The 72,089-nt window shown below is 37.5% G+C and overlaps 2 protein-coding genes across 3 annotated transcripts; one reads left to right on the top strand and one right to left on the bottom strand.

Annotated features, from left to right (window-relative positions):
- The first annotated feature begins 30,030 nt into the window (after positions 1–30,030).
- LOC104215024 (mitochondrial arginine transporter BAC1-like) lies at positions 30,031–30,726 on the top strand. Its single transcript, XM_009764761.1, has 3 exons — positions 30,031–30,276; positions 30,402–30,589; positions 30,672–30,726. The coding sequence occupies exons 1-3, from the start codon at positions 30,031–30,033 to the stop codon at positions 30,724–30,726; spliced, it is 489 nt and encodes a 162-aa protein (XP_009763063.1).
- A 1,247-nt stretch (positions 30,727–31,973) lies between these two features.
- LOC104215023 (squamosa promoter-binding protein 1-like) lies at positions 31,974–33,848 on the bottom strand. 2 transcript variants are annotated; one of them, XM_070167828.1, is made up of 2 exons: positions 33,417–33,848; positions 31,974–32,369 (listed from the first exon to the last, which is right to left on the bottom strand). In XM_070167828.1, exons 1-2 carry the CDS (start codon positions 33,698–33,700, stop codon positions 32,252–32,254), a joined length of 402 nt encoding a protein of 133 aa, XP_070023929.1. In that variant the 5' UTR covers positions 33,701–33,848; the 3' UTR covers positions 31,974–32,251. The 2 variants fall into 2 exon arrangements, with proteins under 2 accessions (XP_070023929.1, XP_070023928.1); XM_070167827.1 differs by having other exon boundaries at positions 31,974–32,375; positions 33,417–33,786.
- Between the last annotated feature and the right edge of the window lie 38,241 nt (positions 33,849–72,089).

Genomic DNA, 72,089 nt, shown 5'->3' with positions numbered 1-72,089 from the left:
ACACACATATATATATATATATATAGGCTATTTTTTAATTTTTTTTATCTAAGGCACTTTCTTGTAAACTATATATGTATATACTAGTATAAATTGCTTATGTATAGCTATATACATATATATAGTATATATAGTATATATAGTATGTATTAGATATATATATAGTTTATATGTATTAGAGATATATATATAGTGCCTTATATATATATATATATATATATATATATATATATATATATATATATATATATATATATATATAGTTTATATGTATGAGATATATAATATATATACTATATCAAATTTAAACACAAAATAAATTGCAAAGAAATATTCAAGGGAATGTCTTATATATTTTACTATTACGACATTAACAAAGAATGACAATATCTTTCTTAGTCTTCCTCCCCCCAATGGAATGAGCACAACAAGGTACTAATACCACCATTAAAAGGAAAAAAAACTAAGGAAGATGTGCCAAAATACAAGTTACATGTTAGTCTATGTATTATCTCTAACAAATCTCATAAATCCTTGAAGGTCCGGAGGAATTTCCATTGGTGGTGGTGGAAAAGAAGCTTGTTCATCACCTCTTCCGGGCGAAGCAGCATCCTGCGCAAGTTCCGCTATCATTTCTTCATAAGCTTCAACTATCTCCGGTTGTGATTCTGCAAGTCCAAAATTTCTTCTTTTCGAACGGATACAATCTCTGAAGAGTACTGATTTTTCCAAGCTCTCCCTCATAGACGCTCTATGATCATCAATTTGAAGTCTTGCTTGACTGAATGCGCTCTCCGATGCCACTGTTGAAGCTTGAACACCTAAAATATCTCGAGCCATCCTTGAAAGAACCGGATAGTGTTTTTGTTTGTCCTTCCACCATTCCAAAACATCGAAGGAGCCGTCGGGATTCTCTGATTCAAGTCCCTGCGACAAATAAATTTAAAGCTCATTTAGTTGTGAACTATCACCAAAATTATCACCTTAAGAACCCCTGAACTCCATCCAAGAACTAAGGGCTTTTAGGCCCGTAGTTCTTTTAGATGCTTGTGAACTAGACGAAGTAGGAGTTGGAACATTTGATCTAGCTTGATCTAAGGCAAGTTGATGAGCATTATAAATAGTTTGAGAATTTATTTTAATTGAGGTTTTTGCATCTCCAAGTGTAGCAAATTCATCAGCTGAAAGTGATAAAGCGTTATAAATTTTTGAATACCAAAAGTGAGGACCTCCTAATTTTATTGTAGGATTTAACAATGCAGCAACACCAAAAATAGGGGGGATAGGGAAAAAATATTTTTTAAACTTAGCTTTCATAGAATTAATAGCTTCTTCATAAATTACTCCACCCTCTGAAAATTGAGTAAATAAATCTACAAGTGCTGCAATATAAACTAAACAGTTAGAAATAGTAGGATAATATTGGCCAAATAATTCATTTGTAGCAATATGAAATTGTTCTAAAAAGTCTACAAGCATTTTAACATTACTCTAATCTTGATTTGTAAGGTGCTCATCATCATCATCATCATCATCACCATCACCTACACGAGCATTATACGTTGCACTTATTGGGTTCCTATATTCATATGCAACAACTAAACTTTCATATATGTAATTTCATCTAGTCGGACAAGGTTTAGGAACCTTTCTTTCTCTAAGGCCAAATTCATCACATTTTTTAAAATAGTCTCTAAGTCTGCTTCTACGGTTTGAATAAAAAGCCAATTAAGAGCCATTTTAACCTTTTCAATTTCTATATTTAAAACTTTCATACCAGCACCGACGATTAAATGGTAAATATGACAAATACATCTAACATGAAAAATATTACTAAATGCTGGATTTAGTGTAGTTGTAAGCAAGCCTATAGCATTAGTGTTACTAGAAGCATTATCCATTGAAACCGGCATAATTTTATCTCTAATGGAAAAATATCTACAAATATCTGCAACTGTGTTAGCAATAAACTTACCTGTGTGGCGTGAATTAATTATTCTATAAGCAATAATGCGCTTTTGCATTATCCACTCCTCATCTATCCAATGACTTGTAATAGTTAGATAATCACAGTCATTACCACTTCTACCAATATCAGTAGTAATAGCAATGCGACAATCTATATGAGTAAATAAATAGCACAAATATTGTTCATATTCATGTTTATATTTATAAATATTGCTCTTTACGGTTGCGCGAGGCCATACTTTATAAGTAGGATTAAAAACTCTTCTAATATAATGCACAAAATGAGGGTTAGAAGGAAAACTATAGGGTAAGCACATAACAGTAACCATTTTTGCCAATTCTTCATGATCTTTATTTGGATCATAATATAAAATGCCACCGGTAACAGTGTTAATTCCCGGTTGAACTAGATTTGAACCTCTACAAGGGTTAACCGTACTATCTACACTTGTCCCCTCTTGCGCAGCTTTCATTTGTAAAAATCTAGCTTTGCCTCTAGGGTGTTTCAATATGTGTCTAGTCAAACTGCCCGTACCGCTACGGTCTCCAGTAAATTTATGAACTAGTTGAGGCCCACAAGTGTTACACTTAGCCTTATTTTTTTCTCTTAGTTGAGTAAAAAAATGCCAAACAAGAGATGTTTCGGGCCGTTTAGAAGGTTGTTTATTAAAAGTAGGGGTTACTACAGGAGGGTCAGACAGGGCATCAGTTGGGTTATTAACATGACTAGTAGGTGTATCATCTAAATCCGATTGCGTTTCATCTAAATCATCATTTTCCTCATCATTTTCAAAGATAGTTTCATTAGGATAAAGAACATTCATAACTTCTTCATTTAATTGTTGACCCGGTGCAATATCATGGCAAAATTGACTATCGGAAAATTGAAAACAAGGGTTATCACTATCAAGAATAATAGGTGGAGGAGAACGGGTAACAGGTCTGGGTCGGGGAGCCGGGGGAAGAGTAGTAGCTTGGCTACTAGATTCACCAATTTTAGATTTTCCCTTACCCTTACCACCAAAATTTTTTTTCAAAGAAAATGCCATATTAATTATAATTGTACTAAATAAAACTAACAAAACTATAATATTAAAACTTAAGAGTTGGAACGAGTTTACCGAATTGACGAACAACTTCTTGAAAATTGAATATCGTTGAAGACTTGAATACTTCAATTCACCAACTTCACAATTTTTCATGAAATTGCAATAATAAAGTAAGCAATTATAGAAGAAAATTAGAGAGATATTGATGAATTTGTGAGTAAAAATGAAAGAACAGGGGGGGGGGGTATTTATAGTTGAGAATTGAGAAAAAGTGTAATTATAAAAAGCTTGGGGTTAAACCAAAGTTTGGGGGCCAAATGGCTATTTTTAAAGTGCCCAACGGATAAATTTTGAAGGCCAACGGCTAGATTTTACAGTTGGGCCCGGATAAAGTTGGGCTCCGTTGAACCGGCCCAGGCTTGCCTGCCAATCCCGGGCTTAACGGTCCCGGTCTCACGGGCTAATTGTCTTGAACCGGCCCACCACGGGCTTTTGCACCACTAGAGCCCAGGCCCAGTTGAACCGGCCCGTTAGGACCGCGGTCCCGGGCCAGGCCCGGGCCACAATACAGCCTTATTGCAAGATGATGAAGTCCCTTTGGTAGGTGAAGATGTGGTTGATGAAAATGTGAACAATGAAGTGAGGATTGATATTCAAAAAGTCGAGGTGGAAACCCAAATTGATGTGAACCCGTCTAGGGAACACATAATTAACATGCCAAAGCCGGTTGTGCCAAAAGCCAAGGCTCCTTTGCCAAGCCACCTCCACCTTATCCTCAAAGGCTCGTGAAGTAGAAGAATGATAATCAGTTTAAAAATTTCATTGACATGATGAAGAGCTTATCTATTAATGTACCTTTGGTGGAGGCACTTGAACAAATGCCGGGTTATGCAAAATTCATGAAAGACTTGGTTACAAAGAAGCGTTCTATGGATTGTGAAACTATAAATATGACTCACCAAGTTTGTGCTATAGTGCATTCAATGTTCCCGAAGCTTGAAGATCCCGGTGCTTTCACCATTCCTTGCACCAGTGGGCGTGCATATTTTGCCAAGGATCTATGTGACTTGGGAGCTAATATCAATTTAATACCCTACTCGGTTTTCAAAGCTTTGGGTATCGGGCAACCTAGGCCAACCTCAATGAGACTTCAAATGGCGGACCGATCGATGAAGCGACCTTTGGGCATTATTGATGATGTGCTTGTCCGGGTGGACAAATTCATTTTGCATGCCAACTTTGTCATTTTGGATTGTGAAGTGGACTATGAGGTTCCTATTATCTTGGGAAGACCTTTCCTTGCAACGGGGAAGGCATCGGTTGATGTTGAAGCAGGTGAGCTCACTTTCCGAGTGGGAGATGAAAAGGTCGTTTTCCATGTTTGCAAGTCTATGAAGCAACCTAATAGCACCGAGGTGTGCTCATTTGTAGACCTTGTCACAGTTGTGATTGTGGATGATACCAGTCTTATGATCAACGTGGAGGATTGTCTTGAGGTTGTGCTATTAAATCTTGATGTCAATGAGGATGCAAGTAGAGTGGAGTGCGTGAATGCCTTACATGGTATGGGCTCTTATTCTTATGAGCCTAGAAAATTGTCTTTGGATATTAAAAACCGGAAAACTCCACCAACAAAACTATCAATTGAGGAGCCACCGGTGTTGGAGTTGAAACCACTTCCTCCACACCTCAGGTATGAATTCTTGGGCTCAAACTCTACTTTACCAGTTATTCTTTCTTCTTGCCTTATTAACATGCAGGTTGAGGCCACTTTGGCGGTGCTTCAAAAGCGGAAAAGGGCAATTGGATGGACTCTAGCTGACATTCGGGGAATAAGCCCCGCATTTTGTATGCACAAAATTATCTTGGAGGATGATGCAAAGCCTTCCTTGGAGTATCAAAGAAGATTGAACGAGGCTATGCAAGAAGTGGTAAAGAAAGAAGTGATCAAATGGTTGGATGACGGGGTTGTGTACCCCATTTCTGATAGCTTATGTACTTCTCCGGTGCAATGTGTACCAAAGAAGGGTGGTATGACTGTGGTGACCAATGACAATAATGAACTTATTCCTACTCGGACAATCACAGGTTGGAGGGTTTGCATGGACTACCGGAAGCTAAACAAGGTGACCCGAAAGGACCATTTCCCATTGCCATTCCTTGACCAAATGCTTGATTGTCTCGCGGGGCTTGCTTTTTATTGCTTTTTGGATGGATACTCGGGGTATAATCAAATCTTGATTGCTCCGGAAGATCAGGAAAAGACCACATTCACTTGTCCGTATGGAACCTTCGCTTTCTCTCGGATATCGTTCGGATTGTGTAATACTCCGGCGACATTCCAAAGATGCATGATGGCTATTTTCACCAACATGGTGGAAGATATATTGGAGGTCTTCATGGATGATTTCAGTGTGGTTGGTGATTCCTTTGAAGAATGTTTGAGAAATTTGGATAGAGTATTGGCCCGATGTGAAGACACAAACCTTGTACTCAATTGGGAAAAATGCTATTTCATGGTTGAAGAGGGTATAGTGTTGGGTCACAAAATCTCAAAGCATGGAATTGAAGTTGACAAAGCCAAGATAGAGGTGATTTTAAGGCTTCCTCCCCCATTTCTGTCAAAGGGGTGAGGAGTTTTCTTGGGCACGCGGGTTTTTACTGGAGGTTTATAAAAGATTTTTCAAAAGTGGTACACCCCTTGTGCAAGTTTCTAGAAAATGATGCAAAGTTTGTGTTTGATGAGGGATGTATGCAAGCATTCGAGCTTCTCAAGCTTAAGTTGACCACTACCCCTATCATTACCGCACCAAATTGGAGCTTGTCTTTCGAGCTCATGTGTAATGCAAATGACGTTGCAGTTGGGGCTGTTTGGGGTCAAAGGGTTAACAAGATGTTTCATCCGGTGTACTATGCAAGCAAGACCATGAATGAGGCTTAAAGGGACTATACAGTCACCGAAAAAGAGTTGTTGGCTATAGTATTTGCAATGGAAAAGTTTCGGTCGTATCTTATGGGGGCCAAGGTCATAGTGCAAACCGATCATGCCGCTCTTAGGTACTTGATGACAAAGAAAGACTCCAAGGCAAGATTGATGCGATGGATGTTACTACTTCAAGAGTTTGATCTAGAAATTATGGACCAGAAAGGTAGTGAGAACCAAGTGGCGGACCACTTGTTCCGTTTGGAGGAGGAGGGGAGGCCTTGTGATGGCCTTGAGATCAATGATTCATTTCCCGACGAACAACTCCTTGCGGTGTCAATGAATGATATTCCATGGTTTGCCAATGTTGCCAATTACCTTGTGACTGGAGTAATCCCGTATGAGTTCCTCTCTTCTAACCAAATGAAGAAGCTCAAGCGGGATAGTTTAGATTTCTATTGGGATGAGCCATACTTGTTCAAGATTTGCATGGATGGTGTAATTCGTAGATGTGTCCCGGAGGAAGAACAATTGAGTATCTTAGAGACTTGCCATTCTTCACCCTATGGTGGCCATCATGGTGGGGTGAGGACCGCCTCGAAAGTTCTTAGTTGTGGATTCTATTGGCCCACCTTGTTCAAAGATGCGGGTGATTTTGTGAAGAGGTGTGACGAATGCCAAAGAGCGGGTGGAATTTCAAAAAGGGATGAGATGCCTCTCAATACCATTCTTGAAGTGGATATCTTTGATGTTTTAGGCATCGATTTCATGGTCCCTTTTGTTAGCTCTTGTGGGAATACTTACATTCTCGTGGCGGTTGACTATGTCTCAAAATGGGTTGAAGTTGTGGCTTTACCTAACAATGAAGCCCGGAGTGTTGTTGCATTTCTTAAAAAGAGCATTTTCACAAGGTTTGGCACTCCTCGTGCGATTATTAGTGATGGGGGGTCTCACTTTTGCAATAAAGCTTTCGACACATTTCTTTCCAAGTACAGTGTCAATCATAAGGTTTCGACCCCTTATCATCCTCAAGATAGTGGTCAAGTGGAAGCCTCCAACAGAGAAATCAAAAGTATCTTGTCAAAGACGGTTAATGCAAATAGGACCGATTGGTCGAAGAAGTTGGATGACGCTCTATGGGCTTATCGGACGACTTACAAAACTCCGATTGGGATGTCTCCGTATCGGTTGGTTTTTGGGAAAGCATGCCATCTTCCAGTTGAGTTAGAGTACAAGGCCATGTGGGCTTTGAGGAAGTTGAATCTTGAATGGGATGTTGCAGCTAATCTTCGTGTTGAACAAATCAATGAACTCGATGAATTTAGATTCCATGCCTACTTCAGTTCGTCCTTGTATAAGGACAAGATGATGTACCTTCATGACAAATATGTTCGTGGAAAGGAGTTCAACGTAGGTGATTTGGTTCTCTTGTTCAACTCCCGGTTACGTCTGTTTCTGCGAAAGCTCAAATCCAAATGGAGTGGACCGTTTGAAGTTGTGTTTGTGACCCCTTTTGGTGCTCTTGATTTGAAAAACAAAAATGGTGAAGTCTTCAGAGTTAATGGGCACCGGGTCAAGCATTATCTTGGAATGTTTGATGACAGCTACGTGGTGGCGCTCCTTCATCTCAAGTGATGTGATTGTAATATGCGTTGTGCCGCGACGTTAAATCAGGCGCTTCTTGGAAGGCATCCCATGTGTTTTTCTTCTTGTTTTCTTTGATTTTCTTTGTAGTATAGGATTGATTTTTGGGCTGACTGGTTGTAAGATGTTGCAGGGATTGTGTTGATACAGTGCAAGACATAGTGAAGAAAATGTTCAGTCTCTGAAGTTGTCAGTGCAACCGCACTACACTCTATGCGGTCCGCACTAGTGAAGGCCAAAGTGATACCTCTCTGAAGTTGGCCACTACGGTCGCACTACACTTTGTGCGGTCCGCAGTGGACCACTACAGCCGCGGTCTATTTTGTGCGGACCACAGTGGGATACTGGGCCAAGCTTGATCATAATAGCCCAGTGCAGACCGCGGTCCATTTTGTGCGGTCCGCACTGGTAGGTGAGGCTGGGCCCCAGGGGCTTTTCTATAAATAGACCCTGGGGACCCCCTTTTTACTCTTTTCGTAAAAATTGAATCTCAGAGCATATTAGTACTGTTCACTCCCTGAAATTGATCGTGAAAACTTGCTTAGCATTGATTAACTTCACTCCACCTCATAATCTGGTAACATTACACTCATTTCTTCCATGTTTAATTTTGTAATTTTGTTCTATTTTCATTTTCTTTTCTTAGCTTATACTTCTTCTTCTTCCTCCCGTAATTAGTTTGACTCTAGGATTAGATTAGTTTAAAAGTTGATTTCTGTGGACTTAGTAGTTTTATGGACTGGGTAAATCGCTTAGGGATAATAATTTAGAAGAAAATTTGACTTTAAGGCAATTCTGATAAATTCTAACTCAATGCCACTTCTGGGCACGTTGTGCGGACCGCGGTCATTTTTATGTGGTCCACGGTGCCCTAGTACGGTTTGCAGTACCACTTTGTGCCGACCGCACTGATGATCTTGTGTCAAGGTAACCCTTGCCCAATGCGCCGCACTATATTTTGTGTGGTCCGCACTGGCCCAGTACGGCAACGGTACCATTTTGTGCGGGGTGCACTGGTCAGACTCAAAGGAAGGGATCCTTGTGCGGATCGCAGTAGTTCTTGTGCGGTCCGTGGTGGTCCCTGTTGTCACACCTCCTTTTTTCGCCCCCGCGAGGGTGCAAGGGAGTTTTCTCCAATTAAAGGACAGTCGAAACGGGATTTGTTTGTTTGTTTCAGAGTCGCCACCTGGGAATTTTAAGGCGTCCCAAGTCACCGGTTTTAATCCCTGAATCGAGGAGAATATGACTCTGTCTATTTAACAGTCTGCGCACCAGAAATCCGGATAAGGAATTCTGTTAACCCGGGAGAAGGTGTTAGGCATTCCCGAGTTCCGTGGTTCTAGCACGGTCGCTCAACTGTTATATTCGGCTTGATTATTTTGATTTGTAAAATACATTTTTATTGCATGATTTTATTGTTACCGCTTCTATTTATATTTAAAGACCCTTCTTTGAATCGAATCACGCGTACGTATATTCGTGTTATAAATTATATTTTTAAAAAAACATGCGGAGTTGTGTCACGCGCACGTGTACACGATAATATAGATAATATATTTATTAAAACAATTATTTTCGAAATTGTGCTTAAATAAAATAAAAAACATTCGCCCTTTTTGTATAATTAAGTAGTGAACCTCACATCTCGGGGTTTTATGAAATTAATAATGATATTCTCCGAGGAATCCCTTTTATTAAATATTCGATCGAAGTTGCGCGAACGCATAATCCGAATTGCTTTTAGAAATATAATCAGGTTACGCGAACGTATCCCTAATCACAAAAATATTCTTGATAAGGTTCTCTACAAATTGTTATTACGTGTTGACCGCGAGCCTTATTTTACACATATGAATCATATATCTCAAATTTTAAAGAATTAATGGCGTGAAGAAGAAAACAAACAATATGTATCTAAAACTAACATTTTTTGTGGATACAACATTTGGATGTCCATAAATCGAATGGTGTATAAAATTGGGAAAGAACTTAAAATGATAAACAAATTAATAGTTTCTGCAGAATCTTCATTGTTTCATTTAAGGCGAACTCTTCTTCTATATATCTTTTACATAAAATGCCACGATTTGTTTATAAATCCCATGTCCTTCTCATGTATTTGTTTTAGTCCAAAGTTATAATTATTTAGTTGATTTTTGATTACGAAGATTGAGTTTGAGATAAATAAACCAATTCTTATTCTCTGCCTATGCGAATATTTGCAAACACTAACTCTATATTTTGTAAAAAAAAATCATCGACATTATTTCATACATTAAAAGAAATGAGTTGATTTAACTACGCCATTTGTTATTAATAAAGAGAATTAATCTACCAATTGATTTAATAAGACGACATCATCTAGCCTTAAACAAAATTGGATATTTGACAAAATAAGCTAGTAATGTAATTTCTGGGTATTTCCGTACTATTCTTTACTTAGCTAACAATATCACAAGATTTAATTAATGGCCAATTTTCTGCAATGTTCCCTATCAATTCAAACAGTAAATGTCATCACTAGTCCTCAAAACATATAAGATTATCGTGGAATTTACTACTCCAGAAGGTTAATTAGTTAACAGTTTATCATGTCAAGTATAATACTATACTAACCAATTAAAACAAAACTGAAACTTAAACTAATAAAATTTAAATGAGTAGAAGACATCCTTATAACCAAACTTCATTTACTTGCCATGTTGAAGCTTTTCATGACATGAATTTACAGATATGTACCTGATATTGGAAGCAAAAGAAAATGATGATGAGAATCAGCAGCAATAATAACAGTACAATAGCAACAACTGCCCAGCAACAGTAACAACCCAGTAACAGACCGGTGGAGTAGTAATCCCAAAAACAAAAGCTTTAAGCTTTAAATGAAACAACAACCATTAATACTAATTTCAAACAAAGAAAGAAAGCAGTAGATTTTTTTTTAGTTTTATTTTTATTTTGAAAGCTTAAATATTTTTCGGAATTTTTCTCTCTTCTATTCTCTGTCCGTTTTTTCTCTCTATCTGTGTGTGTATTTTTTTCGTATCTCTCTCTATTTCTGTTCTCCATGTCTTGTGTTCAAGACCTCTTCTTATAACCCATCCCATAAACCTTTCAATTAATTAAAATTCATACTTTTTCTCTACCCAACCCATTATCTTTCCACTCATCCCCATTACATTAAATAAACATATCACACCACCTCATTATATTTTGTTCCCCATGCTTCATTTAAAATAATGCAAGATTCCCCTTTAAATTAAATCTTGTCCCCCCTTTATATTAAACAACTATATCACAACCCACCCCATTTCATTTTGTCCCCCATGCTTCAAATAAACAATTTCAAAATGTACAATTCCTAAACTACCCCTCACGACCTTACTGAAATTACCAAACTACCCCTGAACGTACTACAAATTTACCAAACTACCCATCAGCTTTAACACATCAATTAATCAAACTTAACCAAAATATAGACAATATGATCAATTTCTAACAATGTTCAAACAACAATATGAACACGGATGAACATCATAACAACAATATCACATGAACACGATTTTAACAACATTTCAACAACAAATCACATGAACACAAATTGAACAACAAAGAACAACTAAAATTTGATTGAACAATATTTTAGCAACAAACAATTCTATTTTCGGATTCAACAACTACAACAAACAAGTATATTTAGATTTCTAACTTCAATCATATTGAACTTAAAATCAATTCTAACAACATTACAACCAACAATTCCTATATTAAACTTTATGAGACAAATTCAAGAAATAATCACAAATGGTAAACAAGAAATCAAGCTATACAAATTTCGGATTCAAGAACAATCAAACAAAGTATGAACATGAATTAAATCTATTTTAAACAACAAACATGATGGATTTAAACGATTAAACCAACATATTTCTCTAAACACAACTAAATTCTTTTAGACAAATAACAAGATCGACGAATAAACAATTATGAACTTAAGCTTAAACTTAACAATATTAACAATTTCCGGAAAATACATCAAATACATGAAACAAATTGAAGAAACAATTAATTAAATTTCAATTTGAATCTAACAAATATTAAACTAACAAATATTCACTTAAACAATAATACAAACATGAAATAAACATGAAAACAACTAATTAAACTTCTATTTTGAAATCTGAAAATTAATTTTAACAAAGCACATGAACATGAACAAACTAGAAAAACGATTTCAACGATGAACAACGAACAAAACAAGAATCAAATATTTAACGATTTTAACTTTGAGAAATATAAAAACGAAAATGGACAAAATAAAATTCAAAACTACTAACCGGATTGAAACGACGAACGACTAACCAACGACGAACTCGAACTTAAGGAGTTGGCTGAAACAACATCGAAGCAGTAGCAATGGAGGTTAAGGAGAAACAGCAGCAACATCCGTTCGGAGCAGCCATGGCTGCTCGTCGCAGCTGGACACGGGCAGCAGTTGACGCGGCAGAACAGGAGCAGCTGGTCGACCATGGCAGCATGAAGCAGAAGCTCGCAGCTAGCAACAATGGCGAGGAGCTGGAGCCGCAGCCTTGCACAGTTGAAGCAAGTTCGAACAGCAGCAACGACAACTACGGCGGAGGAGCAGCTGGTCGTCTACTGCTGCTGCGTTCAACAGCTTATGGAGAAAATGGAGCAGCAGTTCGGGAAGCCATGGACGACGCAGAGGCAGCAAGAAGAAGCAACAAACATGGCGTTATGGCCATGGCGATGGGTCGACGACGAAGACGCAGCCATGGACGAGCCTTTTGAGCTTGACATGGAGAAGATGGGCTTCTTGGTGGTGTGTGTGCTTGTGTCGAAGGAGCAGACAGGGGTGTGTGGGGGGCAGCCATGGATGGGGTCTTGCTTAAGGAAGAAGAAGAAGAAAGATAGAAAGGGGGGGCGGGTGAGTTTTGGTCTCTTTTAGGGTTTTCCTTTTATTTTTTTGTTTTGTTTTGTGTCTTTGAAATGCAAGATAGGGGTATTGGGTCTTTTGGGTTATGGACTGGGTCGACCCAGTTCGAAATGGACTGGGTCGTAGGGAAGATTGGGCCAATTTTTGGGCCTGTGACTTGAAATTGAAGAAGAGGCCTAATTCCGACTTTCTTTATATTTTTGCTTTCTTTTCTTCTTTTATTTCTCTAAAACTAAATTATAAAAATACTTAACTTATTATTAAGAACTAAATTAAGTTATAAAAGCGCAAATTAACTCCCAATAACAATTAACGCACAATTAAGTAATAATTAAGCATAAAATTGTATATTTGGACATTAAATGCTAAAAATGCAAACGATGCCTATTTTTGTAATTTTTAATTTTTGTAAAACAAATTTAATTACTAACAATTGTAGAATTAAATCCTACATGCAAAATGCGACATATTTTTGTATTTTTTATTAATTTAGCAAATAAACACGCACAGACAAATACAAATAATTATTCAAAATATCACAAAATTGCACACCAAAGAAAAATCATTTTATTTTTGAATTTTTTGGGAGTAATTCTCATATAGGGCAAAAATCACGTGCTTACAGCTGCCCCTCTTTGCCCGGAGACACGAAGGGTTATTTCTACAACCAGGCTGCAACTTTTCAATTCTGTCTGCAATTCTTTTTGCAGAAATATTGCTCACTGCTTCTATTGATACTAACAATGTGAGATGATTGTGTTTGCAGATAATGGTTAAACAAAAAGGAAAAGGCTCCAAACAACCCGACAGAGGTGATTCCTCCCGGGGAGGGAAGCAAAGATTGGTTAAACTCACTCCCCAGGCTCGTCAAAACATAAAGAAGATGAGAAAGACAATTAAGGCAGCTGATAGAGCCTGTGATCAGTCAGGGAGTGAGTATCTGCCCTCCCAAGATATCTCTTCAGACTCAGTACCAACACATTTCTACTCAAGTTTCATATTGACAAATGACACTCCTCCACCATCACCCACTGCCCGAGCACCAGAACATGTTCCCACTGAGTCGTCTGAGGGCTCAGCAGCCGACAGTGGTAAGTACTCCACCTCCCCCACAGCTTCATTATCCGGGGAGAGTGCAGACGGAGGTGAGAGGGAGGTGCATGGGGATGAGGAGGTATTTGAGTGGGGGTGAGCCTCAGGTTGGGGGCATTGCCCGAACTAGAAAACCCGAAGTTTGGGAGGATATGTTCGTGAGCCAGGTGGTGTACCACAAATTTAGGGAGTGGTGGCCGGTGAGAAAATTGATACCGGAGCGGAGTTTCATTGATAGAGAGCTTTTACCCTACAACCCTGACGTGCATAGACAGTTCAGAACGAGAGTTGGTTGGGAGCACTTCTTAGATGACTGCGTGGATGCCAATGAACACTTAGTCAAAGAGTTCTACTATAATGTAGTCCACATCGTAAATGGTTCCAAAGTGACAAAGATTCGAAACCTCAAGGTGTTGTTTGACGGGAAGTCGCTCAACGAATACCTGGGTTTCAATGAGGAAGATGAGTCTCTTTATATGGTAAAGCTGGAGATAGGTGAGGAGGTCCATCCATGGTTATCTCAGTACTTGGCAATCCCAGGTTCCATTCCGGAGTGGTTGACTGCCGCGTTCAAAATACTACGGAGACCCCTAAACTTAGAGACGAGGGGCTGGGAGACATTTGTGTGCAGCCGGTTAGACCCTACTACCCATGACCAGACACTTCCTCTCCACCGGGCTGTTTTGGTTGCTTTCATTATGGCGGGGACCCCATCAACATGGAGAATGTGATGTCCCGGATCATTTCTATAGTGGGTACCGAGAGCGACTGAAACTATCCCTTTACCAACACCCTTACTATGTACTTTCGGGACTTGCGGGTGGACAAGAGGCCATACGACATCAAGGTCAAGGCGACAACCCCGTTCTCCTGGTATAACTTGAAGGGGAATGACAACCCCAAGGACAAGAACTACAAAGCCCCTGATTCTGCCCCAACTAGCCATTCTGAAGAGCCAGTTGTGGTAGAGACCCCCGCTGAGCCTGCCTCCACTCATGATAAGATGCCTCCCAGACCTTCCATATTAGCAGGCCCGGAGATCCCATCTACCCGAGATCATCCCATCACTGCCCACCGGCTGAGCCAGGCCGTTCTGAGTATAAACAACTGGATGCAAATTGCCTCATCCAAGTTGTCCACATTGACTTCCACAATAGAGGCTCAGTCGGCTCCTCCAGCCCCACAGGTGCCCTAGTTGATAGAGGATGCTTTGAAAGAGATACTTGAGAACCAGAAGAAAATCCTTACTACTCAGGAGACATTGACCAAGGCAGTCGATTCACACAGCAAGGCTCTCAAAGAGCTTGCTCGAGAGCATAAGAAGCTTAGGAAGACATGGGCCTCCAAGGAGTCTGTGAAGGAGCTGCGGGCAGATGTAGATAGACTGAAGGTAGACCAACTGCCTTTGGACCTGTTGCTCGATGACCTAATCTCAGCAGCTCATCCACAGCCGGAGCAGACCTAGAGGCCTCCGAAGAGGAGGAAGATCTCTAGAGCAGATGATGCCATCATCTAGTTAGCGGACCCACCGAAGGCTTCCTCTAGTCAGCCACAGGGTGTACCAAATCCAAAGCCTATCCAGGTCCAGACCCAGGTCCCAGAAGCTGAGCAGCAGGACACCGGGAACCAGTCTGAGGTTCCCGGGTACATAAAGGACCCAGGGACCATCCATGATCCTATGCAGACCGACAGGGCTTAGGGAGTCTTCATATCCTTTTTCTCTTATTTTTGATGCTTATTTGGACTAGTTGGCATTGGGGACAATGCCAACTTTTATTTGAGGGGGTGCGCCCTACATTTCTGGATGACTGTATATATTGATTCATTTTATGCTTTCTTGATTTTCACATTTGGTCTGTATATAATTCGATATTTAGTTACTTTTATCGCATTTTTCATCTTTCTTTGGGTCTGTATATAAAGTTACATCATTGTATATATTCATCCCCCGTTGTATATTCAAACTCGCTATTGTATATATTCATTCTATTTTTCACAAAAATTTCTCGTTTTTAGCTTCTTATTTATGTTTTTAGCTTTTGTTTTGTTTTGGATGCTTTTAATAAACCTTTGGTTTTCTTAATGTCACGATTCTTTCCAAAAGTGGAGTGTTGTGTGAACCGGGTGGCTCTTCCCAATGATGGATGGCGTGACAATCTTCTTAAGAGTTTGAGTCCGTTTTTGTTTTTGTTTTTAGTAGTTTATAGTGAAGGACACCTCAAGCAAAGCTTCACTTGGGCCTAACACATTTGCCTTTGATCCATGGTCAAAGACAAAATATTATGTTTAGGATGGTGAAAGTCGTGACCTTGAGACTCTTGTGTTGACCGATAATCATCAAGTGATTTTTCGGGACCATTGTGTGCTCAAATCATGTCTAAGGTCATTGTGGGCCCCCGACTCTATGTCTTTAGCGATCCTTTAGCTTGTGTGGTGAGTAATTGAATTGCAAATCCAAGTCCCGATCTATTGGTCTAGAACTTGCCCCGAATGTTTGTTGAGGCGAAATCCTAAGTGAATTTTGACTTGAGACATGATTATAGGCCCACCTTGATCCAAATAATAGCTTGAAAAATTCCATAGCCTACCAATGATATGATCCCTAGTTAACTCTTTTGAGCCTTAGACCTTTTTCTTTCAAGAACCATGAGACAAGTCTATACCCGTTCTAAAAGATACCCTCTCTTGGCACCCGTTCTTTCCTTGAGCACATGGCAAAAGTATAAGTTTGGGGGTGAGACGAGGGTGGCAACAAAGTGGTAAAAGGCAAAAAAATAAATAAAAGGAAAGGTAATGAAAAAGAAAGAAAAGCAAAAGACAAAAAGAATTCTCAATGTGAAAAAGAATAAAAAGGGATTCAAGAAAAGCAAAAGAATGAAAGGTGTAGAAAGTTGAAAAAGGAGAAATGGTTTGATTGCATAAGAAAGAGTGACAACGTGTCCCTCTAACCCCTTAAAAAGAAGTGAGATGACTCAAAGAGTCAAAAGAATGTGTGCCAAATGAATCAAAAGAAGCTGCTTAAGGGAAGATAGAACCCACTTAGATCAAAACATTTCCTACCTTGAACGAAAAGCCTTCACAATGACTCCACAAAAGCCCTATATGATCTTGAGTTGAATTAAGCTTACATTAATGGATACTTACATAAGGGGCAAACATATGGTACTTAGGGCCGGACTTGTGACCTTTTCTTGAGAGAGATGAGTGAGTTCCCATTAACATCGGTTTGTGTGCCAGTATCTAAAAGGTGAGGTTTGCTTAGAGAGAGTTGAGGATATGTGAGTTTGGGTTCCACAATGACCAAAGTAATTGATAGAGTTCTTTGATGTAATGAGTCAACTCTTGATGCTCTTGTGTCACACTTGATCCATGGTTTTTCAAAGGTTAAATGTTGTTAATGATTTATTTGTATTGAGGGCAAATGTTAGTCCTAATTGATGCTAGTTGAGGTTATTTTAGGATATCTGAAAATTCTTGGATTTTCCCTTAAGGGGTGGGTCTTATTTTATTTGCTTGAGGACAAGCAAAAGCTTAAGTTTGGGGGAGTTGATAACTAGAGATTTTGACGTGTTTCATGCTCCTTCTTGCTTACGCTTTGATTATAAATTCTTATAAAATAGTCCCAAAAGGCTCATAAGTTGTGTTTGATTGCAGGTTTGATCAACAAAGTGACGAGACGTCAAAGATCGGCTCAAAATGAGTGAAACTTGCACTAGTACCAAAGACAAGACAACTCAGGACAAATAGGCCTAGTGCGGCCGCACTACACTTTGTGCGGTCCGCACTAGGGGGATTCAGAGAGCTGGTTTTGAAGGCATCAAAGCAGTGCGGCCATAGTACATATTGTGCGGTCCGCGCTGAAGACACCACGACCACACTACCATTTTATGCGGTCCGCGGAAGCAAACTTCAGAGACATGTCAAGTGTCTGGGTTCAAGCCTGTGCGGTCCGCAGTCCATTCTGCGTGGACCGCATTGGAAGCCTCCACAACCGCGGTCCATTCTACGCGATCTGCGGAGCCTAGGATCAGAGAGTTGATTTTTCAGAGTCAAGAGCCTAGTGCGGCCGCACACCATTTTGTGCGGTCCGCACTGACCCCGTAGGGGCATTTTTGTCTAGTTTTTCCAGCTTAGTATAAATAGAACCTTTTCCCATTTTTAGGGTATCAACTATTTTCCTAACTGATCTGCGCTCGTGAGAAGACCATCTGTAGCCATTTTGGGCATTTTAACTTAGTTTTTATCATTTAATCTTTGTATTTACCTTAGCAATTAATTCATATGTCTTTATCTTCATCTATTTCTCTATTTTTCTCTTCAAGTATGAGTATCTAGGGTTGTGGCTCAACCCTAGTGTGGGTAATTGATGGGTATTGTGATTTAGGGCTAGATTGACTATGAGTGTTTGTTATTTAGGTCAATTTTATGGTTTAATTTATGAATTGGTGGTTGCAAACACTGGTTTGTGCTAAGTTGACTTGGCTCTTCTTGAGAAAGAGAGCCTAAGTCTCCAAAATTGTCCCAAAGAATTGGGATGAAATCAAGACAATTGATAGTCCCAATTAAAGGGTTAAACCTCGAGAGAGTAATTACCCGACTTGAACCCTAGTTGTTTGAGCAAATTTGCCTACCCATTTGGTCTTGGGAAAGTTAATTTGGCAAAATCACTCTCTCTACTGAGAGATGTGAGAGTGGGTAAAATCGTCCAGCGGTTATAGCATATTTCTCCAATCATGTCAATCGTGCCTTAGAAGCAATTATCCGTCAATTAGCCACCTAGGTGAAAGTCACTACCCTAGTACCTTTTTATCTATTAGATAAAACTTGTAGCAATTCTCACTTAGCGTATTCTAGTTGCATTTATAATTAGTAGTTGATAATAGTAGTTTGTTAAAGAAAAAACAAAAATGATTGGAAGTGATATTTGGAACAAATACACAATTCCACTCTAAATAGATACTCGACTCCATTCCTATCTCCCTGTGGAATTCGATCCCGACCCACAAATCGGGTAGAAGCTATTGCGACCCTCTCTTCCTACTTTTTAGTTGTGCGGAATAGGATGCGATCAGACACCATACTTTGAAAGCAAAGTGTCAAAAGCTCTATTGCAAAAATGATACCCCCAATCACTTATGATTGCACGAGGAGTACCAAACCTTGTAAAAATGCTCTTCTTGAGAAATGCAACAACACTCCGGGCCTCATTGTTGGGCAAAGCCATGGCTTCAAACCACTTTGAAACATAGTCCACCGCCACAAGAATGTACGTGTTCCCACACGAGCTAACAAACGGGCCCATAAAATCAATACCTCATACATCAAAAATATCAACCTTAAGGATGGTAATGAGAGGCATCTCATCTTTCTTCGAAATTCCACCCGCTCTTTGGCATTCATCGCATCTCTTCATAAAATCACCCGCATCTTTGAACAAAGTTTTCCAATAAAACCCACAACCAAGAACTTTGGAAGCCGTCCTCGCCCCGCCATGATGGCCATCATAGGGAGAGTAATGACAAGCCTCCAAGATATTCAATTGCTCTTTTTCCGGGACACACCTTCTGATCACACCATCCGTGCAAATCTTTAACAAGTACGGTTCATCCCAATAGAAATCCAAACTATCCCACTTAAGCTTCTTCCTTTGGTTAGAAGAGAGCTCACACGGGATTATACCAGTCACAAGGAAATTAGCAACATCAGCAAACTATGGCATATCATTCATCGACACCGAAAGGAGTTGTTCGTCGGGAAATGAATCATTGATCTCTAGGCCGCCACGAGGCCTCCCCTCCTCCTCCAAGCAGGACAAGTGGTCCGCCACTTGGTTCTCACTACCCTTCTGGTCCACAATCTCCAAATCAAACTCTTGAAGTAACAAGACCCATCACATCAGTCTAGTTTTGAAATGTTTCTTCGTCATCAAGTATCAGAGTGCGGCATGGTCGATATGAATAATAACCTTAGCACACATAAGATAAGGCCATTGTGAACACAATAGACAAAAGTTCTTTCTCGATCATCGTGTAGTTCACTTGAGCATCATTCATTATCTTGCTCGCATAGTACACCGGATGAAACATTTTGTTCACTCTTTGATCCAAAACCGCCCCAACAGCAATATCGCTCGCATCACACATGAGCTCAAAGGGCAAGCTCCAATTAGGTACGATAATGATAGGAGTGGTGGTCAACTTATGCTTGAGAAGTTCAAAGGCTTGCATACATTTATCATCCAACACGAACTTGGCATCTTCTTCTAACAACTTGCACAAGGGATTCACTACCTTCGAAAAGTCCTTGATAAATCTCCAGTAGAACCCCGCATGCCCAAGAAAACTTCAAACTCCCTTAACAGATGTAGGGGGAGGGAGACTTGAAATCACATCAATTTTTGCTTTGTCTAACCCAATACCATGCTTTGAAATTTTATGCCCAAGAACTATACCCTCTTCCACCATAAAGTGGCATTTCTCCCAATTGAGAACAAGATTGGTTTCTTCACAACGGGCTAACACCCTATCAAGATTTTTCAAGAACTCATCAAATGAATCCCCCACAACACTAAAGTCGTCCATGAACACCTCCAAAATGGCTTCCACCATATCAATGAAAATGACCATCATACACCGCTGAAATGTAGCCGGTGCATTACACAATCCAAAAGGCATCCTAGAGAAAGCAAATGTGCCATATGGACAAGTGAATGTGGTCTTCTCCTGATCTTCCGGAGCAATCAAGATTTGGTTGTACCCAGAATACCTATCCAAGAAATAGTAGAAGGCACGCCCAGCAAGTCGATCTAACATCTGATCAAGAAAAGGCAAAGGAAAGTGATCCTTGCGGGTCACTGTATTCAACTTGCGGTAGTCCATGCATACCCTCCAACCGGTGACGGTTCTTGTAGGAATCAACTCTTTTGTGAATTTGTAACCATGGTCATGCCACCCTTCTTCGATACACATTGCACCGGCGAAATCCAAGAGCTATCAGATATAGGGTACACAACCCCAGCATCCAACCACTTGATCACCTCCTTTTTCACCACTTCTTACATTGCCTCGTTCAACCTTTGTTGATGCTCCAAGGAGGGCTTTGCATCATCTTCCAAAATAATTTTGTGCATACAGAATGCGGGGCTTATCCCCCCGAATATCAGCTAAAGTCCATCCAATTGCCTTTTTCTGCTTTTGAAGCACCGCCAATGTGGCATCAACCTGCATGTTAGTAAGGCAAGAAGAAAGAATAACTGGCAAAGTAGAATTTGAGCCTAAGAACTCATACCTGAGGTGTGGAGGCAATGGTTCCAATACCGGAGGCTCCTCAATTGAAGGTTTTGTTGGTGGAGTCTTTCTATTCTTGAGGTCCAAAGATAATTTCCTAGGCTCATAAGAGTAAGATCCCATTCCATGTAAAGCATTCACGCACTCCACTCGGCTTGCATCCTCATTGACATCAAGATTCAATAATACAGCCTCCAATGGGTCCTCCACATTTATCATTGCACTGGTGTCATCAATTATAATTGTTGTGACGAGGTCCACAAAAGAGCACACCTCGGTACTGTTGGGCTGCTTCATTGATTTGCACACATGAAAGACCACTTTTTCATCACCCACCCGGAAGGTGAATTCCCCTGCTTCCACATCAACTAAGGCCTTCCCCGTAGCAAGGAAATGTCTCCCCAAAATGATAGGAACTTCATAATCCACCTCACAATCCAAGATTACAAAGTCAGCTGGCAAGATAAATTTGTCCACCCGGATAAGCACATCATCAATAATACCCAATGGTCTCTTCATCGTTCTATCTGCCATTTGTAATCTCATGGAAGTCGGCCTCGGCTGCCCAATACCCAAAGTCTTGAAAATAGAATAGGGCATCAAATTGATACTAGCCCCCAAATCATAGAGAGCTTTAGCAAATTCCGCACTCCCAATGGTCCAAGAAATGGTGAAAGCACCGGGATCTTCAAGCTTCGGGGCCATTGAATGCACTATTGCACTAACTTGGTGAGTCATCTTTATAGTCTCACAATCCATAGACCGCTTCTTTGTTACCAAGTCCTTCATGAATTTAGCATAGCCCGACATTTGTTCAAGAGCCCCCACCAAAGGCACATTGATGGATAAGCTCTTCATCATGTCAATGAACTTTTTAAACTAATTTTCATTTTCTGCTTCGCGAGCCTTTGAGGATAAGGAGGAGGTGGCCTTGGCAAAGGAGCCTTGGCTTTAGGCACAACCGGCTCCGGCATGTCTATTATGTGTTCTCTAGATGGGTTCACATCATTTTGAGTTTCCACCTTGATATCTTGAATATCAATCCTCACATCTTCATTCATATTTTTATCAATCACATTGTCAACCACCAAAGGAACTTCATTTTCTTGCAACCCAACATCATCATCCACAATTTACTTTTGTTTGGAGGCATGCACATTACTGCCTCTTCCACTTCTTGTTGTTACCTCCATAACATGATTGTTCCCACCCTTCAGGTTCACTACCGCATCACTTGGTAGAGCACCCTTAGGGTGAGTATTTAAAGACTGTGAGATTTGGCCTAACTGCACCTCCAAGTTTCTGATAGAGGTATTTTGTGAAGCCAACTGAGCATCCAAGTCCGCATTCTTCTTCATTATTTGTTCGAATATCATTTCAATTCTACATATATCATTGCTAGAAGAACTAGGTCCTTGAGATGGAAATAGGGGTGGATTGTTTGGTTGTTGGTACATTGGGGGCCTTTAAAAACCTTGCCCCCGGTTTTCTTAGTTTCCATTGTTCCATCCACCTTGATTGTTATTACCACCCCAATTGTTATTATTACCATTCCAATTTACTTGGTTGTTTTGATTGTTGTTGTGATTGCCCCAGTTGTTATTTTGGTTGTTGTTCCCCCAATTACCATTGCCTTATTATTGATTGCCCCAGTTGCCTTGGGGTCTCCATTGTTGTTGGTTGGAAGAATTGCCTCTTTGGCCTTGATAATTATTCATGTATTGCACATCTTTACTTTGTTCATCATAACCATCATTTTGAAATCCACCGCAATCATTGTCGAACTGCTCTGAATTCCATTGGTTCCGTTGACCTCTTTGTCTTCTTTTGTTGACAAGCATGTTAACACCCTCCACGACATTCACTTGGCGAGGATTTTGAACTTGTTGCAACTGTTCCTTCGCTAGTTGGTTCATCGTGGTTGTTAACTCAGCTATAGCATGTCCATGATCATGTAATTCCTTGTGCAAATGAATAACCGTGGGGTCATCCTGGGGCATATTGGCTCTACTTTGCCAAGCGGAAGAAGTGTCAGCTATCTCGTCAAGAATGTCACAAGCCTCATCATAAAACAACTTCATGAAGTTGCCCCCAGCAAGTTGGTTCCTATGCATTGGTTTGTGGTGTTAATACCCCGTAGAAAGTCTGTTGGATCATCGCCTCGGTCATATCATTGTTGGGGCATTCCTTCACCATTGTTCTATAACTCTCCCAAATCTCATGCAAAGGTTCTGTGGGCTCTTGCTTGAACGCCACATCTCTCAATGTAGCCATATGCCCTGGTGAAATTTTTTTTGCAATGAACGTATTCGCCAACTCATCCCAAGTAGTGATGGAATGGTTGAGAAGTCGCTCAAGCCAATCAAGTGCTTTCCCTCTAAGTGAAAATGAGAAGAGTCTCAACCGGAGAGCATCCTCGGACACTTTAGTTTGCTTACTCCCCCAACATGTATCCACGAACCCCTTAATATATTTGTAAGCATTTTGATTTGCAGCGCCCGTAAAATACCCACGTTGCTCCAGCAATATCAGCATCACATTGGTTATTTGAAAATTGCCCCCTGGATTCGGGGTGGGACAATAGCACTCGCATAGCCTTGGTTCGGGAGCACTCTAGGACCCACTCTTGGAGGTGGTAGAGGAGGGTATGGAATATTGTCATTTGCATTAGCATTGGCCTGGCGGCCTCTATGTTGTCCTTGAGGTACAAGAGGCACCTCATCATCTCCGACGTCATCTATTCCTCCCCCGCAATCACATTTCTAAGAGGGTCATTGTTGTTTGTTGCCATTTTGTACCTGAAGTTGTGACACACACAAATTAGTAACACGGAAGAAAAGAAGAACGATACACAAAACTATTTAGATAGATAGCCAAAATCGTTAGCTCCCCGTCAACGGCACCAAAAAGTGATCGAGGCCAACCCTGTACTACTACAAAGTAGCAAGAGTGGTCGAAGAAGCTTTTTCCCAAGAAGGTCGAGATTGATTTCCACGGGGAGCTAGAGATTGGAGTTGAGTTTCTATCTAAATTGGAGTTGCATAATTGTTCCTAATTTCACTTCTATTCATAATTGGTTTTGATATTACTTCTAATTTTATACTACTAAGATGCTAAATTAGGCTAAGTGAAGCTAAGAGTAAACTATTAAAGGTTGTCCAAATAGGTAAAAGACACTATGGAAGTGACTTTCTCCTAGGTGAGTAATCGATGGATTTTCAAGTCTAAGGCTAGATTGTCATATTTGGGGAGTATGATATAACCATTGCACGATTCTACTTACTCTATATCTCTCGGTAGTTCGAGTGATTTTGCCTTAATTGACTTTCTCAGGACCAATTGGGTATGATAATTTGTGCAAGCAATAGAGGTTCAAGTCGGGTATTACTATCTCTAGGTTTAACCCTTCAATTGGGGCTATCAATCTCTTGAATACGCCCTAATTCCTTGTTAGACCAATTTCATGGACTTAGGCTCTCTTTCTCAAGAAGAGCCAAAATCAACTAGGCATAAACTAGTGTTTGCAACCACTAACAACATTAAAACCATAAATCAGTCCAAATATCAAACACCCATAGATATTCAAGCCTTAAAACACAAGACCCATCAATTACCCACACTAGGATTGAGCCACAACCCTAGCTAATGGGTCTAGCTACTCATGATTATAGAAGAAAACAAAGAAATAGATGAAGAAAAACCCATAATATTTAATTACTAGATAAACTTGAAGATTCAATGATGAAACTAAGCTAAAATTACTCAAAATAGAAAACGAGTACTGTTCATGAGCGTAGCTAATTGTTAGAATACAACTGATGACCTAAAAATAGGAAAAGAAACTATTTATACTAGGCTAAAAATTCTAGACAAAAATACCCCTGCGGGGCTAGTGATGCGGAATGCACAAAATCGAGTGCGGCCGCACTAAGGCTCTTGGCTGAAACAATCTGCTCTCTGAAGTTGGCCACCACGGGCCACACAAAATGCACCGCGGTCGCGGTGGCTTCTATTGCGGTCCACACAAAAATGGAGTGCGGACCGCATTGGCAATGTTCCTCCAACTTGGCATCTCTCTGAACTTGAGTTTTACGGACCGCACAAAATCGAGTGTGGCCGCATTGCTTGGCTACCTGAAATGCACACTCTTTGAACCTCCTTTTTGCGGACTGCACAGAATGGTGTGCGGTCGCACTAGTCCTGTTATACTGAGCTTGGCCTTGTTCTTGGTACTTGTGCATGTTTCACTCCTTTTGAGCTAGTTTTGACAAATTGTCACCTTATTGACCAAACCCTGCAATCAAGTACAACATGTGAGCCTTCGGGACTATTTTGTACACATTTCTAATCAAAACTTAAGCAAGAAGGAGTGTAAAATGCATCATAATCCCTAGTTATTAGTACATCAGCCAGGATCCCAAGAAATGGTCCAATTGGGTGAGTATGGCGTCAGATTTCATGGACCGGTTCAGGTTTAATACAGAGAATACACCAGATGTTTTCCATAATCTTAAGAAGAAACCCACCGAAACCTTCTACGAGTATTCTACTCGTTGGAGGTCGAAAGCAGCCAAGGTTAGGCAATCTTTGGACGAGGAACAGATGAACAAGTTCTTCGTCAAAGCATAGGATCCGCAGTATTATGAAAGATTGATGGTTATTAAAAACCATAAGTTCTCTGATATCATCAACCTTGGGGAAAGAATTGAGGAAGACATCAAAAGCGGGATGATAACAAATTTTGAGGCATTACAGGCCACAAATAAAACATTGCAATCAGGAGGCATATAAAAAAAGAGATGTTGGGGGGCAGTAATGGTAGCTCAAGGGACAAATGTCTGGAACTGGGCTTCACGACACTGGTTCCAGACATTTGTCCCTACGGTGAACCCGGAGCCTGAGGTTACTATTGACGATGGGAAGTTGGCTCGCAAATATAGTGAGATATACAATAATATTCGGGCTTTGGGTTTCGACAGTCTGTTTCGCCCAGGTGATGCGGTGAACGTGAACCTGGTCAAGGAATTCTATGCTAACTGGCAACCTGAGGCCAGCCTGGATGCTGTGTACGAAGTGCGTGTACGGGGTAAAGTGATTACATTCTCCTCCCAAGTGATCAATCGGATTATGGGCTTCACAGAGCATTCCCACAAGCTCTTTCAGAGGTTTCTACGTCGGGCGACTATCCGGTTATCTGCCGACAGCTATGTGGCGCTGACTCTTCTGCCGCATGGACACGAAATGCGAATAAATTCCACAAGGACATGAATAAGGGAACATTTCAGCGTCCAGTTAGGATTGTTTTGCGATTAATTAATGCCAGAATCATGCCCACTCAAAGTGACACCGATGTCCCACGGCTGATAGTGTGTTTGATCTATGCCTTGTTGACATGGATGTGGTTAGATCTTGGAAAAATCATCCTGGAGCACATGGCTAAAGTGCAACCACTTGGGGCTCGCCGTCTACATTACCCGAGTATGATCACTCGGTTATTACGAGCGCACCATGTAGAGGAGGAGTTTCACTATGACCGGACCATCCCAGTGTCTTATCCAATCAAGGCCTATGATGTCATGTTAGTGATAGACCCCCTTGCTACTGCTATTAATTCGGACCAGAGGTTGGTCCACGTTGAGGAGACGCTACAGTTGCTGACTTGCACCTTCATTCTGCTCGGGGGGAGACCGACTTGGAGGAGTTGCAACAAGATCACCCCCTTTCTGCTATCACTCAATAGTGGTTGAGATTGGCGAGAGGAGGACAGCTTCCACCAGATGAGGACGTGAACTCCATTCCCTCTGATGATGAGGAGTATTTGCGCACCTTCAAGGGTGCTGATGATTAGGCCATGGGCCTCAGGGAGTCACCTTTTCACTCTTGATTTTACTGTTTTGCATTGGGGACAATGCAATCTCTTAAGTGTGGGGTGCTCCTATTTGATTGTATTTGTACTCTTTTTTTATTTGCCAATTGGTCTTGTTTGATTTGTATCTTGCTTTCGTAGACAATATGGTCTGTAAACTATAATTCTCAATTATATCGGCATGTAATAGTTAGTAATTAAGTATTTAGTTCGACTCTTCCCGACGACGGATTTTATCGACTGGTTTCTTGAGGGAGATGAGTCGAAAGAAATGAAAAAAACAAATGTGTGAAAATTCTTTAAGTGTTTAATTCGACTCTTTCCGACGATGGATTTCGTCTACTGGTTTCTTGAGGGAGATGAGTTGAAAGAAATGATAAAAAAACAAATATGTGAGAATCCAAAAATTTCTTTTATTTTAGTATTTTTTTAGGTAGTGTAGCAATTACCCCTTGATTTTTCCTTGTGTCGTGGTTCTTTTTCAAGGGTTTTGCTTGAACCAAATGTAGTTAAAAAAATTTATTTTATAGGAATAAAGAATCTTTAGTCAGGAAACTAATTTAAAGGATCAATTTTTCTTTGACTGCATATGCCTTGAGAGTGGTAAGTGCCTTAGTTGTGACACGTAGGCTCAATTCTTGACTCTTAAATAAGTGCCTTAAATTGTGTGATTATAACTGTGCTTAACTGCTTTGACTAGAGTGTCTTGTGAGCCCAATCCTGAGTGAGTTATGTGCCATGTGGGTGTGAGGTTCGTGTGTTATTCTGTGCATTGCATTTGATGTCTAGAACTTGCCTCGTGTGTTTGCAAAGTGAAATAGTAGTTTTGTTCAGTCTTGGAAGTGATATAGGCGTTTCTTTGTTGAGCCAGATATATATATATATATATTAACCGTCTAATTGTTATGTATCGTAGTTAACCCCTTTGAGCCTATAATCCTGTTTCTTTGGCAACCACATTACAAGCCCTACCCAATTGTTTGAATTGACCATATATTTGAACCTTTTCACCACTCATGAGCACTTGAATTGTAATGAACTTTGTAAAAGTTAAAGTGTGGGGTGGTTGGTTTGGCTTTTGAGTGGAGCTAATGAAATAAGGAGAAAGGTGCAGTGTTTTGGAAAATTAAGAGCCACTTGAATTGAAAAAGAAAAGGAAAAAATAGTTGTATTGTTGTAAGAAATATTCCTTGATAAGTGGTGGCTCTTGATGTAATTGTGCTTAAAAAAAGTATGGAGTTAATATATATTGAAGTGAAGGTGGAGTTATGGTTTGACATGAGTATGTGTTTGAATGTTAAAGTATATGTATTAAAGTGCTTAGGGAGGTGTAGTCACTCTTATATCTAAATACCCTAACCGTCCCGCCGCCTACATTACAACCAATTAAAGTCCTACTTGATCCTAGACTGAATGCGCTCGATTAGTAGAGTAGTACACTAAGGGCAAGCCTATGGTGCATCTTTTGTGGCATATTAATATTATTTTTGAGAGTGAGTGAATTCTTTCTATCTTGAGTTCCTAAGTGTTCTTAAATTTTATTTTGTGGAACTACTCTCTTTTGTTGTGTGAGGGCACTTGATTTATGAAGGAAAGGTAATGTCATTGACCTCTATGTTGGAGTAAGTGGGTGAGTTATGAATAATGCGTGGTACTTTTGAGTCGAGTCTTGAGGGTGGGATGTTATGATATGGTGCTCAGTCTACTTTAATTATTTTTGGCATGGTGTGTTAGGGAGGTTGTTTGATGGAAAGGTCATCCCTAGGTGAAGTGTAGTTTAATTGCTCAAGGACGAGCAATGGTCTAATGTGGGGTGTTGATGTTAGGCTAGAAACCCGTATTTTAGCCGTAGTATTGCACTCTAATTACTGTATTTTTACGTGTGTTTGGGCTTAAATGATAGTGAATTATATTTAGTACGTGTTTTATGCCTTGCAGGAAGTGATCCCGAGTTCAAAAGTTAATTTGGAGCTAAATGGATCAATTTGGAGTTTTGAAGTCTGAGTAAAAGCCCAATACATTAAGCCGGGATCGTGTTCGGAGGTCGTGTACCACGTCTGAATGTTAGAAGAGGATGAAAAAATTTAACTCTGAGAAAATTACACTGCCACGCTGCATGGGGCGGCGCAGTAGTGTAAAAACTGGCCTGACAAGAGAACTTGATGCACGCTGATAAACTACACCAGCGCGCTGCGCCTGTACAAATTTTACAGGGACAGAGTCCTATTTCGCCCAGGAAAAGGTGTTTCGTCTGGGCCCGACTCTACTTGGTGTAAATACATGTAAAAATGCTATTTTGAGGACTTTTGACACATTTTAGATCTAGGGAGGCTATTTTGGAAGGGAGAAGACGTTTGGAACAATTTTCGGAGGAGAGAATCATCGAGTTCTTTATTCCTTCATCTTTTCTTTGTAATTTGTTTATGCAAAATACTTGGGAAATTATTACTACGAATATGAGTAACTAAACTTCTAATCTCGGGTTTGATGGAACCTATTGAAGGATGATTTTTTTCATTGCGTTTAATATAAATTCTCCATTTACTTTTCTCTACTTGTTCAACTATATTATTACTGTTGTTGGTTGAAGGGCCCTCAATTGACTGTGCCTATTTTAGTGTGTACTGTTCGAGAGAGAGTATGCATTAGGTAGTTGTTGAACGACACCACTCCAAACGTATTTGGGAGATCAATACGGAGGGTTTAAAGGCGGGATTAGAGATAACGAAATCTTGGTGCGATCATAGTGAGCAGTAAATTAATGTCAGCTAGCGTAGTTTGAGAGAATATGTCTAGTAAATTGTGGTAGTTGCTCGAGAGAGAGCTACGACACTCACAGTACTCATGATCGGTAGAGGATACTTGGGCGAAATTATAGAAAACGTAGCGGGGAGAATTCCGACAATAGGGAAATCAAAACTCTAGACCTTTCCAATCTTGTCTACAATATTTGCTATGTTAGTATTAAAATTATAGCTTTCTAATTACCTTGCTTTTAGTTAGTAAACAATCAACTCATTATTCTATATTTCTGAAGGTTGATTACTTGGATTCTTGTGAAACTAGTGACTGTGATTAATAGGTTAATTCCCTATGAACTTGTAAATCGGATTATATTTGCAATGACCGCTAGATCTCTTAGGAGGCATAGTTGGGCGTGATCAAATTTTGGCGCCATTGCCGGGGAAGCGGCCTGAGTGTACCCTTTAAAACGGTTCAACAAGAAGGGGTGAGAAATTTCTTGATCAATGCCACTTAGGCCTAAGCTGTGCCTTCAAGCTGACAAAGAACCTCTTCAGCTTACAGGCATGTTTCGAGGAGGCTTCGCAACCTTACTGAGAGAATCTGTGGGTAATGCTGCCTTCTTTAGTACTTACGAATATGTGCGATATTGCATGCATCTACAATTAAAAGGTGCATCATCTGGATCTGAGTCGAGCCAATTGATTGATGTTGGAGTTGGGATAATGAGTGGTGGTCTTGGTGGTATAGCAGTGAGTATTATTGGTTGGAGTTGATTCCTTACAACTTCTGCTTATTCTTTGATTAACATACTGGTTGTACTTTCAACGTGGAAGTACCATATGTAATTACATTCGTGCTTCTTATCTTTCTTCAGTTCTGGTCTGCTTTTCTTCCATTGAATGTAGCAAAGACGATAATTCAAACTACCCCCGAGAAAAACCATCCAAGAATCTTAACTTATCAGAAAGAAAAAGAACAGTTATATCTCACTTATAAAAAGAAGGAATACAGAACAGACCAGTCTTACACAATTTCAGTTGTGAAAGATGGCCTTACTAATATGTAATTCTCCTAATTATCATGCTGCATAAATTGGATTTGGAGTATTATGCATATTCTGTGGCTGTTACAATCTGTAATTCAGACTAGCATTTAGGGACTTTCGTCTGCAAGGAAAAGATATGATATGTGGAGCTTGATGCATTTTGCCTCTAATAATGATCTTCCTCTGCATAAATATCATAAGAAATGATCGGATTTCTGATACTAAAAGAGTTAATTCCGTTGCTCAAGATTTTGAAGTCTGACTGTGGATATCCAGATAATACGTGCCTCAATTTAAATATTAGACAATCTTGCCCGAGTGAGAAGCAGCCAAAGAAGAGAAGTTAATATTTAATACTTGGAGAGAAAGTTAACCTTCCTCTGTTTAGGCATTGGAAACCAAGACTACACGACTCTGCAGTAATTCTCTTTTTTGATAAGGTAAAATTGTATTAATCAAAAGGGAGAGCAGTAATTCTCTTATGTAGGGCAATTTGTTTTTGCACTTGAAGAACTTGGTTCTTGTGAGCTTTCAGCATGTTTTGGGCACCTTGAATTCAGGTATATCATTACGTAGATGTTAGGATAGCTTGTGATACAAAGTCTATGCAGGTGTGCTATTTCAACACATTGTTTTCTTGGGCCTTGCACAAGCCATTTTAAGGGCTAAATATCACCAAAGAGAAGAACTCCAAACAATATCAGCAAGTTTTGAAGATATCTGGTACATGGCTTGTCCTATAATTTTCTCTGTTTTTCCGTTGATGGCCAATTTGAAGTTAGTTTGTTAATGCTTAAGAATAAATCATGATCACTTGATATTTGTGTTCATATTCTTTAAAGTTCCATTCACCTTCGTTTGGTAGGTTAGTGGTCTCATTTATATTCGACGATGTACGTTAAATTAAAAATGGTAAAGCATTATACATTTAGCTTATAATCCGTTGTATTGTACATTGACCTCAACCAAACATACCTTTTGCCAACTATAATATACCTGAGTTCAGTCAAAAGCTAAAAGATGCCTCAATTTAACAGGGCATGTATAGCTATTTATCTCGTAGAATTTATGCGTATGACGTTCATTCAGAGCTTTCTGTTGCATAAGGCAGGAAGCATCTCAAGACATAGAATCTAACTTATGGAAGTACAGTGCCCCAAGGGCTTTGTCTAGTGGTAAGAGGCGCAACTCTGATGTGTGGGTTAGGCACACATCACAGGTTTGAACTCAGTTGTAGATAATAGTGGAGAAAGGTAGAGGGGCAGACCCATTATCCACCAAGCTTTGAATCATGCACTACTTGCCCGCGGAGATTATCGGTGGAAAAAATTATGGAAGTACAGGAATTATAACTACAAGAAATAAATAAAATATAGAAACACCGTAAAGCGAGACAGAATATCAACATGGAAGACTTTGATGCACCATGTTATACAGGCTATAAATATTTCATTTCGAGAATACTGGCAGACAATTCAGCGACTTATTCTTTTCCTCCTTCCCTATTCATAAGGAAAAGGAAGAATTACTAGCTAGATAGTTGAAGGTGACAAGTAACAATTTGTTTAGAAACCAGAAATTGACAGAAGATAGAGAGCATGTGACAGCTTGAACTTTAGAAGGATTCGCTGTGCATCAGTCCACAAGTAGGCGATTCCCTCCCATTTGCTGATGCTGCTTCAGCTTGAACTTTCTCCATGAGAATCATATGAAGTTTTACGGCGGCGCTCATTATGACCTGCCAAACGCCTCCGGCAACTCCTTTTTGCTTCATCAAACTCTGGCAACTGATGAAATCTGGACCTCATCACACGAACAAATGAAAATTCACATTAAAAGCTCTGCTTTGTCCATACTCATTAGAAAATGATATACTCCTAGACTTGGGAATTGGAAAGCAGCTGATTAGAAAATAAATGAGATGGCTGCGGCTGCAGCTAGAGTTTCTTGTCCGATTAGATACACTACAGATATTCATAGGAAGTATGTATTTTTTTTAAGAATACCTCGTCTGCTGGATGACTTTGAAATAAAAAATTGTCAGAAGGATAATCTCTGATTGTAATAGTGAGTTATTTTTTCCCCTTGCCAGTGTCTCTGTCTTTCAAAGGAAACAAAAGAATCTTTTCTACACCAATTTCAGTTGGAATAAACCTTATGCCCTACTGCCTAAAGAAGGGGGAAGCAAGAGGTCCGATCTCAGACCACAGGAATTGACTGTTCTCCAGGGTAGTTTTATTGATTCACATTTTGTCATTCAATTTGAAGAAGCACTTAGGACAGCGAAATTCACCCAAAGAAGAAGTCATCATCATTGCTTGATTTGGCTTTGGTTCCACATCAAGGGAATCTATAGGCTGTCGGTTGTCTCTTAACTTAGAAGCAACCAATGCCTTACACATTGCAGAGTTATAATCTAAGAATGCCAACGAATTTATCTGGAAGAGCGACTAATGTCCTAGATTCACTGCTACATCAATTATTTAAAAGACTGGGTTTTGCTTTTTCACCGCAGTCTAATAGTTAAATGAATGCTGTGCCTGTAGCATATTGTAAATGGATTATTGGCCTTGCGCTTTTGTCTCTATGTATTAGTTCTAGCTTAAGTTATTGGTATTTGTTCTTGATATATGAGGATTCCAATATGTTGCATCAAATGAATCAGCACTCAAGCTAAATTATATTCTTCTTTGTTTATTGGCAACTATATGTGTCTGTTAGTGTTCCTCGCAACTGTCATCTAAGAAAGAAGTTTTGGGTGCACATAACTGCTTTTGAGATAGTACCACTATACAGCTTGACAGGCACAGATAAAATTTGAGATTTTCAGTCAGGGTTACTTACCTGCTACATTGCTGACAGAAGCGCTGCTGGATTCCACTAATAAGTACTACCGGAGCCTTTGAATGAAACTCGCACACCTTGTGGCGGCGATGATATGGCTTGGCACCTGCCATATCTGCAGTGCACTGCTCAACCTGGCAAGAAGGCAGTGCTGGCCCACCACCAGATAGATTCCTTCCGGAGAGAGTCAATACCCTCTTCCTTTTGTTATCCTCTTCAGCATTTTCATGTTCCTCTTCTGCTTCATTCATGCTTCTCTTCCCTTCCCATTTGTTATCTTCCATCTCTCTAAGGAGAAACTAGTTGGGCCAAAGTAGAATGAGGAAGCCAGATGAAAGAGTGTGAAATTGAAACCAAGGTAAAAAAAGAAAGGAAAGTATGTGTGAGGACCACCAGCTCCATAATTTTCCTCCTATGTGAAGTCTAGTAAGTGGAGATGATTTGGTGCAAGTATGAGCTAAAATAGCAAGTCTGATAGGTATTTCGTACAGAAGGGGGGGCCAGAAAGGTGTGTGGGTGGGAGTTGGGTGGGGTGAATTATATTGAAAGTTGAAACTACTCTTACTGGTCCCAACTTTCCACACATCAACCTTTAACATGATCTAGCTTTAATGTTAAAAGAAACGTGACCTTACATAACATAGTACAGGAGATGTGAGAGCATTTATGATTACTTTGCTAGCATTTGTTTCCTGATATTCCATGGATTTCACTCCTAATTTAGTTTCTCCACTAACTTTTTATTAAGGTTTTTAATTGGGCAGTCAACAAGCTATTCAGCAATCAGTCATCCACTGTTTGAGGATGTGGAGACGCTGATGAAACATCCAATTTGGTGCTTGGTGGTTACCAAAAGTTATTTTGGCATTTACTCTAGGAGTTGTGACAACCATATACGGATCAAAGCCAGCGGTTTGCAGTGGGCACACGCACGCACACACACACTCCATTTCAGTCTTCTGTTACGTGGATCCTTCATTTACCTTGATGTAGCCATGTCGAATGGGTGTGATAAGGGTATGGGTACACCAAAAACTAGTAAAAAGCTTAACTTACTCATACCAGATACTTGCACATATCAGTACCCAATACGTACCCATAGACGAAAGTTGAACATAGCTTAAAACTTTTTTGGTTCAGTTAAAGGGAAAGGAAAGTTAAAGTGTGTCACCCTCTATTCATTTACCTCCTCTAGCATAATTACCTTTTTGTTGTGTGATAAAATGTAGAAAGTATAGATAGAGACAATCACTTCTTTCCCTCAAACTTAGAGGGAATCAAAAAAGTTGGTGTTGGATGGTGGCAAATTACTCTTTTTGCCCTTCCTATTTTCTGGCAGACCAAAGAGAGTTAGGGAGATCCCCATCCCCTCCCCTCCCCTCCCCTCCCCTAACCTCCCCAATCCCTTCTTCCAACCTGGGCTTCATGAACTATGTTACATGTGCTCATTTAGCGTATGTAATAGTATTTGGTTGCGTTGTATTTTTTTGAATGAAATACCTATACCCATGTGACATAGTTTATGAACAGTTTAATTGTTTTAGCAGTTTCGGAGGGAGCCTACTCAGCTATTATTTGAACTATCATCATAGTGCAAGTTGGTATCTCAGTGTCACTGTCGGCCCAGTAGAGTGATTGTTGCATTTCTTGAGTGCTCAATTGTTGCACAGGCGGCGGTACCATTATCACTAGATCTCTTAATTCATCTACCTAAAGCTATCATTGTCTTGCATACTTTCATTACTCTAAATTAATTAACAAATGTGGGCAGTATCCCTATTTGGTAGTCTTTTTTCAAGGAAGGACGAATCCTATATTTTTTTAAAATATTGTTGTTGATGGAAAGTGAATTGCAAATAATAGCATGGTCCAGTGAGTCGATATACTAGTCCTGTATGGTTTTCTGCGTGCTAATTATCTGTATAACTTATGATCTGGACGTTGCTTTATGGTTTCGTATCATAATTACTGTTTTGTTTTGTTTTGTTTCTGGGTGAATTTAGCTTCGCCTAATAATATCCAGAAGTTGGCACCTACCTTTTTTGGTTATACTGCTTCATCAATCATCGTTATAGGCCCTAGCTCTTATATTGATAGTGTACTGGCATTAGGACAGTTTTGTGGCTCTTAGCCACTTATGAATTATTGAATTATAAAGTTCCAAAGTAAATTATCGAGGTTACAGCCTGAATGCGATTGATGATTAATTATAGTTTTCTTTTAGTTTCCAATTCTCATAGATATGACGGTAATTGTTAATTGGTATAAACTTATAACTTAATGGTTAAGTTGTATAAGGAAAATATCAGGCTTGAGTGGAGAATAGAGATATTTCCTAAGTTTTCTCATTTGAATATTCCTCATGCCTGTGCCCTCCTCCCGCTTCGCAACTACACATTTTTCTGTTGTAGCCGTCCATTGCAGCTCTTTTTGCCTTTTTCTTACCCTCCTCCTCCTATCTTGTTTTGCACAACTGTTAGTATTACATCTATTCTACATATGCTAGGGCATGATAATATTGTAAATGTTAGATCATAAAAAAATAAACTATAACTATTTCTTCAGGTGTTGATTAATTTCCTTTCTTTTTTCTTCTTACTTGCGACGAAAGTTATATTTCGGCTAAGAAGATTGATGAAAATATGCGGAAGAAAATGTAAACATGTTGTTCATTAACTTACCAAAGTTATGGATGGACTGCTAACACTAAACAAGATGAGATCTCATGATGTATGCTATTTTGATGATATTGTGCTAATTGAAAAAATCAGTGAGGGTGCAAGTTTAGTCAGCATAAAAAAAGGGGGTAACTATGACTTTTTTTCACCAAAGTCATTGTATTGGGAAAAAATGGAGTTTACATATTTAAGTGATTGGAAGATGACGTGTTATGACACGTAGACTGGTCAAAGAGTTATGATTGGCAAAGAGACATGAGTTGTAACAGATACGAGCAGAGGCATAAGAGGAAGCACAAGCAGATACTCAAAAGATTCAACGCCCGTACCGATTTAAGTCCAAGAATCAAAGGAAATGAATCTGAGAGTTCACGGGAGTACAGATACAGTATTTAATGAGCCTTAAATACTAAAAACGTTAGAGAATCTGTATTAAATACAATGATTATGTAACGTAGCATTTAATGTCTTTAATTGTCTATAATGGCCTTATTATGACAAAGGCAAAATGCATATCTCCAAAATAGCTATAAAAGGGAGAGAATGGGTCAATTGTAAGGACACGAAATATTATCTGAATATACCGATTTACTTGTTTTTCTTCTCTTTATCTTATTGTTAGGCAAATTAGTTTCTTTCATATATACTTTTGATTATCAGTAACCCGAGTTCTTCTAAATTAAAGCTTTAACCGAAATCTCATTTTTTGGTTAAACAAATTGGTTCCGTTACCGGGAATCTGATAATCTATCCTTTTTTAGCTTAACTTTCCTTGTTGCATCAACCATGTCGAACAACAATGACAACATTCAAGGAAACTAAGGAAACCAACAACTTCAGGGAAATCCACAGGGTAATCAAACCCCGCTCCCTTCTCCACGAGGCTCTCCTCGGCGGTCTCGTGAAGGCTCTCCTGACGGATCTCATACAAATGGAAACGCTCAATTTGAAAATATTGAAGCTATCAATGAAGCTTTGCAGAAACTAATTGCTGCACATGTCAATAAAGTTCTTGAGGCTTTTGCTAGCCAGTTACCTGCTGCACCACCCACACCCACTCCAAATAACAACACTTTGGAGAACCCTCGTTCCGGACTTGTTAATTCAGGTAGTGGTGGAACCCCCAACGAATCACAGGAGGGAGAACCAGGTAACTTAGTCAATTTTGATTTTCAAAGTTTAGTACTAACATTGTAGAAACAGCTCAAGGAGCAAAGTGACCGCATAGAGCAAATACCCGGGTGCCGCCCGTAATCAAAGAGATAGATACGGATAAATATTCGCAACAATCCTGGAAGCCAAGTGCTGCTCCCCTCCCAATTCCAAGGAAATTCAAAATGCCTGATATTTCAAAATACGATGGAACAACAGACCCACGAGACCACGTGACTACATTCACAACAGGCATAAAAGGCAACAACTTGACCAAGCAGGAGATTGAATCAGTATTAGTCAAAAAATTCGGTGAAACACTCACCAAGGGTGCATTAACATGGTATTCTCTTTTACCTGAAAATTCTATAAATTCTTTTGCTGAGCTTGCAGATACTTTTATCAAAGCACACTCGGGAGCTCAAAAAGTCGAAAAAAGAATGGAAGACATTTTCAAGATCAAGCAAGGGGACTTAGAATTGGTTAGAGAGTTCGTGGACAGATTCCAACGTGAAAGAATGATATTACCATGTGTACCTGATAATTGGGCAGCTATAACTTTCACAAGTAATTTGAATGAAAAGAGCTCAGAAGCTACGAGACGACTCAAGAAAAGTCTTTGTGAATTCCTAGCTACAACATGGAGTGACGTTTACAACAGGTATAGCACGAAGCTAAGGATAGAAGAAGATATTGTTCCACGATTCCAAAAAGAAGAAAAGTAAGTTCGAAATGGGCGGAAATCGAAAAAAGGTCGAGTAAAAACAGGTATGAGCCATACATGGGACCTGCGGGAAAAGATTCACGGTCAAAACAGGACAATCAAGGGTATGATCACAGATCAAGGAATAGAGAGTCAGGCTCTTCATCAAGATTTAGGAATGATCGAAGCACCCATGAGTCACAAGATGATGATAGAAATTTCAATTTCAATGTAAGCACTTCCAAGCTCGTAGCTGTTTTGAGAAGCATGGGTGACAAGGTACGGTGGCCAAAAGAGATGAGATCGAATCCAAACATGTGCAACCCTAATCATTGGTGTGAGTTTCATAATGATCACGGGCATAAAACAGCAGACTGCAGATTTTTACAAAGTGAAGTTGATTATTTATTAAAACAAGGGTATCTCACCGAGTTATTCAGTGAGAAAGGTAAGCAAGCTTACATGAAGAATAGGCAGGAACCCCCTAAACCACCTTCTCCCAAAAGGACCGTCAACGTTATAAGCGGGGGTGAAGACATCAATGGCATAACGTACACTGCAACTAATAAAATTTCCAAAGTCACAATTACCCAAGGGAAACGGGTGCGACATGTATTAGAGGAAGACATCATTATATTTGATGATGCTGATGCAGATAGCGTATTATCTACTCATAACGATGCCCTGGTAATATCTTTAATTGTACATGATACTAATGTGAAACGAGTTTTGATTGATCCAGGTAGTTCCGTGAACATTATTTTGCTAAGAGTATTACGTGAGATGCAAGCTGAGGATAAATTAATACCAAAGGCGCATACTTTATCTGGATTTGACAATTCTAATGTTGTGACTAAGGGAGAGGTAACACTCACCATATTCGTAGAAGGAGTTGTCAAAGATACAAAGTTTCAAGTAGTAGATATAGAGATGGCTTACAATATGATCCTTGGGAGACCATGGATCCATGAAATGGATGTCATTCCTTCAACCTTGCATCAAGTTATTAAATTTCCATCGCCATGGGGAATATGTCAAATTCGCGGTTATCAACATACATCCAGGAGCATCAACTCTGTAGCAAATTCAAGTACGAAAAAAGAAGAAAAATAGAAATCACAGAAGACAGTTGAGGGCACCACAGCACAAACCTCAACTGAACAAGGGCGGACAGATGTGGATTCAAGGCCTGATACCATTCAAGAACCAGAAGAAAACAAAAATATCAAAACAATAATTGAAGAATTGGAGGTTGTAGTGTTATTTGCATAATGGCCTGATAAGAAAGTCTATGTAGGGGCCAATCTAAGCCAAGGCATGAGAGATAAGTTAATTGAATTTCTGAAAACTAATGTGGACTGTTTTGCTTGGTCCCACTCTGATATGACAGGAATACCACCGGAGGTAATGACTCACAAATTGAATGAAGGCCCAACGTACCCTCATGTCAAATAAAAGAAAAGAAAGTAAGGAACTTTCAAGAACCAGGTGATTCAAGAAGAGGTTCAAAAATTGCTAAAGATTGGATTCATCCGCGAGGTAAAGTATCCTAATTGGTTAGCCAATACTATTGTAGTTCCAAAGAAGAATGGTAAGTGGCGAGTTTGTGTAGATTACACAGACCTTAATAAAGTTTGTCCTAAAGATTCTTTTCATATAGATCAGCTAATTGATGCTACTGCAAGTCATGAACTATTAAGTTTTTTAGATACATATTCAGGGTACAATCAGATCAAAATGGATCCGGTAGATGAGGAAAAAACTTCATTCATAACAGACAGGGGACTTACTGTTATAAAGTAATGCCTTTTGGTTTCAAAAATGTTGGTGCAACATATCAAAGGCTGGTTACTAAAATGTTTCAAGAATATCTGGGAAAAATTATGGAGGTTTATATAGACGATATGCTCGTTAAAACTCAGCATTCGAGAAATCATATATCACACTTGTCTGATACATTTCAGATTTTGCGCAAATTTAATATGAAATTAAATCCGGAGAAATGTGCATTTGATGTCGCGTCAGGTAAGTTTTTGGGTTTTCTTTTTTCTAACCGTGGTATTGAAGTGAATCCCGCATAGATTAAGGCCATTGAAGAAATTCCTGATATGCTTTCAAGCAAAAAAGAAGTGCAGAGGTTGACAGGAAGAATTGCAGCCTTGGGAAGATTCATTTCTAAATCATCAGAAAAGTGCTTTAAATTCTTTTCAGCTCTTAAAAAGCAAGATCACTTTGAATGGAACGAAGAATGTCAGCAGGCACTCAAAAATTTAAAATATCAAATCCACCATTGCTCGCAAAACCAAAGGCTGGGGAAAGACTGCTCATCTACCTTGTTGTTTCAGAAGTAGCGGTAACTGTTGTTTTAGTTTGTGAGGACTAAGGTAGACAATCTCCAATCTATTATGTTAGCAAATCTTTATTAGATGCGAAGACACGGTACCCTCAACTGGAAAAGCTTGCACTTGCATTAATTATGGAATCTATAAAATTAAGGCCTTATTTTCAATGTTATCCTATTGTTGTAGTAACTGCTTATCCATTACGCAATATGTTACATAAGCATGAATTTTCAGGTAGGTTCGCTAAATGGGCTATAGAATTAAGTGAGTATGATATCACCTACCAACCTATAACTGCTATAAAATCTCAAGTGTTAGCTGATTTCATGGCTACTTTTAGCCAAGGGATGCAATTAGAAGCAGAAAAAGAGTTGCAGGTATTAAACAGAGCTAACCCAGGAACTTGGACCTTGTTTACTGATGGTTCATCTAATGTAAAGGGTGTTGGTTTAGGGATTGTTCTGGTACCACCTACGGGTGAAACCATTCGACAAGCCATAAAATGTCATTTTATAACTAACAATGAGGCAGAGTATGAAGCTGTGATTGCAGGTTTAGAACTGGCACGAGAACTTGGCATAAATCAGATTATAATCAAAAGCGATTCACAGCTCATAGTTAATCAAATGCTGGGGACTTATACGACCAGGGAAGCAAGGATGAAGCAATACTTAGAGAAGGTATGAGATTTGATAAAGCAATTTCAAACCTGGAAAGTAACACAAATACCAAGGGATGAAAATGTTGAAGCCGATGCCCTAGCTAATCTTGTATCTGCGGCAGACGTGGCAAACAATGAAAATGCTTCAGTTATTCATTTGTTTCATTCAGTTCTCGACCTCGATAAGAATGAGTAAATTTTAATAACTTAACTTGGGATTGGAGGTGTAAGCACGTGATTTTTGCCCTATATGAGAATTACTCCCAAAAAATTCAAAAATAAAATAATTTTTTCTTGGTGTGCCATTTTTGTGATATTTTGAATAATTATTTGTATTTGTTTGTGCATGTTTATTTGCTAAATTAATAAAAAATACAAAAATATATCGCCTTTCGCATGTAGGATTTAATTCTACAATTGTTAGTAATTAAATTTGTTTTACAAAAAATAAAAATTACAAAAATAGGCATCGTTTGCATTTTTAGCATTTAATGTCCAAATATACAATTTTATGCTTAATTATTACTTAATTGTGCGTTAATTGTTATTGGGAGTTAATTTGCGCTTTTATAACTTAATTTAGTTCTTAATAATAGTTTAAGTATTTTTATAATTTAGTTTTAGAAAAATAAAAGAAGAAAAGAGAGCGAAAATATAAAGAAAGTCGGAATTGGGCCTCTTCTTCGATTTCAAGCCATAGGCCCAAAAAATGGCCCAATCTTCCCTACGACCCAGTCCATTTCGAACTGGGTCGACCCAGTCCATAACCCAAAAGACCCAAACCCCTTTGTCTTACATTTTACAAAACAAAAAACAAAACAAAAAGAAGACAAAATCCCTAAAAGACCTAAACCATCCGCCCCCCTCCTATCTTCTTCTTCTTCTTCCTCAAGCCTCCTCAAGCACACATCAATGGCTGCCCCTCCATCCTCATCACCCTCACTGCACACACACAGTGCACATTGCAGCCATTCATGGCTGCTACGACCCCGTTGCCTCCGTCTCCTTCAAACCAAGCGATGACCCCTTCGCCGAACACCTTCGTTATTTCTTCTTCTTCGTCCAGCATCCATCGACTCCTCCACCTCGCTCCAGCTGCTACTGTCCGTCGAGCTCCAGCAGCCCTACACGGACACCACCCAAACTCAGTCGACAACCCCAGTCACGCCGGAAAAACCCTCGACCAACGAAGGAGGAACCCCATCGTTGCGGCTTCCCTTCCTCCTCCCAGCTGCCGCGACGCTGCTTCTTCCTCCTTCAGAGCACGTCGAGCTGCTGCCATGGTCGACCAGCTGCTCCTGTGCTGCCCGTGTCCAGCTGCGACGAGCAGCCATGGCTGCTCCGAACGGATGTTGCCGCTGCTCCTCCTTCCTCCGCCGCTGCTTCTACTTCTTCTTCGTCTTCGTCGTCCTTCGTTCGAGCTTTGGTCGAGGCTCGGACATATTTGTTTACAATCAAAGTTCATCATTGATTCATCTCCGGTTAGTTGTTTTTGAGTTTTATTTTTGTCCATATTTTTGTTTGATATTTTCCAGATCCAAAATCGTTAAAGAATTCAATTCTTGTTTTGTTTGTTGTTCATCGTTGAAATTATTTTTCTAGTTTGTTCATGTTCATGTGCTTTGTTAAAATTAATTTTCAGATTTCAAAATAGAAGTTTAATTAGTTGTTTTCATATTCATTTCATGTTTGTATTATTGTTTAAGTGAATATTTGTTAGTTTGTTGTTTGTTAGATTCAAATTGAAATTTAATTAACTATTTCTTCAATTTGTTTCATGTGTTTATGTATTGTTAGAAATTGTTAGTATTGTTAAGTTCAAGTTTAAGTTCATAATTGTTTCTTCGTCGATCTTGTTATTTGTTTAAAGAATTTAGTTGTGTTAAAGGAATATATTGATTTAATCGTTTAATCCGTCATGTTTGTTGTGTTAAAATAGATTCATTCATGTTCATGTTTGGATGATCTTGAATCCGAATTTTGTATAGTTTGATTTCTTGTTTACCATTTATGATTATTTCTTGAATTGTTCTCATAATCTTGTTTAAAGTTTAATATAAGAATTGTTTGTTGTAATGTTGTTAGAGTTGATTTTAAGTTCAATATTATTGAATTTAGGAATCTAAATATACTTGTTTGATTGTTGTTGTTGTTTAAATCCGAAAAATAGGTTTGTTGTTGCTAAAAATATTGTTCAATCAAATTTTAGTTGTTCTTGGTTGTTCAATTTGTGTTCATGTGATTTGTTGTTGAAATGTTGTTAAAATCATGTTCATGTGATATTGTTGTTATGATGTTCATCCGTGTTCATATTGTTGTTTGAACATTGTTAGAAATTGATCATATTGTCTATATTTTGGTTAAGTTTGATTAATTGATGTGTTATAGCTGATGGGTAGTTTGGTAAATTTGTAATACGTTCAGGGGTAGTTTGGTAATTTCAGTAAGGTCGGAAGGGGTAGTTTAGGAATTGTACATTTTGTAATTGTTTATTTGAAGCATGGGGGACAAAATGAAATGGGGTGGGTTGTGATATGATTATTTAATATAAAGGGGGGACAAGATTTAATTTAAAGGGGAATCTTGCATTATTTTAAATGAAGCATGGGGGACAAAATGAAATGGGGTGGTGTGATATGTTTATTTAATGTAATGGGGATGAGTGGGAAGATAATGGGTTGGGTAGAGAAAAAGTATTGATTTTAATTAATTGAAAGGTTTATGGGATGAGTTATATATGTGAAGTCTTGAAATCATATACAGAGAGATAGAGAGAAAATACACAGATACGAGAGAGAGAAACAAATCTGAAAATAAGAGAGAGAAAAGGGCTGAACATTTAAGAGATAGAAAATTCCGGAAAATATTTAAGCTTTCAAAATTAAAAAAAAACTAAAAAAAATATTCTGCTTTCTTTTGTTGTTTGAAATCAGAATTAATTGTTGTTTCATCAAAGCTGGAAGATTTTGTTTTTTTTTGGATTACTACTCCACTGGTTTGTTACTGTTGCTGGGCTATTGTTGCTGTGTTGTACTGATTTTACTGCTGCTGCTGATTCTCATATTCATTTTCTTTTGCTTCCAATATCAGGTACACAACTGAAAAGCTGGTTATTGTAATCCGAAATATGAAGCATGAATACATATGAAGAATGAAAATTTGAAGTTTTAATTTCGTTTTTTTTCTTTGTTTCTTTTGTTGATTGTATTTAAGCTATTTCATGAATTACTAAATAATAGCTGGAATAAGAAAATAATATCATAAGTTAGTCTGTAATAAATCAGTTCGGCAAAACAGGTTAATTCACTAGCTATGAAGGCTTCAAGATTGTAGGTTGATCATGAACAAGTAGCTAAATTTAGTTAAAACATGAATTTAAATTAAACATCGTAAATTAGGCATTAAGGCATGACTTGAGCTTAAGCAAGATTAGAAGAACGTTTAAGTCTAATAAACTTTCTAATAAGCTTTAGTAATTATGGTTAAATATAGTTTCAAATGATTGTGAATAATTAATCTCAATAATATTTTTTTTTAAAAAAAAAATAATAATAATAACAATGCTGAGTTTTAATCTAGCTATATTTGTTTATTTTTGAATATTAGTTGTTGAATTTTTATTTTATTTAAAATTTCGAAATTAAGAGTAAATTTTTTTTTCATCAATATTTGTATTAACCAAGCAATCAGCATGTCATGTTTTCTTAAAATTATAAAAGCTAGTAATTAATTAGGATTTTTCTTTCTTTATTTTAGAGACTAATTTTTATAGAAAAAATGTAGTCGCTTTAAGATTTGTCCATTTAAAATAAATGAGATGAGCCTCGCTTAATGAAATGTATAGATTTCGGGGCCCTCAATAAATGTACAGTTAATTGCTTAGAATTAGGGAGGAGCCGTTTTAGCAAATTTCACGGCCCTACCCAAAATAATGACACGCTAGTCGCTCTAGGCGCGTATTTAATAATGTTATTTCCTTAAATACGGGTGTGCATTTATGTAACCCAAATCTAAATCTCAACGGAGTCGAAATGTGTCGATAACCACGGGTGCAATTGATTGCGACGTGATTTGAAATACGTTTTCACAATGTTGCAATTTTTCGTAAAATAATAACAATAAATAAAAAGAATAATAAAAGCGGCTAAGGGATAAAATTTGCACATAAGTTTATAATACGTATTATATTAGATAATCAAGCCGAATATAACAGTTAAGCGACCGTGCTAGAACCACGGAACTCGGGAATGCCTAACACCTTCTCCCGGGTTAACAGAATTCCTTATCCGGATTTCTGGTGCGCAGACTGTAATACAGAGTCATTCTTTTCCTCGATTCGGGATTAAAATTGGTGACTTGGGACACCCTAAATCTCCCAAGTGGCGACTCTGAAATAAATAAACGAATCCCGTTTCGATTGTCCTTTAATTGGAAAAAACTCTCTTGTACCCCCGCGAGGGAGGAAAAAGGAGGTGTGACAGCTCTGGCGACTCTGCTGGGGAAAAAAGTTAAACCCAGAACCACTGGTTCAGGTTTAGAAATTCGAGCTTAGATAAATTGTTATATTTGGCTTTATCTGATTTTTACATGTTTGAGCCTAATGTGCTAAATGCTGCTTTTACCGCTTTGATATTATTTGACTGTATATATAAACTGTGCCGACACCCTTCTCTCTTCACCTCCGGGGATGTGCTTACTGGTTGAGACTCCCTATTCTGTTAGTGTCATACCCTGAAATAAGAAAGAGGTCGGACAAGTTACGAAGCCGGATGGCCTTTTGGTTCCCGGTAAGTTGCCCCCTCCTCGACTCGAGTTGTCCGCTCGGGTACACAGTCTAGTACACTGACCCAGGTTTTGAATATAGAATAACGTGACTTCATGCCGGATCCCTAGTAGGAACGCTTATTTGCATCACGTTGCATTTGACTTTGGAGGCCCAACACAGGGGTTGGGTCTGTCTAGGACAGGTGTACCAAAAATGAAAATGACCATCCTGATGCATCTTACTTGCTACTACTTGCGCATTTATTTGATTCGGACTTGTGTGTTGACTGACTTGTGAATATCAGGAATAATATTTTGAAATTGAAAAAAAAACGAAATAGCGGTTAGAGAATTGATTGTTTATTTTTGAAAAGAAAACAAATGCCCAAATACTGTCAAAACTCTGCCGAAATTTTAAGAAAATGAAAAAAAATTTCTTATTAGTTTGTTTTATTAAAAGATAAGAAAAGAAAAAAAAAGTCGTTGTTCTGTTTTTGGTTTTCAAAAATAAAAAATAGAAAAAATATATAGTTTGTCTTGCCATGAAAATAAAAATAAAAAAGAGTCTTATTTTTAAAATGGTTTTTTTATTATTTATTTGCTTATGAAAATGCAAAAAATAAAAAAATAATAAAAAAAAGTCTTTCATTATTTGTCGCAAATATATATATATATATAATATATATATATATATATATTTGTCGCAAATATATATATAAATCTGAAAAGTTTTTTTATTTCCAAAAGATATATATATCTTTATTTGTTGCAAAGAGTATTTGTCTTGCCAAGAAAATTCAAAGTAAAATTCCAAAAAAGATATGTCTTGCAAAAAATAATATAAATATCTTTATTTTCCATTGTTGATAAAACAAAAATAATAAAAATGTTTTTTTTTAAAAAAAAAAATCCGAAAATATTTTGATACTTCTTTCAAAATTGAAAAGAAAATTCAAAATTCAAAAAATATTTTTTAGAAGCATTTCTTTTATCAAAAGTAAAATTCCAAAAATATTTTCTTTTTTTTTCTTTAGAATAAGAAAAAAAAAACAAATGGAAATTCAAAAAAAAAACTTCCTTTTACTTTTGAAATTCTCAAAGTTCAAATCAAAAGAAAAGGAATTTTTTTTACAAGTCTTTCTTTCAAAAAGAAATCAATCAAAAAAAAATATATATATACTTTCTTTCTTCTTTTGAAGCAGTTCTTTCACAGTTCCAATTAAAAAAAAATACATTAGTTCATTTACTTATTCGCGAGGCCCGAACTACGCGGGTTTGATTCTCACCGGATGTGAGATACGTAGGCAACCCTCATCGGGTCCAACCCCCTTTTGCTAAAAAAGCCAAAAACAAATAAAAAAAAACATGTCAAGATTTTTAATTTTGTCATAAATAAGTCGGGTGATGTCCAACTTCCTCTTTTACAAAAAAAAATAGCAAAAATATATATGTCAAATTTCTAAGAAGTCGGGTGACGCTGTTTTATCAAGACATAGCCGAATGTTCCCGAAGGGACGCTGGAAGGCTAACTTTGCATAAACAGCCACTTTTGGGTCATATTTAAGATTTGGTCCAGTTGACCCACACAGCCGTAAAAATCTTCGTCCCCGAGATGTTGAAAGGCCGTGTTTGCAATATTGGGTTTTCTAATTTGAAAAACGATAAAAAGAGTCATAAATAAGTCAGGTGATGTTGTTATGTCATAAATAGCCGAATGTTCCCTAAAGGAACGCCGGAAGGCTGACTTTGCATAAACAGCCACTTTTGGGTCATGTTTAGGATTTTTGGTCTAGTTGACCCACACAGCCCTATAAATCTTCATCCCCGAGGCGCTGAAGGGCCGTGTTTGCAACACCAGGTTTTTATTATAATTTTAAAAGAGAAAAAAAACAAAGAGTCGGCGGTCAGGTGAATACCGTTTGAATTTTGTCATAATAAGCCGAGCCAGCTTCGGCCGCGTCTTAAACCGTTCTTGCCGAAATAGCCTTAGAGTATCTTTCAGTTGTCGAAAGGTTATTTTCGTAAAAGAATGGACAAGTTGGTGAAGTGTCATAAAATAATCCTCCCCAGCCTCAAAATTCATGTGAGAATTGGAAGGGGCCACATTTGCAAAAATAGTCATTTGGTTGCATTTGATAAACGGGGAAAGGAAGCTGGCCGTTTGTTTTTGAGTTTGTAAATCTTTTGATTAGAATATGCGGGTTGTTTGATTTTCAAGTTTGTAGGTCATCTTTAAACCTTTGAAACCCAGTTTGTTTTAATATGAAAATTAAAAAAAAATGTTGAGTATTGTTTATCTTTATTGGTCCGAACTACGCAAGGTCTGATTCATGCGGGGTCATGATACGTAGGCAATCTCCATAAGATTCGACCACCACTGAAAAAGAAAAAAAAAGGGAAGAAAGAAAAATAAAGGAAAGCGCAAGTGCATCGCATCTCTGATAGAATGGTTTAACTGCTTAGGTGCAATGCATCTCTAATATATGATTATCTGTCAAATGCCCTGACACTAACGTGATGGCTTCCCTTTGCTGTGTTCATATATAGAAAAGTGGTTGGTTGTGGTAACTCCTCCCTGCAAAGCAAATGACACAGAACCTCAGAACAGGGTGGGTCGGTACTGATGACCGACAACAATTGGTCGAACAGAACAACGGGTTGGTAGAAGAAGTGAAAATGCTGAGACAACATGTGGCAGACATGTATCAGGCATGGATAACTGGGAAAGCACCACCCCCACCACCGCCAAGCTTTTCAAACTCTGGCATTACCCATCCCCCATACTCTCCATCCCAGCCCACTTATGACAGCTTTCCTAGCTACCCGAGTAGCTCCATCACTCGTCCACGCTACTCCCTTCCCCAATGCTACTTCTCTCCACGAGATTCCCAAAGACGGGCTTCACTTTCCAAATACCCAGCTCCACAGAAGGCCTATCCACCCTCACAAGCCTACCAGAAGCCCCCTGGATCAGGTTTCCGGCCCAATCAAGCATTTAGGAACGAAAGGTTGCTGAAACGAGGAAAGGCTCTCACCCCTATCGGAGTATCTTATGCAAGTCTGTTTGAAAGGCTAAAGCATGCTGGCTCTATTGAGCCACTCCCCGCATGTACTCCAAATCCACTTGCAAGGAGCTTTGATCCGGCAGCGCGATGCGCCTACCACTCCAATGTCATAGGGCACAACATTGAGAGCTGTCATAGTTGGAGAAGGGAAGTAGAGAAAATGATCCAAGAAGGGCGGGTTGTGATTAATAACAGTGACATGGTGCACTCGAGCCCCCTCGAGAACTTGCCAACGGATGTTGATGATATTGAAGCTGGTAATGGTCTTGGCAGTATCGATGCAAAGCTCAGTGGCTAAGATGCCAGTCTTGATAAAGTGGAAGGACGCTCTGTTCCTTGGTTAACAAGAGAGAAGCTTGTGGTGGCTTATTTTGTTGACATTTATGTTGTTCGGATTATTAGGGTTATAAGTCGGATATTGTCTTGTCCAGTTTGTTTTAGGATTTTGTTCTGGATTGTTTTGTTTGTTTTGTTATTTAAACCATTTCACCGGTAGTCTAATACAAAATCCGGTCTTTCTTTATTTCCAGTCATCTCTTTGTTTGGTCCTTTTATCATTTTTGTTCAGTGCCGATTCTAGTGACATGACATGCGCACACAGTTTGGGCCCAACCTTAAAAGTTAATCGTAAAACCCTGGAAAGACGATCAGACCATTTAAAGAAAATAAGAACGGTTTGGGATTATTTGAAGCCCGAGTCATGTGGAATTGGGGCAAGTTAAACACAAAGAAAACCGTTAAAATCAAGATTCTCCAAATTGGCGTGAGGGTCATTCATGATAATGAGAGTGTCGCCCAACGATGTTTTAGAAATAACAAAGGGAAAAGCAAATGTTTAACATAATTGTCAAGCCCAGCACCGTCGGAAGAGACTATAAATCTATTGTTTGTTGTGTTGTTTGCATTTGGCATGTTTTGAAGACTGGAATGACGAAGGCATTTTGTTCTCCTACCTAAACACTTTATCCTTCGTTACTCCTTTTGAGCCTTACTTATTTTTCTTTCATACCCCTCGTTCGGAATCAGTAAAAAAAACGACTAGAAAACGCGAGCATGGCATGAAAACATGAAGAAAAAAAAAGAAAGAAAAAAGAAGAAAAGAAAACAACAAAACGAAAAAGAAAAGAAAAGAAAAATGATAACAAAAAAAAAAGTCAAATGAAAAAAGAGGAATTGGGAACTACGTTTGACCTGATTCCTCAAAGAGGATACGTAGGCGCTTCACGGCTCGGTCATAGGGTGCTTAATGGCCACAATGGTCATAGTGTACATGGTGTAATAAAAATAATAAAAAATAAGTAAATAATCCCCAAGCAAGAAACTGGGTCAAGGGTTGCGTTTGTTGTAAACAAATATGATTTCGAAGGTTGTAATTTTGAACCCCAAATTTGATTTGTTTTTTAGCCTTTAATACCCTTTCTTTCTAGCCTGTCCAAAAACCCACATTACGGTCCAAAGAAAGACCTTCTGACCAGTCTGCAAAAGATGCCAAGTCAGACAAATGAGAGTCTTACCGGCGAACATAACATTCTGTTCCACAGCAGAAAGGACTCTAATCTCCAGCAGAGAGAGTCATACCGGCAACACTCCAAATCCCCAGCTGGAAAGTGATACAAATGAGAGAGTCTTATCGGTGAAAATCTTCACGGACACCATAAGGCGATGAAAGCTGAGAGAAAAACCAAAATGAGAGAGACTTGATAGTGAAAACCCTTCGGGCACTACAAGTCGAATAAGATTAAGAATCAGATGGGGAATTGCCAATTGAAGGTCTTGAAAGATGATTGATGGCAGAGGATAGGCCACATGTGCATGTCATGACCATTAGAGTCGGTGTCTGCGTTTGATAGGTTTTATTTATAGTTTCTTTTGTTAAAGAGTCATCCTTTTCCTTTGTCTTTATTCTGTTCCTTTTCATCTTTTCCTTTCATAGAAAAACTCCCCAATAGAGTCTGTCTGGTCAAAACAAGTGTGAATTGACTTCAAAATATGCCATCAGCTTTCCAATTATGCAAGATAAGATCTGACTAGTACATCCAAGTGGTATAGTCAGCGAGGAACAAACGCGAGGCCAGTGTCAAAAAAGATATCCCTAGCAAAAGGGAATTGACAAAAGGATTGACAAGTGTCAAGAAGGATACCCTTGCCGAAATCAAAGGTTATAAACCTCAAGGCCAAGGCCCGTTGAACAAAGCAAGGAGAGCAGTGAGCATGATTTGGGGAAATTCATACTAGACTAAAAGGTCGGGGAAATGCCAGTTTCCGAGCTATGCCACAAAAGAAGAGGGATATCCCCAGCAGAAAGGGATTATCCCCAGCAAATAATATCATCCCCAACAAGTTGTGGAGCGCAGAGCAAGGAAGGAGAAAAGGAAAAGCCATCCCAGTAGGAGTATCACAACCAACCACCACGTTTTAAACTAACAAATTTTGTTTGATTTGAAACAGGTAAAGGAAATGGCATTGATGACAGAAATGCATGCCATAAGGGAGACTGTCAAACTGGGGCAGAAAATTTTCCTTTCATTTGGAAAATTTTCTGGAAGTCAGGTACCCATTCGAGGAAGAATAAAGATAGCACCAGTCTCAAGGGAAGTGGTGTTTGAACTAGTGTTGCCCCAACATAATAAGTTTAAATGGAGGAAGTATTCCCAGCAGACAGAATAAAGGGATGACACTTGTGCTCAGAAAAGCAAAAAGCCATTATCATCCCGAGCAGCTTCCAGAAGAATGAATCATCGACTTGAAGGGATAAAATTCCCCAGCAGCGTTATCCTCAACAACGTTATCCCGAGAAGATAACACTTTTATCCCCAGCAGTGTTGAAAAAAAAATTGAATTTGAAGGAGGGGAAGAAAGGAGACTTCCCCAGTAGTATTATCCCCAGCAATCAGGCATCCACCTGGAAAACAAGGAAGAGCAGTTGGAGTATTAGCAATCAGGCATCCACCTGGAAAACAAGGAAGAGCAGTTGGAGTATTAGCAATCAGGCGTCCACCTGGAGAACAAGGAAGAGCAGTTGAAGTATCAGCAATCAGGATCCCACCTGGAGAATAAGGGAATACAATGGAAGTATCAACAGTCAGGAGCCCACCTGGAGAATAAGGGAATACAATTCAAATTTTAAGTAATCAGGAGCCCCCTGAAGAACAGAATGGCGATTTGTTGGTTGAAGTTGGGAGCCCGCCCATATAACAGAGGAATACATTCAGTCTTGTCATTTTTATTTTATTTTTAAAAAAAAAAAGAAAAAAAGAAAAATGGGGAAGTAGTTTGCAGAGGAATGAAACATCATACTCAAAAGGAAGTAATTTTGGAAGGAGTAAGATAACATATTTACTCAGCAGAGTTATCCACAGCAGTGTTATCCCTAGTGGATCATCGAGATGTAGAAGCATCCTCGACCAAGTTTCAAGAGGGTCGGACAACCCAGAGTGGGTAAGGAAGAAAAGGAAAAGTCATCCCCAGCAAAATAATCCCCAGCAGTTTCGAGGGAAGACAACACAGGTAAGTAAATAATTCAGGAAGAAGGAAATGGTTCACGCATAGGAGACGCACTTCCTAAGTGAAGATTTCATTAATAGGAGACGCATTTCCTCCTAAGTTTAGTTTTACCCATAGGAGAGACATTTCCTCCTAAGATTAGTTTCACCCATAGGAGATGCATTTCCTCCTACGTTTACTTTTACCCATAGGAGACGCATTTCCTCCTTAGTTTAGTTTTACCCATAGGAGAGGCATTTCCTCCTAAGATTAGTTTCACCCATAGGAGATGCATTTCCTCCTACGTTTACTTTTACCCATAGGAGACGCATTTCCTCCTTAGTTTAGTTTTACCCATAGGAGAGGCATTTCCTCCTAAGTTTAGTTTCACCCATAGGAGAGGCATTTCCTCCTAAGTTTAGTTTTACCTATAGGAGACGCATTTCCTCCTAAGTTTACTTTGACTCATAGGAGAGGCATTTCCTCCTAAGTTTAGTTTTACCCATAGGAGACGCATTTCCTCTTAAGTTTACTTTGACGCCTGAAGAAAGGAAAGGCGTTTTTAAAAGTTGTTGAAATCTTGCCAACCTAAAGAAAGGAATGGCGATGTATTGGTTGAAGTCAGGAGCCCGCCTAAAGAAAGGAATGGCGATTATTTTCAAAGTTGTTGTTGAAGTCAGGAGCCCGCCTGAAGAGATGAAAGGCGTTTTAAAAAGTTGTTGAAATCTTGCCAACCTAAAGAAAGGAATGGCGATGTATTGGTTGAAGTCAGGAGCCCGCCTGAAGAGAGGAATGGCGATTATTTCCAAAGTTGTTGTTGAAGTCAGGAGCCCGCCTGAAGAGAGGAAAGGCGTTTTTAAAAGTTGTTGAAATCTTGCCAACCTAAAGAAAGGAATGGCGATGTATTGGTTGAAGTCAGAAGCCCGCCTGAAGAGAGGAATGGCGATTTATTCTCAAAGTTGTTGTTGAAGTCAGGAGCCCGCCTGAAGAGAAGAAAGGCGTTTATTTTAAAAGTTGTGTTGTTGAAGTCAAGAGCCCGCCTGAAGAGAGGAATGGTGCTTATTTTTAAAAGTTGTTGTTGATGTGGGGAGCCCGCCCAGATAACAGAGGCATACATTTCAGTCTTTACATTTCAGTTGTTGAAGTTGGGAGCCCGCCCATAGAACAGAGGCATACATTCAGTCTTTAATTTCAAGTATTGAAGTTGGGAGCCCGCCCAGATAACAGAGGCATACATTTCAGTCGTTACATTTCAATCATTGAAGTTGGGAGCCCGCCCATATAACAGAGGCATACATTTCAGTCGTTACATTTCAGTTGTTGAAGTTGGGAGCCCGCCCATATAACAGAGGCATACATTTCAGTAATTCATTTCAAGTGTTGAAGTTGGGAGCCCGCCCATAGAACAGAGGCATACATTTCAGTCTTTTCATTTCAAGTGTTGAAGTTGGGAGCCCGCCCAGATAACAGAGGCATACATTTCAGTCTTTAATTTTCAAGTGTTGAAGTTGGGAGCCCGCCCATATAACAGAGGAATACATTCAGTCTTTAATTTCAAGTATTGAAGTTGGGAGCCCGCCCATAGAACAGAGGCACACATTTCAAGATCAAGTCAGAGGACAATAAAACAGAGGGTTACAATAGGAATCCCCAGCAGGAAACAACAAAATTCCCCGGCACCGGGAAACAGAAGGTTGCAACAAGAGGTCACAGTACAAACTCAAGTACATGTGTCAAAAGAAGAAAAACACCGGAAGAAATGCAAGCAGACAAGGAAGCAAGGCAACAAAAACAAATTGTACTCTAGCCTAGCTTCTTGTTTTCTTTTAAGCATGGTGTAACAAGGAGATCGGTAAGCAGTGGTAATAGCATGCAACAACAGTAACAATGCAGTCCCACGGTAGTCCCAGCTACCAAAATTTCCCGAACTACATTGACCTGATTCCTGTTTAGCCCAGGATATGTAGGAAACCTTTGAAGCAAAGGTTCGGTCAAATCTTTTTCAAAAAATGCTTCAACGGAGTACTCGGATGGGCAAAAATCGCTCGCTTTATCTTTGCACGAAAACCCTTCGTGTCTTCGGGCAAAGAGGGGCAGCTGTAAGCACGTGATTTTTGCCCTATATGAGAATTACTCCCAAAAAATTCAAAAATAAAATAATTTTTCTTGGTGTGCCATTTTGTGATATTTTGAATAATTATTTGTATTTGTTTGTGCATGTTTATTTGCTAAATTAATAAAAAATACAAAAATATATCGCCTTTCGCATGTAGGATTTAATTCTACAATTGTTAGTAATTAAATTTGTTTTACAAAAAATAAAAATTACAAAAATAGGCATCGTTTGCATTTTTAGCATTTAATGTCCAAATATACAATTTTATGCTTAATTATTACTTAATTGTGCGTTAATTGTTATTGGGAGTTAATTTGCGCTTTTATAACTTAATTTAGTTCTTAATAATAGTTTAAGTATTTTTATAATTTAGTTTTAGAAAAATAAAAGAAGAAAAGAGAGCGAAAATATAAAGAAAGTCGGAATTGGGCCTCTTCTTCAATTTCAAGCCACAGGCCCAAAAAATGGCCCAATCTTCCCTACGACCCAGTCCATTTCGAACTGGGTCGACCCAGTCCATAACCCAAAAGACCCAAACCCCTTTGTCTTACATTTTACAAAACAAAAAACAAAACAAAAAGAAGACAAAATCCCTAAAAGACCTAAACCATCCGCCCCCCTCCTATCTTCTTCTTCTTCTTCCTCAAGCCTCCTCAAGCACACATCAATGGCTGCCCCTCCATCCTCCTCACCCTTACTGCACACACACAGTGCACATTGCAGCCATTCATGGCTGCTACGACCCCGTTGCCTCCGTCTCCTTCAAACCAAGCGATGACCCCTTCGCCGAACACCTTCGTTATTTCTTCTTCTTCGTCCAGCATCCATCGACTCCTCCACCTCGCTCCAGCTGCTACTGTCCGTCGAGCTCCAGCAGCCCTACACGGACACCACCCAAACTCAGTCGACAACCCCAGTCACGCCGGAAAAACCCTCGACCAACGAAGGAGGAACCCCATCGTTGCGGCTTCCCTTCCTCCTCCCAGCTGCCGCGACGCTGCTTCTTCCTCCTTCAGAGCACGTCGAGCTGCTGCCATGGTCGACCAGCTGCTCCTGTGCTGCCCGTGTCCAGCTGCGACGAGCAGCCATGGCTGCTCCGAACGGATGTTGCCGCTGCTCCTCCTTCCTCCGCCGCTGCTTCTACTTCTTCTTCGTCTTCGTCGTCCTTCGTTCGAGCTTTGGTCGAGGCTCGGACATATTTGTTTACAATCAAAGTTCATCATTGATTCATCTCCGGTTAGTTGTTTTTGAGTTTTATTTTTGTCCATATTTTTGTTTGATATTTTCCAGATCCAAAATCGTTAAAGAATTCAATTCTTGTTTTGTTTGTTGTTCATCGTTGAAATTATTTTTCTAGTTTGTTCATGTTCATGTGCTTTGTTAAAATTAATTTTCAGATTTCAAAATAGAAGTTTAATTAGTTGTTTTCATATTCATTTCATGTTTGTATTATTGTTTAAGTGAATATTTGTTAGTTTGTTGTTTGTTAGATTCAAATTGAAATTTAATTAACTATTTCTTCAATTTGTTTCATGTGTTTATGTATTGTTAGAAATTGTTAGTATTGTTAAGTTCAAGTTTAAGTTCATAATTGTTTCTTCGTCGATCTTGTTATTTGTTTAAAGAATTTAGTTGTGTTAAAGGAATATATTGATTTAATCGTTTAATCCGTCATGTTTGTTGTGTTAAAATAGATTCATTCATGTTCATGTTTGGATGATCTTGAATCCGAATTTTGTATAGTTTGATTTCTTGTTTACCATTTATGATTATTTCTTGAATTGTTCTCATAATCTTGTTTAAAGTTTAATATAAGAATTGTTTGTTGTAATGTTGTTAGAGTTGATTTTAAGTTCAATATTATTGAATTTAGGAATCTAAATATACTTGTTTGATTGTTGTTGTTGTTTAAATCCGAAAAATAGGTTTGTTGTTGCTAAAAATATTGTTCAATCAAATTTTAGTTGTTCTTGGTTGTTCAATTTGTGTTCATGTGATTTGTTGTTGAAATGTTGTTAAAATCATGTTCATGTGATATTGTTGTTATGATGTTCATCCGTGTTCATATTGTTGTTTGAACATTGTTAGAAATTGATCATATTGTCTATATTTTGGTTAAGTTTGATTAATTGATGTGTTATAGCTGATGGGTAGTTTGGTAAATTTGTAATACGTTCAGGGGTAGTTTGGTAATTTCAGTAAGGTCGGAAGGGGTAGTTTAGGAATTGTACATTTTGTAATTGTTTATTTGAAGCATGGGGGACAAAATGAAATGGGGTGGGTTGTGATATGATTATTTAATATAAAGGGGGGACAAGATTTAATTTAAAGGGGAATCTTGCATTATTTTAAATGAAGCATGGGGGACAAAATGAAATGGGGTGGTGTGATATGTTTATTTAATGTAATGGGGATGAGTGGGAAGATAATGGGTTGGGTAGAGAAAAAGTATTGATTTTAATTAATTGAAAGGTTTATGGGATGAGTTATATATGTGAAGTCTTGAAATCATATACAGAGAGATAGAGAGAAAATACACAGATACGAGAGAGAGAAACAAATCTGAAAATAAGAGAGAGAAAAGGGCTGAACATTTAAGAGATAGAAAATTCCGGAAAATATTTAAGCTTTCAAAATTAAAAAAAAACTAAAAAAAATATTCTGCTTTCTTTTGTTGTTTGAAATCAGAATTAATTGTTGTTTCATCAAAGCTGGAAGATTTTGTTTTTTTTTGGATTACTACTCCACTGGTTTGTTACTGTTGCTGGGCTATTGTTGCTGTGTTGTACTGATTTTACTGCTGCTGCTGATTCTCATATTCATTTTCTTTTGCTTCCAATATCAGGTACACAACTGAAAAGCTGGTTATTGTAATCCGAAATATGAAGCATGAATACATATGAAGAATGAAAATTTGAAGTTTTAATTTCGTTTTTTTTCTTTGTTTCTTTTGTTGATTGTATTTAAGCTATTTCATGAATTACTAAATAATAGCTGGAATAAGAAAATAATATCATAAGTTAGTCTGTAATAAATCAGTTCGGCAAAACAGGTTAATTCACTAGCTATGAAGGCTTCAAGATTGTAGGTTGATCATGAACAAGTAGCTAAATTTAGTTAAAACATGAATTTAAATTAAACATCGTAAATTAGGCATTAAGGCATGACTTGAGCTTAAGCAAGATTAGAAGAACGTTTAAGTCTAATAAACTTTCTAATAAGCTTTAGTAATTATGGTTAAATATAGTTTCAAATGATTGTGAATAATTAATCTCAATAATATTTTTTTTTTAAAAATAATAATAATAATAATAATAACAATGCTGAGTTTTAATCTAGCTATATTTGTTTATTTTTGAATATTAGTTGTTGAATTTTTATTTTATTTAAAATTTCGAAATTAAGAGTAAAAAAAATTTTTTCATCAATATTTGTATTAACCAAGCAATCAGCATGTCATGTTTTCTTAAAATTATAAAAGCTAGTAATTAATTAGGATTTTTCTTTCTTTATTTTAGAGACTAATTTTTATAGAAAAAATGTAGTCGCTTTAAGATTTGTCCATTTAAAATAAATGAGATGAGCCTCGCTTAATGAAATGTATAGATTTCGGGGCCCTCAATAAATGTACAGTTAATTGCTTAGAATTAGGGAGGAGCCGTTTTAGCAAATTTCACGGCCCTACCCAAAATAATGACACGCTAGTCGCTCTAGGCGCGTATTTAATAATGTTATTTCCTTAAATACGGGTGTGCATTTATGTAACCCAAATCTAAATCTCAACGGAGTCGAAATGTGTCGATAACCACGGGTGCAATTGATTGCGACGTGATTTGAAATACGTTTTCACAATGTTGCAATTTTTCGTAAAATAATAACAATAAATAAAAAGAATAATAAAAGCGGCTAAGGGATAAAATTTGCTCATAAGTTTATAATACGTATTATATTAGATAATCAAGCCGAAATATAACAGTTAAGCGACCGTGCTAGAACCACGGAACTCGGGAATGCCTAACACCTTCTCCCGGGTTAACAGAATTCCTTATCCGGATTTCTGGTGCGCAGACTGTAATACAGAGTCATTCTTTTCCTCGATTCGGGATTAAAATTGGTGACTTGGGACACCCTAAATCTCCCAAGTGGCGACTCTGAAATAAATAAACGAATCCCGTTTCGATTGTCCTTTAATTGGAAAAAACTCTCTTGTACCCCCGCGAGGGAGGAAAAAGGAGGTGTGACAGGAGGAACGAGATTATTGCTTTTTTGCAGTATGCTACCGTCCCTGAAGATAAGAAAAAAGCTCACGCGCTTCAAAAAAAGGCTGCTCGGTATTGCTTAAAGTAAGGCAATCTTTACCAAAAAATGTTCGGTGGTCCCTTAGCAAGATGCCTCAGACCTTCTCAGACAAAATACGTAATGAGAGAAATACATGAGGGGCATTGTGGGAATCACGCAGGAGGAAGGTCATTGGTAAGAACCTTAATTAGGGCAGGTTATTATTGGCCCAAAATGTAAGAAGAAGCGGAAAGTTTCGTGGCTAAATGTGATAAATGCCAAAGGTACAGTAATAATATGCATAGGCCCGCAAAGCTATTCCATCCGGTCATCGCACTGTGGCCATTTATGAAATAGGGTATGGATATCGTGGGTCCACTACCGCAAGAAAAAGGACAGGTAAAATTTTTTCTCGTACTCACTGATTATTTTACTAAATGGGTAGAGGCAGGAGCATTTAAACAAGTGCGAGCAAATAAAGTTAGAGATTTCATTTGGCGGAATATCATATGCCGATTCGGTGTGTCAAAAGAGATCGTGTGTGATAATGGTCCTCAGTTTATAGGCACTCAAATCACAGAGTTCTTTCAAAGTTAGCAGATTAAAAGGATTACATCTACACCTTATCATCATGTGGGTAATGGGCAAGCAGAGTCAACAAACAAAGTCATTATCAACAATTTAAAGAAGCGTTTAGAGGAATCCAAAGGTAATTGGCCAGAAGTGTTACCTGGTGTTTTATGGGCATATCGCACAACAGCAAAAACAAGTACAGGAGAAACACCATTTTCATTGGTTTATGGAGCTGAAGCTTTAATTCCAGTTGAGATAGGAGAGCCGAGTACCCGATTCACACAAGCGACAGAAGAATCTAATGACGAGGAAATGCATGTAAATCTTGATTTACTTGAAGGAAGAAGAGAAGTTGCACTAATAAGAATGGCAGCACAGAAGCAGGTCATAGAACGATACTACAACCGAAAAGCACGCCTCAGATTCTTCAAAATTGGGGACTTCGTGCTCAAAAAGGTTTTTCAATCTACGAAGGCAGCTAACTCGGGGAAATTAAGTCCAACATGGGAAGGACCCTATAGAATTCATGATATTGCAGGTAAAGGAGCATACGAGTTGGAAACAGTGGATGACAAGATACTACCGTCACATTGGAATGTTGTTCATCTGAAGAGATATTATTTCTGATGAATACCCACGGTCAGGTATCGATATTTTAAAATTTAATTTTTGAATTTTTAAAACTTTACTAACGATTTAGATGATAGGCAAAATGTTAACCCGTACTAAATGATGAGTCACAACCTGCAAGGCACATGGAATAAATTAAACTTTCTGGCCTAGGGTTACAATTATTCTGATAGAAATTCAAACGGGTTAAGCAGTCTTCATCTATAATCGTACCTCTGAGTCTTGTATGTTCTTCCTTTACGGGGAAAGGACCAAATGAGAGGAACAATCAAGTGCTCGAGGCTTCATACTTCAACGCTCAAACACTTGGGGGACTACATAATATACACGGGCATGTGTATAAGGAAGGCAAAGAAGATCAAGCCCTGTAACGTTCACTCATTGAATGACTCAAGAAGTCACGAGCTAAGGCTAAAGAAAAACCTTACCATAGTTAGGGTAAAGGCTATGTACTAAAGCGGGTTATAGATAAAAACCTCGTGTTTAGTTTTTCTTTTTTAAATTTGTTACAAGAAAAACGGTTACGAGAAAGTTATAGATGTAATTCAAATACGTGTAAAGTGTTATTCAAAACTAGACAAAGTTCAAATAAAAACTTGTCAAAGTTATTTCAAAGAAACATGTGTATTCCTATTTCTTTTATCATATGTTAACACCATTATGAAGTTGAGACGTCTTCTTCATTAAGTGTCGAATATAAAAGAGCCCTCTTTTATAAAATTCATGATTAGTTTGAATATTCATGAAGTTAACAGAAGCATTTTTGAAGAATAAAAATGCAAATTATTCTATAAGTCCTTAGAAATAAAGGCAAGAATAAACAAAATGGAAGTTCAAAATAATAACGAGAAACTTCTTAATATTAAAAAGCTTAGACTAAGTATGAACTTAGTCATAAAATTGTTTATACATGTTGCCCCATAAAAGGTCCGGGGACTTGAATTTCCAAAACAAACCTTTAAATGAGACCAAGGGTTTTACCACAATTTTCCCAAAAAACAAAACAACACAAAGAAATTCAAATGACTTAAACTTATCACTAAGAAGATGTAGGAACTAAAGTAGGTGCATCAACAACAGCGGGCTCAACTGGTCTTGAAGGAGTTGGGATACCCGTATCAACTTCAACATTCACGGAAGCTTCGGCCACGGGAGAAGGAAAATCTTGAGTTTGTTGAGCCTTCTCAATAGTTTCATTGATTTTCCAAGTTAAAAGTCTCTTGGCTAGCTTCAACTAGGGTATCACGGCGAGAATTCAAAAACGCCCAACTCACTTCAATGGCAGATTTATCCTCAAGAATTTCATAATCCCTTTCCCAGTCAGCAATTTCATTCTTTAATTTCTCATTTTCAGCCAAGGCAGAAGTATAAGAAGTTTTAAGAGAAGCATGGGAACTTTCCAAGGCACAAACCTTATCAGAAGAAGCTCGGAGGTCTTCTTGTGCTTGAGTCAAGTTCTGCACGAGCTCTCCATCATAAGCCTCTTTCTCACCCAAGAGAGCCTTTAACTCTCTAATCTCTTCACTTGCCTTGGACAACTGTTCGGAGAAAGAGGTTTCAAGATGAGCCTTTTCTTTACCCGCTTGACTTGAGGAAGCCTTTTTAATTGCCAACTCTGAAGTCAAGGCCTGTACCTGTTGCTCCAAGGTACTCTTACTTTCTTCTAAGTACTCCACATCAATCTGAAGGCTTTTATATTGTTCCTTCCAATTGCACGCCTTTAATATAGAATCACGCACTAATTGCTATGAGAGGGCAACCCTTTTCATCATCTCCGTGCCGATGAGATTGGCCTATATATATATATATATATATAAAAGGAAGGGAAATGAGAATCTCAAAGATAGAAAAATTTTAAAGCACAACAAAGGAAAAAAGAAAAGGGGGAATACCTTTAAGGAAGCATGCACAATGTCATTCATCAAGGTCAAGTAACTATGGCTCTCTAGCTTGGCTCTCTCAATATGACCAATTAAGGGCTTTAACCACATATCTGCTTGACCCGATTTCCTCAAAAGATTTCCCTCAGCGGGGACTTCAATAATCACTTGCCTCATAGCACTACTCCTACTTGAGGAGCCAACCTCAGCATGGTGAGTAAGTGGAGGAGGAATTGTCGAAGGTGGAACAATAGAGGTAGTAAAAACAGTCTGGGGAGGAATGGAAACAGCTGAGATCGGCAAAGAAAGAGTCACAGATACGGGAGTAGAAAAAGAAGCCAAAGGTGCTTCATCAAAATCTGGGCCTAAACTTTCACTACCAAACCCACTGATAAAAGCTGCTCAACAGAGTCATGAGCAGCAGCGGGAGCAACATCATCGTCAAGAATCACCACCGGGAACTCAACAGACTCGGCAAGGGGAATAGAATGGCGGGGGGATGCTTCTTCTTCATCATCAGAAATGATGTGTCTATGAGCATGTGGCCTTGTTACCAAAGAGCCCCCATCTTCCTCTTCTTCAGAGCCTTGGTCATCAACGACTTTTCTTTTTGATGAAGAACCCAAGATTATTTCTTGGGCCCTCTCCAAAGAGATACGAGAAGCCGTGACTGCCTCGGTAGTAACTCCTCGAATATCAAATCCTGATAGAAAGAAGGATTGAAATAAGTTCAGGAGGAAACAATATGTAAAGTAAAATAAAAAAAACTCTTACCATGAGTTTTTACTTTCCAACCAAATCGTTGGGAAAGAGTCTTCCAAGATCTACCATCCATTGGTAAAATCTTCAACAGCTTGTCTACCCAATCACGGAAATTGGGAACATCTTCCACAACTCCTATGGTTGCTGAAAAAGAAAGGCAAAATTAGAAAATCAACAAAATTGAAGAAAAAGGTACGAGAAAGTTAGAAGACTCACATGCAAAATTCCATTTCTCAAGGAAGGGAACGTTCTCATCACCCACTAAACCAATAGTGGGGGTAGCAACAAACCTAGCATAGCAGCCACGGTCTTTGTCATTTTCAAGGCTAACTAAAACTCTTTTGCTCCTGGCTACTAGTATAAAAACACCATTGCGAAAGAGTCTATGGGAGTACAGGTGAATCAGATGCGGGAAAGTAAAAGACACACTGGTTGTGTTGGTCAAATGCCTCAAACAGGCAACAACCCTCCATATTATTGGGCCAATTTGACCTAAGCAAACATAAAAGAAATGGCAGAACTCGAGAATAACAGGATCAATAACAGGTTTGAATCCTAAAGTAAAAGGGTACGTATAGACAAATGAAAATTCGGTTAAGTAGGAGGTAATCATTTGATTCAGATTGGGAATAATGATAGGAAAGTCATGATCCCAATGGCAGTCTCTACGAACTAAAGAAATCAAACCTTCTGTAATTTAGTTGGGATAGATATCAGCACGGTCTAAAGAAGATACTTGATTTCTAAGAGATTCTCTGTCATTGTAAAAAGATAATTCCACAGGAACAATTTCCTCTACTAAAGGTTCACGAAGAGGTTCAGAAGGTTCTTTACCCCTAGAAGAAGATTTTTGTGAAAGAGAACCCCTAGTTCTAGAAGAGGGGCCAGAACTAGGCGAAGGAAGAGAAGAACCACGCAAGGATGAAGATCCCAAATTACGAAGCCTGCCTCCTCTTCTGCTCCTACTGGGGACATCAGAGAAGTTATCAACTATGGGGACCCTTCTAGGGTTAGGGTTTGATGAAGACATGACAGTACGAGGAAGAAACGAACAAAGATTCAAGAACTGAATATTTTGAAAACTTTATATGATAAAGACAAAGAAGAAAATTATATTTATACTACGAAGCAACCGTCAAAGTAAAAGGAGCACTGATGGAAAAGTCATAATGAGAACTGACGCTTCGTGATTAGTAAAGCTATGAAAAAGCCCTAAAAAACGCTGCAACGTTGCAGATCCAGTAGAAGGGTGCCACACGTGAAGAGCATTAAATGGAAGTAACAAATGAGGTGTTAATTTTATTATAGCATTAATGGTGACAAAAATTTCCGTTTTAATGAATTCCACTTCCCAAATATTCAATTGATGAATAAATGGCAAGTGGGGGGACTATTTGTATTGGGGAAAAAATGAGTTTACATATTTAAGTGATTGAAAGATGACGTGTCATGACACGTAGACTGGTCAAAGAGTTATGATTGGCAAAGAGGCACGAGTTGCAACAGATACGAGCAGAGGCATAAGAGGAAGCACGAGCAGATACTCAAAAGATTCAACGCTCGTACCTATTTAAGTCCAAGAATCAAAGGGAATAAATTTGACAGTTCACGGGAGTATAGATACAGTATTTAATGAGCCTTAAATACTAAAACGTTAGAGAATCTGTATTAAATACAATGATTATGTAACGTAGCATTTAATGTCTTTAATTGTCTATAATGGCCTTATTATGACAAAGGCAAAATGCATATCTCCAAAATAGCTATAAAAGGGAGAGAATGGGTCAATTGTAAGGACACGAAATATTATCTGAATATACCGATTTGCTTGCTTTTCTATTGTTAGCCAAATTACTTTCTTTCATATATACTTTTGATTATCAGCAACCCGAGTTCTTCTAAATTAAAGCTTTGACCGAAATCTCATTTTTTGGTTAAACAGTCATAACTTTGTTTTCTCACACAAAAATCATATAACTATGATTTTTCACAAGTCATATAACTTTGTCTTCTCACACAAAAATCATAAAACCTTCACTAACTCACATAAAAATCATAGTGGCCGGAAAACAAATTTTTCTGTACTATTTTCTTATTTTACGTTTTTTCTATTTTTTATTTTCAATTTAATTAATAATTACCTAAAAATATGAGTATATTTTTAGCTCTCCCAAAAATAATAGCCGATAAAATATCTATTTATTATATATGTGTGTATTTCCCTTAAAATAGGAATGACCCAACCCAGCCTAACCCAATAACCATATACGCAAGTTAAAATAATATGAAAAGTGAATTCTTCCCCTATAAAAAATATAGTTCGGAATGCATGAGATTCTGACAAAAAAAAAATAAAGAAATAAAAGGTATAATTAGAGGTCACTTGAAATAAAAATGCTATCAATTTGAATAAAAATTTTGAGAAAGATAAAAGATAGAATTAAGTATAATGTTTTGAAGGATTTATTATTCACTTTTAGCATTATTTTAATTTATATATATGAGTATTGGGTCGGTAGGCCAAGTCGGGTTAGGTCATCCCTATTTTAATTGGATTATTATTTATTAGACTGAAAATAAAAAATAAAAACTACAAAATAAGAAAATACTACTGAAAAGATCACTATGATTTTTGTGTGAGTTAGTAAAAGTTTTATAATTTTGTGTGAGAAAACATAGTTATATGACTTTATTGGAAAAATGTTATAGTTATATGATTTTTGTGTGAGAAAATAAAGTTATATGACTTTGGTGAAAAAAAGTCATAGTTATATGACCATTTGTGAAATTTACCCTAAAAAAAGTAAAGTTGAGATGAGATTAGACTAGATTGTAGTACCTAAATACAGATAATTTAGACATTTTGACTAGATGTTTTAAAAGAATAGTAGTATAATAGATGATGATGAAATATGTAGAACCAGTCAAAATGTGATAACCTAAAACTTAATTGGAATTTTACCTTCCTATACACTATTTGAAACCTTATTACCCTCCCTACTCAAGTTTCAATTTAATTGCATGGTCATATACAATTTACCAATTATATACAAATAAGTTTTAAATGAGTATCCTTTTATATTAGGAATTGAATATGGAATATCAGTTATTTCCTTATCCCTTTATACTCACCTCTCTCTCTCTCTCCCTCCCCCCCCCCCCCCCGGTTTTTCTTCATTTGATGTTCGCTGTTTTTTTATGCTTTCTTGTTGTATAGAGTTTTAATGGAATTCATCAAAGGATTTCAATCGTTTTAACTTAGCAACTCCCTTTCATGTTGCACAATTAATGTTCGAATTAAAATTGTCAATTAATAAATTTTGAAGATGTTTGATTCTCCACCATTGATAACCATTAAAAAGCTTCAAAGCTTTGAATTCGAACTTGAGTTTTCAAAAACTATTATTTATTTGGATTGAGTGTTGTTGCAAACAATTGAGAATATTTTTTGGAGATTATATCTCAATTTTGAGGGTGTTTGGTGAAGATTAGACTTGATTTTGACTGAATTTCATATTGAAATTCGAAGAAGAAGAAGAAGAAGAAGAAGAAGAAGAAGAAGAAGAAGAAGAAGAAGAAGAAGAAGAAGAAGAAGATATGACATGCAATATACTTACGAAATTGTAGTAAAGTTGTGTGTAATTGTATTCTGTTGTAGTTATATATATATATATATATATATATATATATATATATATATTTATTTGAATGTTGTATGAAAGTTGATAAATAGTTGTATAATGTATGAATCGTTATATAAAATTTGTGTTTAAGTTATCAATACTATTTTTTTACATGAAGTTGTTGATATATATCAAAATTGTATTAAGAGAGTAAGTTTTGATTAGAATTTTAGAGAGGAAGAAGCACATACCACATACATTAGACTTATTTTCTCTAAATTACTATGGAAAGATAGAAAACTCAGTTGAATTAGTTATACATATATCTTAACTAAAAACTCATGAATTCGTGATATTATGGTGCAACGGGTGTCTTGGGCTTTTTCTCTTTTCTTTCATTCTCTCATGCTATTTGATTAATTTTTTTCTTCATTCTATTTAATTGATTGACTAAGATTTTGGCTGAATTTCATATTGGAACTCGAAGAAAAACACATGACATACAATATACTTATGAAATTATAGTAAAGTTGTATTATAATTGTATCTAAATTGTATTCTGTTGTAGTTTTATATATATATTTATTTGAATGTTGTATGAAAGTTGAAAAATAGTTGTATAATGTATGAATCGTTGTATAAAATTTGTATTTAAGTTATCAATAATATCTTTTTACATAAATTTGTTGATATGTATCAAAATTGTATTAAGAGAGTAAGTTTTGATTGAAATTTTAGAGAGGAAGAAGCACACACCACATAAAAAATATATACGATCAGATACAAAATATAGAAAAGACATATTGTATCAAATTTGTATGAAAATTATATTTAAGTTGTATGATATTGTAGTTGTATTTAACTCGGTAGAAATAATGTATGAAAGTTGTAGATAAGTTGCATAATATATAATTAGTTGTATGAAATTTATTTTTACTATGTATGTTGTTGTATATATTCAAATTTGCATTAAATTTATACGATTTTATTTTTAATTTGTATGTTGATGTATCATATATTGTTCTTTTCTCAGTTGATTTTATCTTCTCTGAAGTCCGAGGAGATACTAAATTTTGTTCAGCTACAACATTCGATGTAGGTTTTTCGTTGCCTGCTTTTGGAGACATTAAATTTTAGTCTTTGGTTCTTGCTCATTGATGAGATAATCTTTTTCTCCAGTGGGTCGACACGTGGTGATCTATCAACTATTGGTGTTGATAGTACTTTCCTATCTGGACTATCAGCAAAGAAAAACTATTATATTGCTGCAACACATTAATAATCACAAAATTCCTATTCCATTATTAAATCCACCAGCAAAATAAAAGAAGGAAAAAAAGACCCAAAAAAAAGAAAGATGACAACTTCAGCAGTATCTCATAGCTTTGACGAATGTATTTTGAAACAATTACCAAACAGAAATCCCTAAATATACATTCGATCTAGAGAGAAAAGGGGAGAGATGAAAGAAAAAGGGAAAAGCGTGTAACTAAATTCTTTGATTGAAGACACTAATAATGGATTTGGAGCCTTTTAAGGTGAAATGTATATAATTTGTAAGTAATCCTGGTTTAGGGCGGGTAATATACAAAATTAGAATAACTTTGGGAGTTTTATAGCTTTATCCACAAAAACTAAACTAATTACCCTTACCTACCTATTAGTTTTTCTACCCACCAAACTAATTGCCCTTCCTACCCATTGCAGCTTTTGTGGGTAATTGTTTCTTCTTCTTTTTTTCTCATTTTCTTTTTTGTTTCTTTGCTTTTTTTTCGTGTTCATATATTTTTTCCAGAATCATATTATTCTTTATTTTCTTTATTCAATAATCTGGTTTTATACTCAATTTGGCTCTTTTTTTATTTATTATTTTTCTTGCTTTTTTGTTTATTATTTTAATTTCGCGTTCCTTTTCTAATTTCATTGTACTTTTTTTTCAATATTATAATTTTATGTCTTCCGACAAATACTTCATATACAATTAATATTATTTTTATGGAAATCCACAAAAAAAAAAAATCATTTAAGAAAACATTTGCAAGGACCTAGCTGGAAAAATTAAAAAATAAAAATAAAAAATGACTTATTTGTTATGGTATACTGTTGTATTTTATTGTATACTATAACAATATAATGCTACTATAACCATACATTTAGCTTTGCACAATAACACCTAGATGATTCAACAAATAGCAGTCAAAGTATATTGTTGTGGTATTTTGTATATACTACATATTATTACAATATATTGTATACTATAACAATATATTATTGCAGTATAGTTATATACTCCTACAGTATATTATATATCATAGCGGTATCCTGTTAGGTAATTGTGTTCTTTTTCGATTATTACAATATACCGTTGCAGTATATTATATACTATAACAGTATACTATTGCAGTATAGTTATATACTCCTACAACATATTGTATACCATGGCAGTATATTGTTGGGTAACTATGTTCTTCTTTGATTTTTAACAAACAAATTTGATCTCAATCGCCTCAAATCAGCTCCAAATGCGATCAAATTTCAGTATGAACTTCCAAAAGGTATTATAAGAAATATTTAATAACACTCACTTTGAATCAAACAAGAAATCATTAAAATAAAAAGTTTAAATTCAAGAGCTTCAAGCCCAACAATGGTAGATATTCAAACACATATAAAATTTTAGATTTGGGAAGCTTACTTGAAGGTACTATAAGAAATATTTTATAGCACCCACATCGAATCAAACAATAAATCTTCAAAATAAATTTTAAATTTAGGAGCTTCAAGCTCAACAATGGTGGGTCTTCATACACACACAAAGATCAAATCTGGGAAACTTAATATATATATATATATATATATAACCACAATAATACATGGGTTCAGAAATATAAATAAATACACAAAAAAGAATATACTAATATAGAAAGAGGATTTTGGAGTGAAGCTCATGTACAATAATATAAAAATTTATCTTTTAAAATTTATATAAAAAGTTCTAAAAAAGGGTAAATGCATGGGTTTGTACTGAATTTTTATCTCCCACTAAAAAGACTAAGCTATGAGTGGTTTTTGAAAGGGTAAATGAATATTGGGGTGTGAGACTCTGCTTGTTTAGAAAATTTAAACAGGAATTGGGTAGGAGGTAAATAGTTTAGGCTGTATAGGTAGAAAAAGTAAATCTTTTGGGCTTGGGTAGTAAAGGGTAAACAGTTTGGGTTTAATGAGTATAAAGTGAGATTTTTCTAATAATTTTGGTAAAAAAGTTTCAAATATTGTATAGGAACGAAAAAATCCGAAACTTAATTGGCGGAACAAAAGATGAGCTTTTCATTGGGGCACTATTCTATACTTCAGATTTGCAACATAATAAGAGCTCTAAATGTTGGGAGAAATTCAAAAATAGCCAGATTTACAAGCGGTCATTCAAAAATAGCCACAGTTTCAAAAATAATCGAAATTTAGTCACTTTTCATGTGAAGATAAATCTGAACGAAAACATTGTTTAAAATTCGAAAAAATACTCCAGCATAATATACTGGAGTTCCAGTATATTATACTGGAACTCCAGTCTAATATACCAGAGTTCCAGTATAATATACCGGTCCAGCATAATATACTGGAGCCAGCAAAGTATACTGGTCCAGCATAATATGCTGGAAGTTCATACACAGGTGCACCGAACTCCAGTATATTATGCTTGACCGATCTCTGTTGCAGCAAAATAGTGGCTATTTTTCAATGACTTGACAAACGCTGGCTATTTTTGAATGATCAGTTCGAAAACTACCTAGCCCGTGCTATTTTAACCTTAATGTCTGTTGGAGCCCAGTTTGTCAGCCCAATACCACCAACCAGTTCAGGCACACAACGAGCACGGACGGCCCATTTAGATTTTAAGCTCGTCATTGTGGCAGCAGTTAACTTGAAGACAAGGATTTAGTCGAAGTTCGTAGTTGCAACTTGCAACTCCATTCTGCATCGTTTTAAGTACAATGCTTGAAAAGTCCCTTAAATCTTACCACTTCTTTCTTCTCTTCCTTTCCTTTATCCATGTTAACTGTTTCATTTTATCTGAAAATTATATAGAAATGAGAAAACATTTTTTAGAACACGTCACCATTCTATGACTTATTTTTAAAAATATTTCAAGTTTAAAGACTAGACTTACATGAACGGGACAGTGTGTGATAAACAAGGCCCATGGGAACAAGGAAATTAAAAAACTTTGCCTTTTCGTTACTCTTGTCTCTAACGGATGAATTTTGCATGTTACACAGTACTACAGAATTCTTACTCGACTTTAATATTGAACTTTCCTCGTGAGCTCTCAATTGAATAAACTCAGTTTATAATCTATTTGGTACTCGTATTAAATCCAACCTTTAATTCTCGAGTCGATTTAAGCTCCATTTATCAAACTTGACCGAACTCTAGCTGTTTCTTTTAGCTTGATACAAATTCTATCGTTAGTACCCCTAGTTTTCACGAGGCATTAATGACAAAGCATATGTTAAATTCCTACTAATTCCAAACGTGTTGTAATTAATAATTTATATACAATGGCAGTATAAATGTAACCGTTTGTAACAAGCACAATCTAATAACTTAAAAATAGAGTAAATAACATACAATAAATGGTTAAATCATGTTTGATAGTGAAAATTATTTTACACTGTCAGTTTATATAACTTAAACCCATAATAATATTATCAAATAAAATCTTTTTAGGTTGTCCACTTAATTTGGAGGGTGATCATCCAAACGGATGACCTAGTGCGATTTAGTGGTTTGCAAGTTATTACACATGGGAGATTTACCCAGTACACACAAAGTGCTTACCCGTAGGACAAAGGTTGTGACAAAGGTGATAGCGGTTGCGGGTTTCCTCTTTCCACAAAAATATTATCAAATAAAATTTTAAAGTCAGAGAGAATTGTAAATTGTTCAATCAAACAAGATTCGGAGGACCACAAATCCAAGTTAGGGACTTGATGTCACAGCATGGTCCCATAATGTGTAAACATGTGGCAGGATTATAGGATTTAGTACCATCATTAGTTCTCTTTTAAATATATAAATTATTATGGAAGTTGACTGTCATGAGCTGTGATTGTGATTCTTGTGGTGTAAAATTACAAACTGTGGTCCAACTTCCACTCTATGTTAAGATTATTTTAACTAAAATTTCACCTAATATCTAGATTCACGCTAATCTAATTATGCCCCTCCAATAATTCTTCACTTACCAATTACATTGAGTTGCTTGTTCCCTCTTAAATACCGTCAAGTTTCCACTCTTTCGTTTCAAGTGAAGAATTTGAAATTATAATGTTAGTTAGTATAATTAAATAAACCATAAATATTTTTTCCTAATTATTGTTCAGTGAATGTTCTTTCCACTAATTTATAGATTTAAATAGTATTTGTTGTCTTGGACTTGTGTCTCGTCTTCACAATGATAAAGTATCTTACTTCATGCTTAAGGCCTGTTAATTTTGACGAGAAGGAAAGGATAGATAAGAATTAAGAATTTTGTGAAAGGAAAAAAATCAATTAATGCAAGTAAATTGTCGTGAAAATGATATATTTGGCGACAAACAATTCAATGAAGTCAACAAGAGCGGTTGACAGCTTATTTGAAAGTTTCCACATTCTCACTAGCACTATCAATTAATTCTATTGTATCATATAGTATATATTATTCTAAGATTTTTTAAATTGATTTAGAATGTTATTAATAGTGAAAAGTGGAAGAATCTTATTTCTGTCCTTGTCATGTCTTAATGAACTTCCTTTTCATCATTGAAAATAGTTAATTATGTATTAACGTGTGTTGTTCATGAAGACGAATACGCCAGGAGACAAACTTCTCCATAATATTAATGTGTATATATATATATATATATATATATATATATATATATATATATATATATATATACACACACACGCTATTTAATTTA

The sequence above is a fragment of the Nicotiana sylvestris genome, chromosome 2 (assembly GCF_000393655.2).
Source record: "Nicotiana sylvestris chromosome 2, ASM39365v2, whole genome shotgun sequence".
NCBI lineage: Eukaryota > Viridiplantae > Streptophyta > Magnoliopsida > Solanales > Solanaceae > Nicotiana > Nicotiana sylvestris.
Note: the sequence above shows the minus strand (reverse complement) of the source record. Positions and strands in the feature narration are given on the sequence as shown.

What these genes read in the sequence shown, in the direction of transcription:
- LOC104215024 (XM_009764761.1), top strand. Translation starts at nt 30,031, where the DNA reads ATGCCACTTAGGCCTAAGCTGTGCCTTCAAGCTGACAAAGAACCTCTT. An exon ending in GTGGTCTTGGTGGTATAGCA is followed by an intron (nt 30,277 to 30,401) that starts GTGAGTATTATT and finishes ATCTTTCTTCAG; the next exon opens with TTCTGGTCTGCTTTTCTTCC. An exon ending in AAAGATGGCCTTACTAATAT is followed by an intron (nt 30,590 to 30,671) that starts GTAATTCTCCTA and finishes TCTGTAATTCAG; the next exon opens with ACTAGCATTTAGGGACTTTC.
- LOC104215023 (XM_070167827.1), bottom strand. Translation starts at nt 33,700, where the DNA reads ATGGAAGATAACAAATGGGAAGGGAAGAGAAGCATGAATGAAGCAGAA. An exon ending in TTCTGTCAGCAATGTAGCAG is followed by an intron (nt 32,376 to 33,416) that starts GTAAGTAACCCT and finishes TCGTGTGATGAG; the next exon opens with GTCCAGATTTCATCAGTTGC.